At 31.6% G+C, this 71942-nt stretch overlaps 6 protein-coding genes and 1 long non-coding RNA gene across 7 annotated transcripts; 4 read left to right on the forward strand and 3 right to left on the reverse strand.

The window, feature by feature from the left end:
* Positions 1 to 22271: 22271 nt before the first annotated feature.
* On the reverse strand, positions 22272 to 23254 carry LOC129921413 (uncharacterized). Its single transcript, XM_056003223.1, has one exon. It carries the CDS (start codon positions 23144 to 23146, stop codon positions 22352 to 22354), a length of 795 nt encoding a protein of 264 aa, XP_055859198.1. The 5' UTR covers positions 23147 to 23254; the 3' UTR covers positions 22272 to 22351.
* Positions 23255 to 28659: 5405 nt separating this feature from the next.
* LOC129905542 (uncharacterized) lies at positions 28660 to 29742 on the forward strand. Its single transcript, XM_055981018.1, has 3 exons — positions 28660 to 29185; positions 29242 to 29374; positions 29437 to 29742. Exons 1-3 carry the CDS (start codon positions 29031 to 29033, stop codon positions 29665 to 29667), a joined length of 519 nt encoding a protein of 172 aa, XP_055836993.1. The 5' UTR covers positions 28660 to 29030; the 3' UTR covers positions 29668 to 29742.
* A 15145-nt stretch (positions 29743 to 44887) lies between these two features.
* LOC129906214 (uncharacterized) lies at positions 44888 to 49190 on the reverse strand. Its single transcript, XR_008770743.1, has 3 exons — positions 49084 to 49190; positions 47258 to 47381; positions 44888 to 45014 (listed from the first exon to the last, which is right to left on the reverse strand). It is a non-coding gene; the product is annotated as an uncharacterized LOC129906214 (long non-coding RNA).
* On the forward strand, positions 47356 to 48100 carry LOC129906213 (uncharacterized). Its single transcript, XM_055981893.1, has 3 exons — positions 47356 to 47461; positions 47552 to 47630; positions 47714 to 48100. Exons 1-3 carry the CDS (start codon positions 47424 to 47426, stop codon positions 48038 to 48040), a joined length of 444 nt encoding a protein of 147 aa, XP_055837868.1. The 5' UTR covers positions 47356 to 47423; the 3' UTR covers positions 48041 to 48100.
* A 3664-nt stretch (positions 49191 to 52854) lies between the features above and the next one.
* Positions 52855 to 53627, forward strand: LOC129921350 (putative ATP synthase subunit f, mitochondrial). The gene is made up of 2 exons (XM_056003148.1): positions 52855 to 53042; positions 53205 to 53627. Exons 1-2 carry the CDS (start codon positions 52964 to 52966, stop codon positions 53447 to 53449), a joined length of 324 nt encoding a protein of 107 aa, XP_055859123.1. The 5' UTR covers positions 52855 to 52963; the 3' UTR covers positions 53450 to 53627.
* A 6893-nt stretch (positions 53628 to 60520) lies between these two features.
* LOC129906464 (N-acetylglucosamine-1-phosphotransferase subunits alpha/beta) lies at positions 60521 to 62778 on the reverse strand. The gene is made up of 4 exons (XM_055982252.1): positions 62516 to 62778; positions 61144 to 62448; positions 60897 to 61087; positions 60521 to 60837 (listed from the first exon to the last, which is right to left on the reverse strand). Exons 1-4 carry the CDS (start codon positions 62615 to 62617, stop codon positions 60540 to 60542), a joined length of 1896 nt encoding a protein of 631 aa, XP_055838227.1. The 5' UTR covers positions 62618 to 62778; the 3' UTR covers positions 60521 to 60539.
* Positions 62779 to 65353: 2575 nt separating this feature from the next.
* Positions 65354 to 71357, forward strand: LOC129906119 (V-type proton ATPase subunit S1). Its single transcript, XM_055981759.1, has 4 exons — positions 65354 to 65644; positions 65720 to 65822; positions 65880 to 66162; positions 70023 to 71357. Exons 1-4 carry the CDS (start codon positions 65556 to 65558, stop codon positions 70769 to 70771), a joined length of 1224 nt encoding a protein of 407 aa, XP_055837734.1. The 5' UTR covers positions 65354 to 65555; the 3' UTR covers positions 70772 to 71357.
* Positions 71358 to 71942: the final 585 nt, after the last annotated feature.

The following is a 71942-nucleotide window of genomic DNA, read 5'->3' on the forward strand; positions in this document are numbered from 1 at the left end:
GTTGGCTCTCTCGCGTTTGATATCAAGTTTTCAACTTCACTTCAACTACTTTGCTGACTTCCTTTTTGAATCGGTATCGGCGCTTATTTTCTGCTGGTTTAACACATATATATTTGAAGCGAAAAAGCAGCGAGATGCACCCAGAGAGGGAGACCGACCAATAGACCAACAACCAGAGATTGTGGAATTGAGACGAACACAGAAGAAGACTATGAGATACTCGCTGTGTGACACACAAGACACAAAACGAGACACGATGACTTTAACTTCCACTTCGACACGTCTAAGAGCGCAAATACAGCAAATAATGTAACATAAAAATAATAACAACGACAATACACTACGACTTAAGGAATAGAGAACAGAACGAACAAAAAAGTAGAGGACGAAAAAAAAAAAAGGCAAATAAAAGTCGAAGAAAATTCGCACACGATTCGGTTCGAATCAAACAATTATTACAAAATCCGAACGAAATAAGAGATCTGTTGCCATATTCCGATTCCGTAGTATCGGTTTGTCGGTATGTGAACTGATGTGAAATTTCCTTCGTTTGTACGAATTATTACGAACACAAAAAAAAATGAAACAACGGCGGAGACGACGCTCTCGTTTCGTTCAGTCACAACTTGATGGGTTTGTTGAATGTGAATCTGACCTCACACTGGTGAATGGTGATGATGATGGTGAATTGCGTTATTCGTTCACATTCACCAGTATCGGTACTTTAGTTTTAACTTCTCTTTCCTTTTCCTAAAAGAACACGGAAGGCTTGTTGATAAGCTTCATTCCATTATAACTTCGCTTGACCATCCAGTCCAACCATCTACTTCAAGAGAAAAAAGTATCGAAATCAAACTGTCACTTTATACGAGTGTACCTTATACGCGAGTAACTACAACAAAACATTGCTTGGGACGATGATGATGGTTTGGTGGTTCTGACTGTGTTGTGTATGGTTTTGTTGGAAATGGTGGATGACATGGAGCTCTGATAATATGTACATATGGCCAAAAGAGTGGCGTCATTTTGTGTTCTCCTCCAATTTCGATGAAGGTAAGTTTTTTTTTGTAATAAAGGAAGGAGTAAAATATACTTTGTCGCGTATGAATGGAGTGCAACAACATATACCTACACAAAATAGCAATAATTTGAAGAGGTGATTCTCCTTTTCGCCTGAACTCCATACTCCCTTAAAGTGATGGATGTGGTAACCATAAAGGTAGACATTCATATATTTTGTATAATTTATGTTCTCATTTTACTTAAATTGTCGGAATTCAGGAGAGAAGAAAAATATATGAAATGTGAAAAGTTTTATCAAAGCAAAAGGACATTAAGTTGTTATATAGTTTTGACTTTTGAGTAATTCGAATGATTAGAAAAGTCTTAAAACTTTTATTTGTTGAACTTTGATGAATTTTGCTAGATTTATACTTGGTATTGCAAGAAGATACCGTCTGCAGGGAACATTTTGTATTCGTATAGAAAATAGAAGTCAGATTTTTCCAATTTGTCAGTTAATGGACCTTAAACTATGAGACAAACAAAACAACTCAAGCGAATCATACATACATTTTCTTTTGTTTAACTATACAAATTAAGGAGCAAAGTTTGTTTAATATAAAATTAAATTTACACTTTATAACAACTCTTTAGCTCTAAATAAAATTATTCATTTAATATTTATTTAAGCCTTTTGCCAAATAGTTCATATTTTCCTCCATTAAAAGAAGATAAGATTCACGTTGGCATTCTATCTATTGTCTTATGTATAAGCTCTACTGTCAAGTTAATTGTTTGAGTATAGACATTTAATTATAAACTCTCCAGGGATAACAATGAAACTTATGATACAAAGTTTAACTATTAAAATAATCAAAAGTTATATCTTAACAAAAGATTCTTAACTAGGCGTTAGACTAGTAACATATTTCAGAAATGAAGAAAAATAACTTTTGTGTTATAACTTTTAATCTTCTATTGCCGATAAGATGGGTATTTAGAATATTATTTGTACACGGTGGTGTATACGTAACTTTTTTTTTGTTTTTAATTGAGTTAATAATGATGGCGAGCATACACAATAGAGTGGAGCGTTTTTGGACTTTTCTTTCAGATCACTGCGTGCAGCTCATGGTTTATGCCTTGTACTCTTCTAAACATATTCTGATACTTTTTTTTTTATTCGACAATGGAAAAATAAAAATCGAGAAGCCTCTGAATATTGCTCGTTTTTTACGAAAATCGATATTTTACGAGTTGTTAGAACCCATCTGAATTGACTTAATCTTTTTCATTTCACTACCTTCGGCTCATAACTTATGCTGAGTGGTCTCTAGAACCTGATCTGATCCCCTATTTTGAGTCGTCAATGGAAAAAATGAACATTTTCGCAAAAAATCAGATTTTTTAAATTGTGTAAAATACCGCCCAGAACAAATTTCTTTTACAACTTGTTTGTATTTGCTATATTTGTTAGAAACTATTTGGACCTTAAAAGCTATGGAGCACTCAAACTGAGAACTTTTCTGTAATAATGACTTCGTTTATGGGGGATTTAAGAAAATGCTACTTTGACATCCCTTGACCCATTTCAATAGAAATTTAAATTCCAATACTACACTTAAAAACTTCTTTAATGATTTAGTTTTTATATAAAACACTACCCTTTGTAACTGCATTTAATTTATGTCGATATCTTATTTCAATCTATAGATATTTGACATTTAGGTGTTTCCATAATTCTTGCCCATGCTAAATTTTTATTTCGAAGTCAAAATGGCGTAATAATTATACCGTTTAACGATTTATTTTTATGAATTTAACAATATTAAAAACATAATTTTGTGAAAATCAAAAGATTGTAAGGTATTTAAGAAAACCGTCTGCAGGTAAAGTTAAAAAAAATTAAGCATGGGCAAGAATTATCTAAGTACCGTATGTGACAGCTTGAGACTTGTGATTTTTAAATCAAATTTATAGTTTTACTATACACTCGATTTTATAAAATAGAAAACGAAACAAAATTGCACGACTGGTACAAACGTACTTGAGCTTAGAACTCAAGAATTTTTATACCTATACAAATTTGGTAAATAAAAAATAAAATAAAAAAAAAAAACATAAAATTCGTTCTTAAAATGAAAAAAAAAACAACATATTATATCAAAATGAGCTCCAAACAAAGTATGCAGTTCTATTTCTTTTGTTTAGATGCATTTTTAGAAAAAAAAATTCAAAATCGTTAGAGCCGTTTTTTAAAAATCCAAGTTTTTATAAATAAATTTTTTGAAAAAAAAAATTAAAAATAAAGTTGGTATGCCATTTTTAAGCAACTACCAATCGACACCTTAAATCAAAATTTAAAAAAATTCAATGTCACATTTTCAAAAATTTGATTTTTCAAAAAAAAAAATTAAAATTCTTTTTAAAAATCCTAAAAAAAATCGTTATATTTGGAAAATATTCAGAATTACCGTACCGTTAATAACGACTTTAAAAAAAAAAAAAACAAAAAAAAAAAACACAGAATGATAGTCTTGTCTATTAACTGTTACTTGAATTTTTGAATCAAAATTGTCGGAGAGTTTTTTGAGAAAATCAAACTTTTCTAAGTACAGTTTCATTATCTTCCGTCCAAAAAAAATTAATTCCAAAAACCACTCTGTACAGTATCCAAAAACTGCTACATACCAAGTTTGAAGGATTGGCCGATCTGTTTAGGCTGTAGCCGTTTATACACACCGACATCCTGACAGACTTACTTTTTCCGCATGCTCTATCAACGGTATATCATCCGGGATCCGGGTTGGAAAATAATGGGGCACTGTTTAAACAAGACCTAAGAATATTCTCCAATCAGCTAAGGTTCCTTACACTTGAATGATTTTGACTTTAATATAAAAATATAACCAAGTGTTTGTAGTTGACATTCTTTAAACAATCCTATAATACGTAAATAGTTTTCAGAGTCATTTTGTGTAGTTCCAAGTCTGAGGCCAAGTGAATACTATGTGATCGAAATAGCTTCATTATTTTCCGAATAAAAAAAAATTCCAAAAAAATACGCCACAGTGTACGATAAATTTTTCCAAATCAACAAGTTATCAGTGATTACAAATGATATTTGATACAATTTTGTTTTAGAATAAAAAAAAAAAAACAAGATTTAGATCTTCATATAAAAACTTCAGAATGAAAGTGTTTCAAGTAACTACATTTAAAATTTGTTCATTAAACAAATTTGAGAAACTCTGTTTTAACAACTAAATGAACTTCTGAAAAAAAAAACTTCTGCAGATCAATAGCTTTATGTATGCTTAGTTTTCTTCCATTGTTTTTAAGAAGAAATCACTTAATTTATAACACCTTAAAGCATCTAACATATATAGAATTGGAATTGACCCACTAATTTTCTGAACTCCTCATAATATATGTATAAATCTTGTTTTGGTTTTGTTCTTAAACAAAATGGGGTCAACTATATTTTTATATCTCTGAAAACTTGTTGATTTGAAATATTTTCGTACACTGTGGTGTATACGTACGTTTTTTTTAATTTTTATTTTCTTAAGTATAAGCTACAAAAGCTGGTACCTTACAGTTTTTTTCCTTGTATTATACCATGTTTTATTAAAGTCTAGGTTAATCTTACAATTTTGTGAGTAGATCTTCAAACGTTTTCAACCCATGACGATGGGATGCACCTTGATTTTTCATAAAATTTTTCAAATAATTTAAAGGCCTAGTAAGCATATTCATAATTTTGAAAAGATAAAAATCGCAAACCAACTCTTTCAGTTCCATATGCCTCCTAGCTGACCAATATACAAACATAATATGTATATTGTTGTTTCTAATAAAAACCACTTAAAAACTCGAAATTAATTTATTAAATCATTTTAATTTACAAATTAAGAGCTTATGGTTTATAAAACTTCACAAACAAAATCATACCTCAAGTCAGCAGAGAGTTTTGCTATCTGAAAATCAGAATTATTTTTCCCATTTATCCATCAAACCAAATTTATAGACTGAAACAATTTTTTTTTTCGTATACCTTAGGGATGAGAGGAAATGGAAAGGCCCATACATTACAACCTACAAAAAAAAAAATTGAATTTACACAATTTTTTTCAAGTAACTCCCCCTTCGTTTTTTTGTCGATATAAAAAAGTTCACCGGATTTTTGTTTAGCTGTCTCTTCAACTTAACTGGCATTTGTTTTATCAGGCCGTGATGTTTTTTCAACTTACTCGTATTACATATTTTAAACTACCTACATACCAGCTGAATAAAATTTATTCAACATAATCCTTACCATCCTACAGGATTCTACTTCAAATAATAAACAATCATTTTGAAAATATTCTCTACAAAGGTATCAATGTACGAGAATTCGAGTATGTATGTAAATCAAGTAAAATTTATGTGTATAAGTGCCTTTTTGCAGTATAACTCTGACACACAGGTTAAAATCGATGTAAAATGACTTTTCTCTGAAAATGAGTTCTACATCGGTGTATCGTATCATCCAGACCGCACCGCACAATGCCTGCATGTTTTTAAATTCTTTTTATGTGTTCCATCCAGGATATACCATTTTTCGACGTTGCACTCCAACATTGCGATTTTGTTCGATTATTATCAATTTCAGTGGACAGACAGAAAATTTTATTGAAAACACCCATATAAATCGAAGAGTGTTCCCCAAAAAAACAGGGGGTTTTCAACCATTCTTCTGAAATTGGATGAAATCCAACCCAAACCCAAGCCGAACCCACAAAAACCCTAAACCCAATGCTCCCCTTAATGTGCAACCCTATACCGCAGAGGCCTAAAGCAAAGACCATCAATACATTTGAGTTTAGCGTTTTCAAAGCAAAATTTCTACCATCAACAGCACGCAACGGTACGGGTAATACTAGGTTAGGTGTATATTGTACCCAGTATACCAGTACCACTACCGCAGCCGCTACAGATGTCTCGATGTGTCGCACTCTAGTCTCCATAAATTCTAAAAACCCTGCAAATGAGTGCGAGTTCAGTTTGGAGTTCAGTTATAGAGTGTGCAGCTTATGGAGGCTTCTGCTGCTGTTCCTCTTCCTGTATAGAATAGAAATAGAGTATAAGCATCAAAGACCCCGCATTGTATTGTTATTGTAAGGACCTATAGTTGCGCTAATTCCGCCCGGCAGCGGCAATGGTATAGCAATAGTGTCTCGCGGGAGTGTGTTTTCTCTTACGATGTACCTAATACAACTCTAAACTAAACTACTACCTCCTGCGCGCACTCTATGCTATATTGGAATCGTATTTAAATTTGGGTTGGTCCACAATGTGATTTGTCCTTTTATTGTGTTCCATTCGCTTTTATGCTCCCCATATTTCCCATTTCCCATCTATATTCGAGGACAATGAAAATGAGAATGTGGATGGTGATGGCAATGGGTATACAAGGGGAGCTGGAATATAGTATTGCTCCTGTACAATACTCCTCGCACTGAACTTTGTTGGTTTCGGTATTTTTTTTTTTTTTGTTTTTTTTTTTTTTTTTGTTCGTGTTGTTTCGGCGTTCCTTCTCATTTACTTATGTATACGGTTGGCGAGGACGAAATATATTTTGAAAACCGTTTCAGTTTGTCTATTGATTTTTCACATTTATATCTGAAAATGAAAAGAACAAAAAAAAAACAATAAATGGTTTGGAAAAGACTTATGATTGAGAATCGAATTTAAATTCAAGTTGCATTTTAAGGAAAAGGGTTGAAGAGGTGGTTTTTCTTATTCTTTTCTCTTTATTTCATAAAGACTTCAATTTCAACCCTTGGCTATACATTTTAACACCTGAACTTCCTTTTATGTGCTCGTATGTATATGTAAATGCAAAAGGAAGTGCGAACAAGAAAAAAAAAAAACTTAACCTACCCCTTTAATAAACGATTTATGTAATTTTTGGGTATAAGTTTCCATCTCATATAACACACAAAGGAAGTTGTTTTCATATAAATATATAAACACTTTAAATTGTAAGTTATTCCTGGGAGGAGTATTGTATAGGCATTTTTGGGGAAATTTTAATTGGTTTTTAAAGAACAAAGGAGAAGAATTTCTGTGTTTAAGTGTTTAAAGAATTTAAGACTGGTGTATTTAATTACATAATTGTAATAGACGATATTGGTTAATTTGTATTGGGTAAGTCTGTTTTTTTTTTTTTTGAAAATATTTAAATATTTTTTTGAAGAACTTTTAAATGATCAGATTATAATACTTTTTAAGAGCGTAAAAAGATCCAATAATATTATCGAAACTTAAAAATTAACTGACTCCACTTATGTCCTTTCTTAAAAACGCATTTTTAATGGATTATACGTTAACACTATTTCACATGCCAAGCCAGCCAGCCAAGTTCTCTAGCAACATTGGGACTACACCCTTATTTACAGGAAACAACTCAGGCCATTTTCGACCCCCCTCTAAGTTCCACACCAAAGATGCTAGAAATTTCAAACTCGCTATATTTGTTGAACTTGTCAAAACCAAACTCCTCACAAAATTTCAGCTTCTTACGATGAGTAGTTTTTGAGATATAGGGCTTCAAGAAAATTTGAGATTTTCAATTCAGGGGGCGTGGCATCCGCCCATTTCCGCTGAATTTTCATCAAATATTATAGAGCACTTCTGATTATCGTAGAATCTTGAAATTTAGTAGAATGGTAGATCTAGTAGTTTATACAAAAGAAAAAATTTAAAATCTTAGAATTTTAGCCAGGTGGCGCACAGTGGTGCCATTCTTCGTTTTTGGCGTCAAAATTCATTTGCACGGCCATTTCTGGACGAAAGTCATGAAATTTAGTACACTGAATGATAATAGTATGGAGAATACAAAAAGGCTGCCAACTTTTTTTTGTTCAAAATGGCGGCTCCAAAATGGCGGAAAGAATAAGCTTTAAAATAGAATTTTCATTTGCAAAACAGTATATAAGCTAGAAATTGGGCTAAATTCATGTCAAAAAGGTGTTAGATTTAAGATTTAGGATTCATAGATTCATATTCTTTACAAAAAAATCAAAAAATTTGAAAACAAAGTCTTAAAAATTAAAATTCAGTAAAACACACTTTAAGACCTCTAAATACGCTATTTCATGTATTTTTTTTTTCACTTATCAAAATTTTGAGATCTCTTCTATTTATGTTTCATAAGAAAATTGAAAATATTGGGGTTATATGGTTGCCAACTATGTTTTTAAGTAAATAAAGAAAACATGATATAATGAAAAGTTACAATGTTCAATAAAACTGAGAATTTATTTTTTCCGTAAACCAAAATATACTTTTCTAATAGATTTTAACGTTCTAAATTTAAATCCGAAGTCGAAAAAAATCTATGACGTCACTTTTCGTAGATAAAAATTAATTTTGATCTGCTTATATCTCAAAAACGTGAGATTCTGGCAGCTTTTTTGTATTCTCCATACTATTTTCATTCAGTGTACCAAATTTCATGACTTTTCATCCAGAAATGGCCGTGCAAATGAATTTTGACGCCAAAAACGAAGAATGGCACCACTGTGTGGCGTGGCAACCGCTTATTTTCGCTGAATTTTCATCAATTATTATAGAACACTATAACACAATAGTAAGGTATCGTATAATCTTGAAATTTGATAGAATGGTAGAACTGGTAGTTTATACAAAAGAAAAATTTTAGATCTGAGAATTTTAGCTAGAGGGAGTGGCAACCACCCATTTTCGCTGAATTTTCATCAAATAGGTATAGAGATTTTAAATTCTTCAGCAATACCTTGCAAAAATAGTGAAATCACAACAAAAACATTACTGTTGAAAAAAGAGCCAAGTTCTCCTGTGTTGAAATTATGCTGGCACAAAAAGTACTGAGATGTACCTATGTAAAAGTGTACCAAGTTCTAAAGTTTGGGTTCAAATTAGTATCAATAAAATTTTGATCGGTAATTAAAAGAAAAATTGTCAAGAGAACAATCAAAATTTTATTGATATGAATTTGAACCCAAACTTTAGAACTTGGTACACTTTTACATTATGTACATCTCAGTACTTTTTGTGCCAGCATAATTTCAACACAGGAGAACTTGGCTCTTTTTTTAACAGTAATGTTAAATGTAATGTAGATCGCTTTCTGGTAAAAGTTCCTACTGATGCTACTTAAAGTTTACTTAGTTTAAGTAATGGTTCAAATTTTCTAAACTTTATCTTTATACGATTTATGACATAAAGGACAAATTTTACTAAATTCTACTATTTTCAAATGATTCATTGTGCCGAATACGAAGATTCGAAAACGTTTTTTTATACTCTTGCGCAAAACATTTTATTTTTTCGCGAGCCGTACAGATTCAAAAATCGTTGTGAAGATCTTGGTTTCTAATATACCACGGTGCATTTAATTTCAAACAGTTTGTAAATTATGTAGGTATGAATTTAGGTAAATTTTTACCACTTCCTAACAAAAAAACAATTTCATAATTTATAATTTTATGAACGTTTTTAATGATTGTATGGATATTCAAAACCCTCATGCCAAATTTTATATCTCCTTTAAAAGCCAGATATCGTCATGTCAAGTTTCTCCTAATCATTCGGAGGAGGAACTAAATGCAGAATTCAATGGAAAAAGTCACCTTTGCTGTGTTGAGTTTTACCAGGCAACCCAACTAAACCTCTGAAACTGGGAGTATGGTAGGAGATACTTAGAAGGTGTTAAATAAACTGCTGATATGTGGATGGCGTTTGGTGCAAATTGTTTAAAGCAGCTGCAATGATCCAAAAGCCTTACACAAAAACTAAAACATATCAGTTTTACTGAATGGGATGAAGGCATATATAAAATTTCTGTAGAATGCAGAGAAGAAGATTCAAAGACGAGCTCTATGGGCCTTGAAGTGACATTAATCTGATCAGAATGCTAAAATACAGCGACGAGTCTACGTTGCGAACCTGTATGGATAACGTGGCATAGGAAGCCCTCATCTTAGGTGCAGAAAAACCTCAACCAGCTTTTGAGAGGGCTAGCGAAGGCTTAAGCTGGCTGGACATCGAAAGGTTTGTTAGTCGAGGTCGAGTCTCGAAATGCACTGTGAACTGTGAGAGCCACTTCAAGTAAGTAAGTAAGTACAGAATAAATTAATACCTTCCTACTTTTTTTCCTACAAAATATTTCAAAGAATTCACACTATTTCACTAAAGGTACAAGTAAGTATATGTATAATCTTCCCACTATCAGGATAAAAACACTCGTTTAAGCCGATTCAATATAAATTTAATATTCCATTTGAAAGTCAACTTTGCCTCAATCTCCATCTTTACAAAACTGCCGACTGCCTGTCGCTACCCGACACTATTCAGCTCCATACCAGCTTCCGCTCCCACCCGTCTGCTCCCTGATTTGTACGAACTTTTATTTTTTTTACAACACATAAGACAGGTCATTTATCTTTAAGTGATGAAGCAAAAGAAGTCAAAGCAAAAAGATTCCTTACATATGCATGCATTTTATATGTGCAAACATATGTGTTGTATATGTATTTTTTGTTGGCTTTATGGCTTTAACAAAAAGATACAAAGATACACTTCTTCTTCTTCTCGTTCAAATTACAAAGAACTGGTTCGCGGTTTCGCGCAAAATGCTGTTGTTGCATTGCAACTGAAATGCGAAATGCTTCTTCGATCAAGAAGAAGTGAATATACATACATCGCGAGTTGTGTCGTCTGGCTATGGCAATGGCTAGCCAGTTCAGCCAACCTCAACTCTTAGTCTCGGTTATCGGGTATCATATTAAGTAGAAAGATGTGCCCTTCAAGAATCAAAAAAAAAAACAAAAAAAACTCAAACAGAAAAATACAAAAAAAAAATAAAAATAAGAATAAAATTTTAACAAAAATTTAAACTGACGAGAACGACGACGCACCTTTGGTAAGGCTTTAGGTTTAGCCTGATATTATCATCAGCATCAGCCAGCATCAGCCAGCATCACAATCATTGCCATACACACGTGAAAATTGTTTGCGAAAGAATTTGTTCTTGTCGATTTTGTTTGGCGTTGCTCGTAGCTTGTTGATTATGCTCTGACACTGAGTGCCAGAGTGGAATGTATCCATGTGGCAAAAATATTTTCAGTCAGTTTAAAAATATTAGAAAAGTTTCATTTGGGAAAGAAAATATATTGCACTTATTATGAGAGTTAACTCAATTATAGAGTTTGGAAATTCACTTTAAGATAACAGGTTAAATTCATGGGAAGTTGTGGAAGCTTATGCTCCTCAACACAAAGCTAATGTAAATCATCTTTCACCTCAGTAATTTGCTTGAAAGGATGACATAAGATTTTAAACTGAAGATTACAGCACTTTCAAGAGAAAGCTTTTGAAGAAAAAAAACTTGTTCAGCGGTCTTTTTAAATGTGTCTCAAGCTTTTGACAAAGTTTGCACGAAGGCTTCGACTTCAAATTATGTCAAGCTCTGCCTGAAGGTCTATACAATTTTCCACATAAGGTACGGAAATGATTATTTAGACTTTAGGAAAATAGTGGCTGGGGTACCACAAGGTAGTGTTCTAGGTCCCATAATTGTACCTACCTTTTGTTTATTATGCGATATAACGCAAACAAAAACCATCATTTTAGCTTATTCTGCTGACGATATCGCAATAGGTACTTGATGTAGTAGAAAAAACGATTAACGAAACAAATCGAACAAAATGCTATGATTCCTTGTTTTTATTACTAGGTACTCAAGGTTAATTTCCAAATGAGACAAAATATTAACTAGGTAATTCCTCATTATTTGTTATCACTCGTGGCTACCTGCTTTCTTATCTATACCCAATCTTTGATGCATGAATCATTTATTTAATGAAATTTAGAGGCTGGTTATGCATGGACAAACATCACCCTTAATTTCCTATATTTTCCAAACCTGAAGGTCCTTGTCAAGCAAGGTTAGATACCTACCCTCTTATACCTAAATATGATTAGGAAAAAAGTAATTATATTTTTCTTCTATCATTAAAAATGTTAAACGAACTGTTTCTTCGCTTTTATTTTGTGTAGATAGACATCACATCTATTTCAAAAAAAAGGTGCCTCTTAAATAAATCTAATTCTACTTTGGGGAATCTTCTCGACACTTCTATATTAAATAATATAACAAAAAAAAAAAAAACCGAAAAAATGGATACATTTTACAAAATTGCCGCCGACGATGCGGTCAAGTGGAATAAAGGAACATGAATAATAAGCAGAAAAACTGGAAGAAAAAAAAATTCAACAAAAAGGGGAAACAATCCACCAACAAAAGCCTTTTTGAAAGACCACAAAGAAAGAAGACAAGAAGGTCATACACAATATAAGCACCTCAGGCCGCAGGGTAGCCATTTCGATTTATCACGCTAAAGAGCGCGAATTCCCCATACTTATGTAAAAAGTACAAAAAAAAACCAAAAACAACAAGGAAAACCAATGCGTTTTATTGCTGGATTGTTGGAATTGGAAGTTAAATCTAGTAAATCTTTGAGTATCTTAAAGTAAAACGACTGGAAAGAGTGTATCTTTCCCTTTTGTCTCATCAATGATTTTATAAGTTAACACATTAAAATAAAACAAGAAGGAGAATTCTGGGTTCTGATGGGACGTTGATGATTAGATGTGAGATTTTGTCTTATTTTCCAAGTTTCAACAAATAAAATGAAAAAAATAATGCTGTTTTACTGTTTTATTTGAGACATGGAAAAAAATAAAAGGATAAGTAATGGGTTTGCACAAATAACCATGTATTTCCATCGAAATCTTATCGAACGATGCACCTATGTATTTGACCCAAAAGGGTGATCAAAATTATTTGTTAGTAGGTATTTTGAAATGAAAAAGGTTCTTAAAAAGGTGTAAGTAATTTATAAATACAAAAATTAATTATTATTTTACAATTTTTACAATCTGTACTTACCAATAAGATTTTTCAAAATAAAAACGTTACACATACACCACAGTGACCCGCAGTTAGGACGCAAAACAAAATAATTAAAACAAATTTATAGCTGTCAAAGAAATTGCACCAGTTCACCTTTGTGTCAAAATTTTTCATATGGGATGCTAAGATTTGGGAGCCATTAAGCAGTTAAGTATTTTTTTAAAAACTAACCCATGCAGATAACAAATCATAAAATAGAATGGCGGAAGTTGTCGGAACTTTTTATTTTCTTATCTGTAAGGAAAAAATACTGCGAAAATTATGTAGTACTAAGTTTTTAGGTACCAAGGGCTAATATGTTACAATTCAGTTAGTTTTTCTTTTTCAGCTTTCGTAAAAAAAAAAAACACTTTGAACTCTCACCTTTAATGATCAAAATTTAAAAAAAGAAAATAGCTTAATTGAAAAAAAATGCGAATGAAAACTCTTCAAATTAAAAAACACAGGAAATCCAACTTATAAAAAAACACCTTTGAACAAAATCGCACAAGAAAAAAGTCGATCCGAAAAGCAATATCTTCTGACTTTAAAGAAAAGTAACAGTTCGAAATGTTGTAGTAAATATTGTTGTATTTATCTATTTCATGTTTTGCTTCATTTTTTAAATTTAGACTTTTGATCAGCTTTTTGGAAGTAATACCCCTATGTCCGCTGTCTTGAATTTCGGGTAAAATGAAATTTCTTTTTGTACAAATTCAGTTCAACCTATAACTAAGTCGATTTTAAAATCATAAGTCTTTTTTAATTTGGAAGTGAAATGGATGTTTTATTTTTTGTTAAAATCGAGTTTTCGCTAAATTCGTCTCTATATTGCTAAGGCCCATTCTTTTCGCAACATCATCACAGATGAATTCGTTTTTCTTAGAGAATATTGCATTCTGCATCCACATCTTCAGGACATCCCCATCAAGGATAACAAGGACATGAGTGACTGAATGTTCACTCTTTTGAGTAAAAGACTTGTACCTACATCAGGTTGTGCGCTGGACGAACTTTTTTCAATCCCTGGACGCTGAATGGGAACTGATTGATTCAATCAGTCCCTACATGTCAAAGCTATACAGGCAATAGGAGAAATAACAAAAAAAAAAAAAAAGTTAATTTTATCGTAATTTTAGATCACAACAAAAACATTACTGTTAAAAAAGGAACCAAGTTCTCCTATGTTGAAATTATGCTGGCACAAAAAGTACTGAGATGTAAAATTGTACCAAGTTCTAAAGTTTGGGTTCAAATTCGTATCAATAAAATTTTGATTGTTCTCTTGACAATTTTTCTTTTAATTACCGATTTTTAAAGTTATTTCAAAAATTGCCAAGTAAACAATCAAAATTTTATTGATAAGAATTTGAACCCAAACTTTAGAACTTGGTACACTTTTACATCTCAGTACTTTTTGTGCCAGCATAATTTCAACATAGGAGAACTTGGTTCCTTTTTTAACAGTAATGTTTTTGTTGTGATTTCACTACTTTTTGCAAGGTATGGCTGTAGAATTGAAAATCTCTATATTTGATGAAAATTCAGTGAAAATGGGCGGTTGCCACGCCCCCTGGCTGAAATTCTCAATTTTTAAATTTTTTGCTTTGTATAAACTACCATTTCTACCATTCTACCAAATTTCAAGATTCTACGATAATCAGAAGTGCTCTTTTATATTTAATCAAAATTCAGCGGAAATGGGCGGTTGCCACGCCCCCTGGCTGAAATTCTCAAATTTTAAATTTTTTCCTTTGTATAAACTACCAGCTCTACCATTCTACGAAATTTCAAGATTCTACGATAATCAGAAGTGCTCTATAATATTTGATGATAATTCAGCGGAAATGGGCGGATGCCACGCCCCCTGAATTGAAAATCTCAAATTTTCGATTTTTCCCTTTGTATACACCACAAGCCCTATCACCGTGTAAAATTTCAAGTTTCTACGTTAACGGGAAGTTCTCCATAATTTTGATGATCTGTCAGTGAGTGAGTCAGTCAGTCAGTCAGTCAGTCAATCAGTCAGTCAGTCAGTTACAGTTTTTGCGATTTTTGAAGCCCTATATCTCAGAAACTACTCATCGTAAAAGGCTGAAATTTTGTGAGGAGTTTGGTTTTGACAAGTTCAAAAATTCAAAAATGTAGCGAGTTTGAAATTTCTAGCATCTTTGGTGTGGAAGTTAGAGGGGGGTCGAAAATGGCCTGAGTTGTTTCCTGTAAATAAGGGTGTAGTGCCAAAGTTGCTAGAGAACTTGGCTGGGCACTACCGTGCCCCTTGATAAAGTTCAGCTACCTCATAAATGCTTCCTTCCAGTCAGCGAATGAGTTTTTTTTATTTTTGCTCAATTTTCCATGGGACTTTTGATTTGAAACGACCTATAGCTGAACTTTATCTAAAATTACGATAAAATAATGAAGAACAGTTCTTGATATCCCTATTTTAATTAATTGATCCGTCTGTGAGATTCACTGGTTAAGCCTCAGAAAGCGGAGGCAAGTCTCCCGGGCTTGCATCACTTCATATCCGCAGACAATACAAAAAAACATACAATTATTTAATTATTTATCATTTGAAGGCAGTTGGGATAACTTTGCCGAAGATATTGTTATAGGACTAGGTGAAGATGGACCAGAAATGTCCAGTTTATATCATAGCAATTCATAACTTAAAATTCTATTCACATCTTTTCATTTGTATAATTGGGCAGTAAATATCTTATGTCGTTTTCGATTGGCCGTCCGGAAGCGTCCGGAAGCATTCAGAAGCCTTCTGAAAGCATTTTATTCACAAAAACATGACAGCTTAAACGTTTCTCAGAAGTAAAATTCTCTTCTCGATTTCAAATCAGAATCGACTCAAAATTACTTATACATAGAAAATAAATGTCAAACAAAATTTTCTCGTACAAAATTAATTTTTTTTATTTGATTATTCACTAACACCGACACAAACTTTCAGAATTGAGTGGAAACGATTCAAACTGTTTTATTGGATTTCAGAATGAGTGAATCCTTGAGTGAAACCAATCGAAAACGACATTATTTTTATTTTTCAATTATTTTAGAGTCGTCACCATAGAAATCATTAATAAACAAATTCAGATTTTTCGTTTGCTAATTTTTTTCTCTAGCATTTCTTTCATTCAAACAAGCATGATTTGTTGTTATTTTTGAGTTGATTTGTCGCAATGAGCCAATAAAATTGAGTTTTTTGTTTATTTGTTCTCAATTTTATTGGAAGGGAGAAAATAAACTCTGAGTCAGGACTTTTGATTTGAAACGACCTATAATGAGTTTTTTTTTAATTCTTGACTACATTCAAGATTCAAGAAAACAGTAAAAGAAAAACACGCCTGTATCAGAGGCGTACGCTCAGCTGCCTGGTCTCCGGGCCAAAACAAATTTTTTTCTCTTTATCAATACAGGTAAAACAATTACAAAATCTATGTATTTTTTTAATTTTCGAACAAAAATCCCTTGCCCAAAAAAACGCAAACAAAATTTCTCGTGGGGACCATGCATCCATTGTATTCAAAAGAAAACTATAAATCCAAGTTTCGAACCATAGAAGTCGGTTTTTGTTTTTTGATAAAAATGATTATAAATTAACATTTCAAATGTTTTAACAATGCAACTTTAAACTTAAAAACAAGTACGTGCGACACATTTTTAAACAGCTAGGTACAAAACTGACGAGTAAGTTAATGCGACCCATCATTATCCACCTTCATCCATCTTCATTTAATTTTATACTTCTTTGATGATAACACTATTGACCAAGAGAATGCGCACATTTCTACACAGTTACAATTTTAAAGATTATAAGAGAACAAGTTTTTGTAAGAGAGTAGGTACATCTTTGATGCTCCAAATGCAAGAAAAGAAAAAAATCCATGGAAAATTATGTTCGATTCGACGTTGTATTGAAGTTTAATTTTGGATCAGACAAGGGGCAAAAAAATCAGTTGAATTTGAATACAACATTTCCTCCCACTTCCACTTCTTTGAATTCTTAAAGAAATTTCATGAGATAAGAAGAACTCACATTTGCATTCCATTCCAATACACTGGTGCAGATGAATTTTAAATGATTGTGATTTGTGTAGGGGAAATGATTTTGTTGGATGAAAAATATTGTAGGTATGGCTTAAACGTCATCAAACTAGTTTGCTCAAATTTATTATTTAATTTAAGAAGTGAATTAGAGCAAAAAATAAGGAAGCAATATCCGTTAGAAGAGCATTTGGTTTACTCAATTAATTTTTATATGTTCTCAAATGTGAAATTCTTTAATCTGTTTATTCTTTTCCGTATAGTTTGAGTTTGACCAGAAAAAAAGGTAAGAGAGAAGGAACCGAGCAAAAAAAAGTTTGTAATAAAAACATGACATTTTCATCTTTGCACAATGTACCTAAAAAGAATTTTTGGATTTTTTTTCGAAAATTGTAGGTATTTCATCAATAAAAAATTTCAAAAAATTATAATGTTATTTGAAGAAATTATCGTTTCACAAGGTTTCAAAAAAATTATCAACCCCTTTTCAAATAAATTGCACGACTGGGGTCGCACGTACTTGCTCTTATGGTAAAAGTTTTTCACTGAACAAAATGAGGGAAAATTTAAAATTTGATACTTTCACGGAATTTCGTTAGTGGTGCAAAAAAAATAAAATCTGTTTTTATAAATAATTAAATACCGTTTAAAATGATCTTTTACAAAAAAAATAAGTATGCCATTTTATTTCTAGTATAAAAAGGAATTTTTAGAAAAAAATTTTCGAAAATCGTTAGAGCCGTTTTTTAAAAAAATAATTTTTTATATATAAAAATTTTCTAGCATTTTTCAAAAAAAAAATTGATAATGCAATTTTGAATAAATAATTAATTTACACATAAAAACAAAATTTCAAATTTTTTCACCAACTCGTTTCCAAAAAATTGATATTTCAAAAAAAAATTTTGAAATATTTTTTTAAAAATCCAAAAATGTGTTTTTGGAAAAATTAGAAATTTTTTTTAATGATTGTTTAAACGTTTCTGTATTAAAAACGTGGTCGAAATCTGTTTTGTCGTTTATGAGAAATTCATAAATCCAAAAAACCGTTCTATGGCAGGTACCGTTAATAACGGTACAAAAAATATTTTTTTTATTATTAAAGGAGGCTCTTATCTGTAAAAGTAAGCAGAACAAATTTAATCAAAATCGTTATAGCCGTTTTTTAAATAAAACAACTTTTCTGTTTCCGTTATATGACAGGTACCGTTAGTTTTGGTCCTAAAAAAAAACTTCAATTTGTCCTCTAGAGAATTACCCAAAACTGTTAACTACCAAGTTTGAAGAAAATCACTCCAGTAGTTTAGGCTGTAGCTCGAGGTTCTTACAGACAGACAGACAGAATTGCCGGACCCACTTTTTTGGCATTCTCCATCATCGTAATGTCATATAAAATTGTTATCTCGAGTTCGATTTTTTTTACGAATCCTAAACTTGTCCTATAGTACCTATATCGCAAGTAAAAATTGTTTTTTTCAATCAAACATTTTTTAAATCCAAAACTAAAGGTTTTGAAAATTTTTAGACATGGTGGTATTAGGGCTAGGTATCTACTTCGAAGTAAGCTTCTATAAAAAATCTTTTTTACTGAAATTGACTTAGTCGTTTATGAGAAAGTCAGAAATTAAAAAAAAATGTTCTATTATTTCTGTTCTATGGTAGGTACCGTTAATAACGGTACAAAAAATAATTTGTTCTATTTCTTTCAAAGCAGGACTTTATTAGCCATATTAGGTACCTACACGTATTTTTTTGTAATAATGTACCTATCTAAATTTTGTTTAACAAAATCGTTGGATTGGAGCCGTTTTCGAGAAAATTATGCTTTTCTAAAATATGTGTATGGCAGGTACATAGGTACCGTTATTCTTGGGGAAAAACTAATTCCCAAAACCTCTTTGGAGAGCCTATCTAGAGCTGCAGAGGCTGCAATTTATTGACTCTCCATTAAACTTAAATCGCCATTAAAAACGGGAATTTTAAAATTAAAAACAAAATTCGTTTAATTCAGTCTCTGTTAAGGATTTTTTTGAAGTTTGGAATCATTAACTAATTGAACATTAAATTTAAAAGTCCTTTTAGTTAAAAAGCCAAATTCGACCTTTTAAGAGGGATTTTTAGAGCAAATGGAAATTTAAAAAAGAATTTCTATTTATTCCCTCTCCGTTAGCGTCAAATGTCATTTCAGTTATTATTTCATTATTATTTTATTTGAAAAAAAATTTGTTTGTGAAATAAGCTAAGAAATCATTAGGTCTGTTTAATGAAGAAAAACTAGAACAGAAAAGATTAGAACAGCACAAATTCATGAAAACTGTCAGAACAAAAAAGATCAGAAAAGTACAACATCCGTTTTGACAGTTTTGAAACTAAAAAAAAAAAAATTCATTTGTTATGACTTTTAATTCAAATATATTATAATTAATTAGAATATTTGTTTTCATTTTGAATTTTTCTTCATATTAAAAAAAATTAGAATATTTGTTTTCATTTTGAATTTTTCTTCATATTAATAAGATTCTAAAGAAATTTTCATTATTTTAAATTAATTTTATTATATTTTTGTCAGAATAAAGCAAATCAGCTGCTGTTTGACACTTTTCACTCATTTGCTCTACCTCAAAAGTAGGAGCAGAAAAACTTGAACTAAACTGTGCTGGACAACTTCATGAAACATAAAATGACAGTTTGTAGAACAGTTTAGGGCAAGGTTTTCCTTCATGGAACATACAAACTTGTACTTTTCGGATCTTTTCTGTTCTTTTCTAAACGGATCAGATTCATTAAACAGACCTATTAAAACAAAAATTTTGTATGTATAACAGTCCAGAATAGAATATTTTTGTAGTTACATACATAGGTATTTATTCCATAAATAAGTTACAATTTAAAATGACTACGGCTCGCCAGAAATTTTTTTCTACGCGGGTATGACGTATGAGGGTTAAGTAGACAACACTTTATTTTAGATTTTTCTCATCTACTTCGCTGAGCGCAGAAGAAGCACTTATAATAGATCTATCAAAAACTAGATAATCTTCTTCACTTTAAAAGAATCACGAGGTAAAACTAATCAGGGTTGAGATGCTGCATAATGTAATCATCCCAAAACATTGCAATTGTAACAGTCTTTGGTTACCACTGATGGTATATCGTTACTCTCGTCTGTGTGCTTTCGCCTGGCGTTTTACGGCTCCAAAATACTTACGGGCCATAGCTCTTATGTTTTTTGTATTGTTTTTTCTTTCTTCAAATCATCAAATTTGAAAACATTTGACAAATAATTTCTGCTTTTGACATTTTTATTTTTCAAAAACTAAAAAATCCTTAGGATATTTTTAATGGAGTTTTAAATTTAAAGATTCCATTAAATGTAAAGACTTTAACTAAAGTAGAGTGAATTAAATGAATTTTTAATGACGTTTACTTAAAGGCGTCAATAGTTTAACAACGCTGTTAACTAAAACGATAAATTTCACAATTTAATGGAGGCTCAATAAATTGGCCCTTAAACGATTTACTTAAAAATTCGTAGATCAGAATTGTTGGTGTTTCCCTAAAGGGGAAATTAATTTTTGTTTTGTGACCAAAATTAACGTTACTTACCATACAAATAGGTTAACTGTGGTGAATAAGGTCCTACTTTTGAAATCAAAATATATTTTTTGGACAGTTATTAACGGTACTTACTACAAAAGCTCTTTTTTATGTCGTAAATGATTTAAAACAAATTTAATGGAATTTTTTAAGTTATTAATATTAATATGAATTTTAGTAATTCAAGCAACTTTTATCATAGAGTAAGCACGTACACTCGTGCATATTAATTTTTAGATCATTCCGAACATAATACACATCAAAAACATTAGGTAGGGGAAAATAACTGGGGCTAAGTGTTCTCACCCATTGATACTGCATAGCATTCTAGATACTGCAATTAGTAGCTGTGTTTTTTTTGCATTGTTTTCCGTATCCGCAGTTGGCGTTGGCGTTTACATGCATTACAAAAACAACACGCAGCTGCCGATAAGAATAGAAGCTAAATTAAGCTGCGGATAGAATTTTGACGAAGTATATAAGATTACGTTTTCCTTTTCCTTGGTTTGTGCATTTGGGAAATCCTACTGCGGAAAAAAAAATACACCTAGTGTCTTTAGAGTTTAGATAACTGTTATATCAAATTACATTTGAATATTGTAAAATATATTGTAAAAAAATATTGTAAAAAATATTGTAAAAAGAAAGGTAGGCCTAAAAACTCCTGGTACAAGCAAATGCAAAAACACCAGCATTCAGTTGGCCTTAGAAATGGAACAATACAAAACCGGGAGGCTTGCCGCCGATTTCTGAGGTCAACCCGGCGAACCCCACAAGCGGATCACTAGTGTGAAGCAGTAACGTAGGATAGTTATGATCCCCTCGACATCGAGATCATAACAGCGCCGAGAAAAAGGATAAAAAAAGAAGAAATTTGAATATTGTATTATTACGTTAAAAAAAAAAAAACTATATCTAAATAAAAAGTCATTAAAACTAACTAAATGGATCAAGGTACGTACTGGGATACACCTACTCTTTTTGTTAAAGAAGAAAACACGCTGTATAGAGTAATTGGTTAAACCCAAACCAATAGTGTTAAATTCGTTTTCTTGAATACAGTGCAAAACACTTTTTGCAATTTGGACCAAGTGATGTTTTCCAGTAAAAAAAATTACGGTGCATTTACTTCGGGAGACCGGCGACACACAAAATTAGCATTGAAAATTGAAATTGGAGCAATTTCTGTAGACTTTCAAGCTAAACTTTATTCAGTCGACCATTTAAATAAATTAAAAAAAAAAAAACACTTTTTTGTTATCTCAAATAGGTACTTACTTTATTTAAAGTGACCAGCACCAAAAGGCGGCTGCAATCAATTATGGATTTGTCCTGAATTAACAAACCTCTCCAGCCAACTCTATCCTAAAGAAAGTCTGTAGTGTGTGGTCTCCAGCAGGGTCATATGACTTTTTTTTTCAAAATAGATTTAAAGCAAATAAGAACCCTTGTTTCGGTCATAAATGAATATCAAAAAAGCCAAGAAGGCATCTACAAAAAATAGGGGCCAAATTTGATTTATGAATAACATTTTTTAGGCTGCACCACAGAAAATAAAATCACAGATCCCGGAAAAGACCACAGAACGATCCAGACATTCATACAAAATATAGAAATTCATTAAATAATACAAAGATTCTTTCAATTAGGAACGCAAAATAAAATATTTTATTAAAAATAAGCAAAATTACAAATTTAAATTTAATATTGAATAAATTACGTTGGTTTTGGCCCAGGCTTTCTCCTCCATTTCTTGCGGGCCAACAATTCCTTTGCCTTTTCCTTCTTCAAAGTCTTATCATAATATTTGCCACTTTTTGTGAAGAATTTCTGTTCACTTCTCATTTCAGCCAACTTTCGATTCTTTTGCTTCATAATATTCTTTTTATTGGCAGATTTCTTCTTGCCAGCTTCCGATATTTGCACTTTAATCTTCCTGCCCTGCAAATCGGTATTGTGTAGAGCAAAAGCTCTTTGAAAACCATCAATATTGGCCATCTCGACAAATGCAAAACCACCTCGTCGTTTCTTGGGAATACGAACACTTTTCACTTCGCCAGCTTGGCTAAAGTAATCTTCCAAATCTTCTTTAACTGTGTCAAAGTTCAGATTTGTCACATACAGTACAAATCGATTGGCTTTGCTAGCGCCACGCATCAAAGATGCCAATTGTTCGGATGTTAGTTTTGTGGTTGGTTCTTCGTCTTTTTCATCTTCCATTTCTTCGTCATCTTCATCATCATCGGAAGCATTATTTGTTTTAGCTTCATTTCCAGATTCACCTCCACTAAAGTCTTTTACTTCTTCATCGTCGTTTTCTCCGTCGCTAGGGTTTTTATTATCTTTTGTTTCGTCGTATTTACCTTCGAAAATTTCTTTCCTTTTTTCATCATCAAAGTTTCCTAGCAAATCAGCACTATCGTCGTTTACTTGTTTGCGGATTTTGTCTGGACGAACGTAGTGTTCCACTTCGTAGTCACTGCCACTTGAATCTGTGTCTTCTGCAGTCATTTTTTAAGTTTTATTTTGTTATTTCAGTGCATTTGCATTAAAAATATTTAGTTTTTATTAGAATAAAATAGATTTTGTTTTGCTTTCCTTAAGTTTTGACAGTGACAGTTGACAGCTGATTGCACGTGGTGTTCATTTTGAAAAAAATAAATTCATCGGCTAACAGCTTAGCGCTCGATGAATAAATGTATTTTTCCTTCTAAACATTTGATGCGCCACCTATGCTTCAATAATTTTTTAATGGGGATTGTTACATTGTATATATATTTCTATAGTACTATCAATCCATGAAAATACTTTAGCGACATCTTTTGGTAGATCTGCGCTTCAATTTTCTGCATAAGGTTCAAACATAAAATAAACTAGCGATCCCAGCGGTGGCGACGCAAAACAGAAAATTCTACTTCATGAGAGTACTATAAGAATATATATACAATGATTGTTAACATTTATATAGTATATATATTCTTATAGTACTCTCATGAAGTAGAATTTTCTGTTTTGCGTCGCCACCGCTGGGATCGCTAGTTTATTTTATGTTTGAACCTTATGCAGAAAATTGAAGTGCAGATCCACCAAAAGATGTCGCTAAAGTATTTTCATGGATTGATAGTACTATAGAAATATATATACAATGTTGTTAAAATCAAAATGAGCTGGTCAAATTTGGAATTAAACATCTAGCACAGGCAGAAAGCATTGTATCATTGACTTAATATTATGGACTGCGATACTAGCGCCCTAAAAAAAAAAGCGAAGAATAAGTGCAACATTTTTGACGAAGTGCGAAAGGAACAAATATAGAAAAACAGAGAAAGCACTAAAAGTTTCCTCTTTTCGCCGTCTAAGGTTATACCGCTAGTAGAGCTAGAAAGATGTGGAATCATTTTTTTTTTTTTCAATTTTTGTATTGAAAAGTCAAACGACTAGCAGTCCATATATAGTAGGTCAATGCATTTTATATATATTTCTATAGTACTATCAATCGAAGAAAATACTTTAGCGACATCTTTTGGTAGATCTGCATTTCAATTTTCTGCATAAGATTCATATATAAAATAAACTAACGATCCCAGCGGTGGCGACGCAAAACAGAAAATTCTGCTTTATCAGAGTACTATAGGAATATATATACAATGCAGAAAGTATAAAATGTGTGTTTTTTTTTATTAGAACCGAAATAAATTGGACAAAAAACAAAACGCAGTCAAGGCTAAGTGCCTGGCTACACAGTGATTTTTCAATCGATTGAAAAATCACATGGCGGTGGCTACACACTGTTGTGCGCAATCACATTCCACTTTTACATTTTCTAGGAACAAATGTCAAAAAAAGGAAAAATTTAGCAATGGAACTCCCTACTAACGATTTTGCTTCTATAATGCTTTACAGAAGCAACAACTGCATCTGAAAAGCTTTATAGAACCAAAATTGTTTGTAGGGCTGTACTGCCCTCAGAAAATTCAGTTCCCTTCTTAAGCATCTTCCCCCTTCACTCTTCATCCCTCTTGCCTACAAACTCACTGCTTAGGCGATTGAAAAATCACCGTGTAGCCATTCACTAAGGGCCAGTTGTACAAACGTGGTTCAGCCTCGGATCAGGAATTTAACACGCCGATTTCGGTGGATTAGCAGTGGATCAAATTTGGTTCAAGGATGGATTTAGCAATTTCAACTTATATAAACCTAGAACCAGTGCTAAAAATCATTTTTACCCCTGAATTCAGAAGATTAAAGTTGCTGAACCACGGATTAAAAATTTGTACAACTGGCCCTTATACTATGTTTCTTATACTATGTCTTGAGATGCAAGGCTCCAAAGTTCGTTCTGATAACCCTTACTTGTCTTTTTTACATGCAAATATCATGGGAGCTACAAGAGGTATATTGATGTTTTTGATGTCAAATGAAAGGCTTTGGAGCCTTGTATCTCAAGACCCTGACTTACGATTTGAAAAAAAATTCATACATTGAATATGCTAACCTTCATTTCATTTTGAGACTAGTCTCATTAATGTACTCTCATGACCCAAAAACGCCCCATCTCCTTTGTAGTGCGTGTTAAAGTCAGTGTTCAAAGACGAAAAAAGAATCAATTCGTCGGCAAAAAAACATCAATACTTTTTCCGTTGGAAAACGTTTAAGAAAAAAACTAGCTATTGCCGTTGCCGGCTCGTCGACGGTAGAGGTACATCAATGTTTTGGTTCAATGGAAAACGCCATGGTACAATGGTTGGCACCCCCAAACATTTTTTAATTCGAATTGCGAATTGCTCTCGTATTTAAATAAAAAATAAAAAAATTAAAATAAAAAATTAACTTTAAAAAAAAAATTGTTTTTCTAAAAAAAAAAAAATATTTTTTTTTTAATCCAAAAATAATTTTTTTTTTAAGTTTTCTTAGTTTTAGTATGCATGAAGGGTATGCAAACGAGTCCGACCTCGGTCCGAATCGGCTCCGACGCGAGTCTGACCTCGACTACGAAACGGGTCCCATCATGGCGGTTCAAATTTGTATGGAAATTATAATCACCGCGGAGCCGATTGCATATGTATTGGTATTTTCACCACGATTCTTCAAACTGAAACTTATAACGGATACAGGGTATAATTATTGGCAGTATAAAAAGTACAATTATTGGCAGTGGCAACGATTGATGTCTCAATGCACGTATTATTGGCACCCCCCTGCCAATAATAAAGACTCTAGGTACTTTACATGGAACGATATATTGGCCCCCCGTTTGTTGCGAGGCAAGAGGAGCGGAGGAGGTTCAGGTAGGTCGGTAAGGTAGGAAATAGGATAGGGTAGGAAATTAGAAAAGGAAGTGTTTGGAAAGGAACGGAAGGAATGTTAAGTTCCGGAGGACGTGGCCTGCTTGCGATGCACGGCATAAGCTCGCCGGATGGGGGGGATCTTGCCCCCGAAACTTAACCTCACCTGCAAACAAAAACATAGATCAGGCCGAGAACAAAAATCGAAAAAAAACCGTTTTTGAAAGATGTGACAGCAGACGGACTATCATCATCTCAAGGGCACTGCGGATGTTGGTGCAGTGTGGCCTATTCCCTCCCAACCATGGAAATCCGCGGCCATGTTTGGATTCCCCCAAAATGGTGGATGATCGGTTTCAGATCATACCATCTTCACCGAAACTCAGCTACCGTGGCACCCCTGAAAATTGTCTTCAATTAAGCATGTTCTCACTCAGAGAACAGTGAAACAAACTCAAAATTTCTTTTTCTCATGGGCGTTTTCGAAGTTTATTATAATAAAAAAAAACATTTGGCAAGAAATGGAAACATTTAAATAGTAGAAAATTTATAATTTTGAATAACTTTAAAATTAAATAATTGAATAATTTAACAAAAAAAACAAAATGTACTAAATTAACGAAATAATAAATAAGAACAAAATCCATAAAAAAAACTGAAAAGAAAAATCAAATGCTGACAGGGTGACCTAGAAACACTTTCACGGTGTCGATAAACTTAATAAAACAAAAAAAATTGGAATGACCAATCTTTGCAGGTCTTATTACACTAAAACAAGGAAAAACGACGAAAAAGCAAAAGTTCTTCCTACCCCTATAGAGCTCTTTGGAGGTAGCTAAACACTAATGCACAAAAGAATCTTTTAAATATTCCGACGACACTGAGAAAAATTTCCTAATCACTCACAAACAATATTGAGAATAACCAAAAATAACCAAATTTAATAATAATTCTTTTTAAACTTCACGCCGTTTAACAAAATTTTATATGTAAATATAGGACAAACACAAACACAAAAATCTCCTTCTTTTTCCTCCGATAGGGGTTGATTTTATTGGGACTCAAAAAAAATTTTCTTCCGAATTCTTATTTTCTAAAAACTCACTGTGACCTTTTTATTAATTTTTGTTTCATTTCTTTGTTTCTAGGCGGATCGTTACTGGGGCTAATTGGCAGCAGCCAGCCAGGACTATATGAAGTGGGGGTGCTCCGGTGGACGGGCGACTTCGACGGCTATGTCCGACAACCGACCACTTTTGATGGAGTTTCTAACCTCTCTTTTTTTTTTTTTGTTGTCCAGATCCAAAAAGCGAGTTAAATTAGGGTCCAGGAGTCACGGTTTTCGCAACGAATCCACAAATTTATTTAATAAATTAAAAAAAAACGTGCGGCGGCCCAGTTCTAAGATGGATATCTTGGACCGCCGAAAACCAACCTAGTAATATACCTCATTGTATTTTTTTTGTATATACTAAAAATTGAAATTTCAATAATAAACTCACCACTATTCTTATCTTGTTTTATTTCCTCAATTTAGGATTTATTTACGTTCTAGGGCACGTAAGGAGATAGGAGAGTCTCCTATAATATCCCAAAAAGGACACACAAAATAAATAAGTATTCACGCAAAAAAAATAAAAAAACATTAATACGCACCACAATTTTATATAGTAGAATTCCAATTTTTTTTTTTTCTTTTATTTGGCGATTTTATCACTTGCAATAAGAAAAAAGGCACCACTTTTTATAGGGGGTGTTATATTTTTCTTTTATTTTTCTTTAAAAAAATTTCAAATTCAAATTTTTTTTACCACTGGTTTAAACTCTGAACTTTTTAATTTGAATGACTTTTGTGAAATGTCAAAAGAAATCGCAATTTTCGTTCAACTTAGAGGAAATATGAAAGAGACGAGTATATTTTGTATTAAAAACTATCATAGCAAAGGTAAAAAAAATGAATCGTATGATTTACTTAACGGCAAAACATCATCCGTTGCCTATATATTTATTTAAGCCAAACCTATACTATCATACCCAACATTTTCATACGCCGATATATGGTTGTCCTTCTCTATTTTAATTTTAATAAGTTTGTATATTCGCCGGGGTGTGTTCCAAAATACTGACGGTGTAGTTCAGGCGCTGGATTTATATTTAGTCTCGTGTGCAGATGGCGCTAGGATCAAACAAATATTTTAACCACCAGTATTTTTGGTTAAACACAGTTTAACGAACCTAGAGCATTATAAAAACTATGTATTCAATTATTTCTATCTTCACCGTGCATACCAGGCAGGTCCATAATTTTTAATTATTCCAAACATTCAAAACACGTTGGTACTTTAACACGAAACGTAATAGAGACTCGGAATGACAAGTAGAATACGAAAAACACCGAAAGAAACGTGAAAACACATAAAACGGAGTTATACTTAGGCTAACAAGACAAAACGTCACGTGTAAACAGCAAAAATGACGCGTGTAAACGTATAATGACTTGGACCGAATGATGAAATAGTTTACCAGAAGAACGATTTATATAAATAAACAAAACATGACGTACAAAACCGGGTGAGTATAAAAGTTATAACAAAAAAAAATATAACACGTATAACAAACGAATTTTTGTTCACCTTCTGTTGGTGTAAAAACCATTCGCATATATAATGGTTGATGACCGAAATAGTTGTAACTTTTAATTTAAATATTGATTCTACTTCAACCATAGATTTCCTACCCTGCAAACCAAACCTCAGTAGTTTAGGGGAAATTACAACCACCAACAAAGTCTTTACTTTGTAGATGTATGTGTTTCCTTATTTACCGAAACCTCTCCCCTCAAAATATTGTAGTTTTGTTTCTCCTGAAAAAAATAAACTCTTTGGTAAATGGGAGGAAAAGAGTGCGATGTATGCAATGGTCAAGGTTTTCTCTCTTTTGTAATGGCGGCTCGCCATTTTCCTGCATTTCTAGTGAAACCTTGATAGCCACAGCAACATTAGCTAAGCAAAAAAAAAAACATTTCTGTGCTCCAAAATAAAACAATTTAATTTGAAAAAATAAATATCGTCTTAATCAGTGTTATTTGTGAAAATTATTTTCAATACACAATGTGTAGTAGCACAAATTCTTTGGCACGCCACAAAAATTCCACCACCATTTCTTTCCATCATCAAAATGCACAACCTCAGCCTTGTGCATTTAGAAAAATTAAAATAAAAAAAAATGATACAAAAACCACCACCCATGTATTTGGAAAATATAGGTATGCTTATTTTAAAATAAATAAATTATATAATTGTTGATTTTTCTGTCTTCTAGTGGAGATCAATTCCAGACATCAATGACTGAGTTTACAGTTCGAAATTTTCCTCCACGCCATCCAGAACGAGTGAAACGAATCTTATGTTTAGTAGAGACTACAATACCTGAGTGTGATCCACAGACTTGTAGTGTAAGTTAAAGAGATTCCCTTCTGCTCTTTGTGAAGCTGATGGTAATATTTTTTTTTCTCAGGTCTGCACCCTCCGACCACTTGTTGATGTGTTCGCTCTAATCCAAACAACATTCAACAATTCTATGTCGAGTATAAAAATGACGTCAGAGACTCCTTGCCCGCCACACTATTGGATGCAGTCCGTTCGAGTGGCAATCAAGATGTGCAAGTTCGTATTACAAATACATTGCGATGAAAGCATTTTGTTCCCCTCAACAGTTGTGTGCATGAAGCGACTCTCCTTCGTTTAGTGATAAAGAATTTCCAAAATTCCTGACGTAGATGTAAGATTTAAGAGAAATTCAACGCCAACATTCCTCATAGAAGTCTGAAACGTTCTACAAAACGTTCATGTTTTTATATACAATTCGACTGAATAAATCTAAATCTCTAACCAAAGTTTTAACTTCAGAGTTTATTTGTAATTTCATTTGTAGTTTCAAAAGGTTTAGATTTACTAGGAACAAACTACTTCTCTTACGTACAAATTTCCCCACTTAATTACGTACTTCTAGATATGGAGTTTCAGTGGTTTTTCTGTAGCTAAAAAAGTACTGGAAGATGTACATCAGAAGCACTTCCAGATGTGCTTCGCTGATGTAGTTTTGAAGTACATTTGTCTGTACTTTTAATGGAGGGGAAATTCATTTCATCTTGCATGCAAGAAAGAGATAGATGCTTCACGTATTCTTATATACAGAAAGTATACACCTGAGTTTTTTCCCGAGCTCCTATCTTTTTTCAGTGGAAAAGAAGTACTTCTTTTACGTACATATTTCGCCGGTTTTTTCTGTAGTTCTACGTTTGCTGGGTAACTCATTTTGCTCTAGTACAATTTTCACCGAGTTAGCTTTCCAACCAATCATATTCCAGTACTGGAAAGCCAATCATCTCGGTTATTATTATCTATGGGTAACCAATCTAGGTAATAAATTGTCAAAGGTCTATACATTCATGATTGACATTCTAAAAACAACACGGACGAAGAAGGGAGACAAAATGGCAGCAACTTGGTGAGTATTAAATTTATTTAATATTTTCAAGGTATTTCCCTTTTTTTTTTCTTTTATATTTCTTTCAGATACTTCCTACTCCCTACCGCAGAACAGGATTCGTCATTAAAGGTAAGTTTGTTCATTTTATGTCGCATAATTATAGTTTGGTTTGTTTGTTTACTAATTTTTTTTTTCTTTTTCAGCAGCAACAGGCGTCCGCAACACGTTTAACTAACCATTGCCTTTAAGCCAACCATTGTACTTATTTTAAGGGGGGAAAACCGTCTGGATTTTTTTAATTTTTGCATTATTATTTTTTTCCCTAAAAATTTAATTTATCAACCGAAGAAACAATTTTATTGGTCTAAGCCCATGCGTTCCGAGCCTACCACAGTACAAAAACGAAAACTATAAACGCATTTTTCTTGAAACACATTTTTTTCCGCACCGTGCAACGTAACTCAAAAACTAATAAAGCTATCGACTCGAAATTTGAAGCAAATTATTCCTTGAATCAACAAAGTTGAGTTTAATTTGTACAGTAAATATTTTTTTAACTACTTCTTTGCAAGTAAAACACCTTTTTTTCATTTTTTTGATTTCTAATTTTTATTTTTCATTTTTAAAAAATAATTTTAGGTTCATGCAATGCGTATTAATATCATCTAACGGAAAAAAATTTCCCCTTAGATATAGATGGTTTCCTGGACCTGTGCGTTGCACGGCGCAAACTATAGGCGCGCAAACTAGAGGCGCCAACTTTGAAGGGCTGTAGAGCCGCCATTTTGTTATTTTTTGATTTGAAAAAATTTGTCTTAATACTTAATAATGTCAGTAATATCTTGTTCTTTTAAAAATTTTAATAAGTGCTTTCAGTTTTTCATAAAAAATTATTGAAAAAGCTGTCGTCCAGAGGGTTTTCCCCCCTTAATTTCCAAAAGGGCCCCAGGATAGTTAAAGACGGCCCTGCCTACGCAAGTAATCCGGTTTTTGCATTAGATAAACCCTCTGCAGGAAGACCTCCGTAGGGCCATTTAAAACTGTTTGTCACAAGTTATTAGCTTGTGGATTACCTGTGAAGGAAAGTCCTATACAATTTCGGTAAAATGCGCCAAAATGATTTGTATAAGACCTGTCCTTCTTCTAGTGCAAGCCAAAAAATAGCTTGCATTGACCCTTATGAAAGCTAAATTGTTACTTGGGAGGGCTATTAATGGAGAAAAAAATATATGTACCTACAATTTATTTAAACAAAAAAATACGTATACACCACAGTGAACAAATGTTTTTGTATTTTTTTACACCATTGTGTTATTCACAATGGTTTAAACATTAAACTCAGCTCAATTATATTGGATATTCTTTTAAATTTGTTTTCTTTCTGCTCAATTAAAACCTAAAGATTGTCTAATAAAAACGTAAACACAATTTCAACGAATAAATAGGTTTGTATAAAATTTTCGACTGCAAGTCACCACAGTGTAAATTTTTTGTCCTTTCCTTCTGGAAAAAATAAAACGCTAGAGTACCTTTTTTATTTAATTAGTTCTCTCAGAGTTTATTATTTTTTTTTATAAATATCATCAGAATAAAACAATAAGTTTACATATTTCTTAACCATAAATCGTCGCTGTAGTTCTAATACCTCGTAACCCCGAAAAGTCTATTTTTCAGGAGAGGCAAACAACTTAGTATGAAATGTATGAGGCTCAATACAAATGATCTGGTTTTGATCAAGCGAAGCTCTGAAAATATCGATGTTAGGCAAACAGGGTCTTTTCTATTACACCCGGATTTTTTTCAAGAATATAAATGCATCATTAGTCCAAAATCGTCTTTTTTGGGGTTACGAGGTATTAGTACTACTGCGACGAAATATTATTTAGCAAAAGATATATTAAAATTCTCATAGAACGAATAACATATTTATTATTTTTAAATACAAATCTTTTCTACGTCTATTGATTATTTATTTTTTCAAGTTTTTTTTTAATAATCATTTTAAGTTTTTAACAACATTTTAAACTATGTATTTAAAAAATGGCAAAACCTCTGTTTTTATCATACAAAAAAACGTTTCATTTTTATACTATTTACATTTAATTAGTAGTTTAAAATTAAAAAACAAACATTCTATGTGTTACCTTTTTAGCTAATATGTTATGATATTTATTAATTCATTAAAATAAATAAAAATAAATGTTAATAAACAGGCAATTGAGAATCAACAAGGAACTGACACAGCAAACTTTCTTACAAATACAAAAAAATATTTGTTTCAAATTGTATTTATATATTCCTTATAGCAAGGAATTGGACCCGAGAATTGGGTTCCTCTACCTAATATATTAGATTAGATTATTTTCCCTAAAGTCCCTATAATTCCAGTTATTTTATGGCACACTGGAGGCCAGTTAATAAGAGGCGACTACGCCCACTTAATTGAAATCATAGATATTTCCATCGCCATTCAAAATAAATATAGAAGCATACATATGTTCTTCCAAAATTAACAAAGAATCTACCCAATATTTACTTTTAGTGCAAAAATAACTCGCTGGTCAAACATTTAACCAGTCTGCACCACTTGATGCCTCTATAATTTGCGATTGCATCAAAAAATCAGCAAACGGAATTTTGTCACAGAACAAAGAACAAGGATGGGTCATATCAGGGAATGTAACAATTTCTTTGATTAGCAAATGAACTAAGCAACAATAATCAAGAGGGGCAATAACCAAATATTTAACATCTAAATTCCTCTCCTATTTTTTCCGGTTGACAAGCTAAGTTAGTCAAGAGCCATCAAGCAGGCTCATAAACACCTTTACCTTTAAGATCATTGGAAACAGAAAATCGGATTCCCGTGGTATCCGAAACTTAAGTAGGTCTCGTTGCCTCTAATAACCTTGCCCCACTACGCCTTTAAATACAGGATCAATAGGAACTAAATGAGCAAGCTTATTTTCGTTCGGATCTAAGATCCAAACCTCTCCCTTCAACTCCTTCTGGATATGAAATTACATAACACTGGCGCAGACGGTAGGATTGTGAAGACACAGAAAATAAAAACCAATCTTTACAGATTCAAATCATATCTGAATTCAAAAGACTTAAACAAACTCTCACTCAGTTGAAAACATTGAAAAGTTAAACCAATTGAAACTAAGTCAATCAAAACCATGAAAAATACGTTACAGGTTTAATAAAACTCCATTTCATGCTTTCACCTGCTTTTAAACTGGCAACAAGTGTGCCATTAAAATAGCTGGAAAATAGGGAAAGTTAAGGTTCAATAGGGAACATTATAAAATATAAAGCGAAGTAAGAAGAAGAACCAATTTCGGGTTCAATCCAACTTCAAAACCAAAGATTCTAATAAATTTCGTTATGTATGAAATATTACATAACATATTTGGCGCAGCCGGTAGGATGGTTATGGCGTTTTGAAGAATAAACAATTGCCTTAAAAACTGAAGCACCCTCCAGCTTCAGCATAACATCCATCGAATTTAATCCCATTTTTATTTTCCATGGTAAACAGTGTTCGAACCCTAGTCAAGAATTCCTTTTTTGCAATAAACTAAAAAAAAATGTATTTCCACAAATAATTGAAAACAAAAAGACCCTACATGAAACAATCAAGAACGTACCCCAAGTCGGACCAAGACCAACGTCTTGGACCAATTGACGCGTTCAAAATTTGCGATGGCATAATCATATTCAGGGAATGTAACAATTTTTTCGATTAGCTAATGAACTGAGCAAGAATGATCCAGAGGTGCTATAACCAAAAATTTAACGGGTAACAAGATGAAGAGCTCCTCGTTCTAGTAGACAATAATAAACCCATAATAAAAAGAATTCGTAGAATTGCTAAACAGAACTTACTTATTAACTGTTCGATGACTACCAATTTGATACTTTGAGCTGATATTACAATAAAGCTAAAACTGGATGTCACAGAATATCAATTTACGATCAGTCAACTTACTGTTCAATGGATACGAAGTACAATTCACCATTGGGCTAGAATACTCGCGTTTTATATAAAAGTGGTAGGCAATCAACAAGCGATTCGAGAATAACAAAAAATTGAACATTAGAACTAAAAGAAATCTCAAGACAAAAAAATACTGGACAATTAAGGAAATAGGGAAATTATAAGATCAATACAATTTTCGATTTGGATCCTAATTCCAAACCTCTGCTTTCACGGCATCTACAATCTTTTTATTTGGGTTCAGACTTCTGGGCCACCAAACTACCAGTTACGTATGGAATAATATATAACATAAATGGCGCAGTCGGTAGGATAGTCTAGACATAGACAGTAAAGAAGTTTCAGTAACACTATCTAGCCATATATTCATCCATATCCAAATATATAAAAACAAAATAAAAGACGATATGTAAGAATATAACATTTATTCCCACAGAAAATGGAAAATGAAGATAGCCTAAAACAAACCTTCAAGAAGAACCAAAAGCCGGACCGAAGCCGATAACTTTAGAAGAATACAGAAGACGACAAACCAAACCAATAGCTGAGAAACTGCTGAAACTATACAGCAATCCCCTAAAAATCATTCGGGGGATACGAATTAAAAAAGAAGAGAGGACGCCACCAAGTCTGGGTACGCAAGGAACTTGGTAGACTTTACCAGCTGGGTGGGTCTACAATAACAGACAAGACTTGAAGACCTCAAAAACGAGATCATAAGTCAAAGAAAACTCAAGCCATGTTGTAAATGAATCAACTGGAAGCAGAATCAACTAAGTGTTGTGCCCCCTTCTATAATGATTGCATCAATATTGTACAGACAAGGAGTAAGGCCAAACGGAACAGAGATGTTCTTAATATTGGAAACAATATAAATATTAAAAACGACATCGAAAGAGAAAATGGTAAGAAAGGTAAGAACAATCGAGGAAATAGAAATGACTTCCAAATTTTAGAAAATCCCGACGACATACAAACAGTCCTTTCCGATTTTCACAACTCCGCACTTTTGGACAGATTCGTCGTCAGTTTAGATGGAAAAGGATGAAAAATGACATTGCAAATTACATCAGGAATTGTGCCAAATGCCAAAAGAATAAGTCAGGGAAAATGACCAGAATGCCAATGGTATTGACAGATACCCCATGTTTTCCGTTTGAAAAGGTATACATGGACATGGTCGGTGTTCTTCCACTGATGTATTCAGGTAAAAGATACATTTTAACATTCCAGGACGACTTGACGAAGTATATGACCTGTGTGGCAATTCCTGATGCTGAAGCATGTACTGTAGCAAGAGCTTTTTACGAAGAGATTGTAACAAGATTCTGTATACCCAAAGTTCTAGTCACAGATAATGGAACAAATTTTACTTCGAAGCTTTTTTCCGAAACTTGTAAGCTTCTGGGAGTTAAAATGATCCACACTATCGCCTATCATCCACAGGCCAACGGTTCACTTGAACGCAGTCACAGACCCTTAGCGGACTATCTAGGGAGTTTTGTTGAAAATGATGATCAGTGTTGGGACCAGTGGCTGAGACAGGCAATGCATGTCCGCAATAACACGGTGCATACCGCCACTAAACTGACACCAACGAAGAGCTTGTATGGTTTCGAGTTCGGAGTGCCGACAAATTTAAAGAGTACACCTAAACCTCTGTATAATGATGAAGACTATCCGAAACTTCTTCAACATCAACTGCAGAAAACTCATGAACTTGCAAGTGTAGTGTTAGACATTAATCTATTATGTCTCACACTAACCATAACCCTCCACAATAATTTAATTCATTCATAATTCAAAAATTCAAGGGCACCAAGAGTAATTCGCAGACAAAACAAACGAATTACTCAAATTAATTAGGCCAACAACAATTGTAAACACCTGGCCAATGATTTAACTTCAATAATAAGTTGAAGCGATGGCAGGTCGACGATCCGGTGACAAAACAAACTGGATCGTCACAATTAAAATAAACAAAAGAAAACTGCTGATGGGTCATATTGGAAATTGAGTGTTGATGGCTCAAATTGCGTCACCAAAAAATTGAGGATGACGCAAAGTAAGGTAAAAGAAATTAAGTAGGTATAATTTAAATATAGGTTAATAAATAATAACCAAAGAATTGTCCAAAATTGCAATGTATGCAATATTAATTTTGTAATTGGGTAATTCTTTGTATTTCAATTTAATTAGCAATAAAATAAAGTATTACCCAAGATTGCGATGTAAGCAATCTTAGTTTTGTAATTGGGTAATACTTTATATTGTATACTTTAGTCTTATAAGTATTAGTGTGTAATAGTAAAATTAAATTGTATAAATAGTATAATAATTATTAAGAAAATTAGGAGTCGTGAGAATTACACTGAACAGAGAATTACACTGAACGGAGAATTACTTAGCGGAGAACCTTTGTATCTTGTATCCTAAGATTCATAAACAATAAATGTAAGAAAAACAACCAAACAAATTAATTAACCTTTTATTTTCTTTCTTCCAGGAAGTGGGCCTTGCCTCAAAATAACTATCCTCCAGTGTGCCTAACAATTGGAAAGTAGGGAACTTTAGGGAAACTATCTTAAAAAGGGAGAGGAACCCATTTGTCGGGTTCACATCCCTTGCCTTTACGGCAAATCCATTACAATAATATTCGTTATGTATGAAAGATTACATGACACAAGAAAGAGTTCATTCAAAACGTAAAGCAAAGTAGTCTTTAAATTTAATCAATGCGAAGTCCCATAATTATAACAAATACATGTTATAACATTGGCGCAGCCGGTAGAATACGAACCTACGCTCCCAAAGGGAATCTGATTTCGAATCAGAAGAAATAATAATGCAATTAGAAGAACAGTTATCTACACTTGAATCCAAAAAAAAGAACAAGTCCAAAAAGATCATATTATAGAAGCAGACACACCTAAGAAAATACACATAAGAGTCTTGGAAACGATACCCGCCGATCAGACTCATTCCAAAATTATCAATATGTCACTAGGTTTTGAAAAATTGCTTCAATTGTCGAACGGAATATCTGAATTTTTAGAATATCAAGTGCAAACACAGAGTCAGTAGTATAGTAGAGTAACTAAAGCAAATTATTAGGGAACCCGGCCGAACAGCTCTGATTTTGACGATTTTTTTTTTCAAACGTAGGTAATTGAAAATACTTTAAAGTCTATAGATTAAAAATTGCCGGTGTTGCCGTATTGTTTTTTAAAATTAAAATTAATTTTTTTTTTAACAAAACCATTTTTTTTTTCTTAAATTTCATAAAACAAATGATATCAAAAGATTCTCTAGGTAATTTAAGGAAAATATATAGAAGGCAGTAAGGGACAATCTTCCATCGTTTAAGCGATAAATGCAATTTTCTAACATTCTGACCTCAAACACAAAAAAAATATTTTGAACACAACGGCAACACCTACAATATTTTAAAATGAATTTTTAAAAAGCCAGAAGCTCATTCTTTTCTCTTAAATTTAAATCCACTAAATTTAATCAAGACTTTTTGAAAAAATGGTCCTCAAACTCAGAATTTAAAAAAAAATGTTATTAGAAAAATTTAAAATTACTTTTTTCCAAACTTTTTCTAATAAAATATGAATTTATTTAAAAAAAATTTTTGCCATAAATATTATAAGTTGAATTTCGAAGCAAAAAAGGTAAAATATATCACACTTTTGAAAAAAATATGAAAAATTACTTCAATTTCAATACTTTTTTTTATTAAAACTGAATTTTTGCATTGAAATAATTAATTTTCTCAAAGACTGTGGTAAATAAGAACTTTAAATTTTTGCTATTTAACTTTCAACAGTAAGGGTTATTAAATGATTAAAAAATAATTTTATGTTTAGATGTTGAACTTTAAAAAAAAAAAATAAGTTACATTTTTTTTCAAAACTTTTATTAAAAAAGTTCTTCGAAAATGAAATACTTTTTATTTTTTTTCATAAACCGTAACCCAAGTAACAATTTCAAACCTCGGTTACAAAATAACCAAAGTTATAAAATAACTGCAAATAACCGCGGTCATAAAGCGGCTATAAACGGGTTGTTAAAAGTCTGTGGGTAATTTTAGGTTAGAAAAAAAACCCAGTATTTTCGAAGGTTTGTTTTGGGTTAAAATTATACGTAAAATAAACTTTTAAGTCATAAATTAGTTTCAAAAATTCCATTTTTAAACTAAGGAAATATTTTGGCTATTTATTTACTTTTATAAAACCCAGGTTACATTCTTGTTATTTTTTCAACCCAATTTTTTTGGTTAAATTATAACCTCAGTTTGAAGTTGGTTTTAAAATAACCAAATTTCTTCAAAAGTTTCAGAAAAGTATTTTAATAACTCGTTTTTGACACAAAGTCATAAATAAGTTTTTAAACAACTTCTAGATTTGTTTTTTAAGGGTTAAAAAATAACCAAATTTTGACTCCAAGTTTGAAGTAAGTATTTTAATAACTTTTTTTTCGCACAAAAAGTTGTTTTTAGGTTAGAATTTAACCAAATCTGATCTCAAAGTTTTAAATAAGTATTTTAATAACTCTTTTTTTACCCAAAAAGTTATTTATTGGTTATAAATTAACCAAATTTTATCTATAGTTTGAAACGAGTTTTTAAATTACTCACTTTAAGATGGAAGTTGTTTATTGGTTTAAGATTAACCCATTATAAATCCTAAGTTTAAAGTAAGTTTCTAATTAACTTGTTTATTTGTCTTTTATGGGCTAAAAAATAACCAGATTTTCATTACAAGTTTCAAGTAAGTATTTAAATAACTCCTTTTTTACACAAAAAGCTATTTATAGACTAGAAATTAACCAAATTTGACCTTAAGTTTGAAACGAGATTTTAAATTACTGACTTTTTACCATTAAAGTTGTTTAGTGGTTTAAAATTAACCCATTATAAATCCTAAGTTTAAAGTAAGTTTCTAATTAACTTCTTTATTTGTCTTTTATGGGCTAAAAAATAACCAGATTTTCATTACAAGTTTCAAGTAAGTATTTAAATAACTCCTTTTTTACACAAAAAGCTATTTATAGACTAGAAATTAACCAAATTTGACCTTAAGTTTGAAACGAGATTTTAAATTACTGACTTTTTACCATTAAAGTTGTTTAGTGGTTTAAAATTAACCCATTATAAATCCTAAGCTTAAAGTAAGTTTTTAAATAACTACTATAAGTACGTATAAGTTTTTAATCAACTCGTTATTTACCTTTTAACAACCCTGGTTATTTGTCAACTAAGTTCCAACCCAATTTCAACTAACCAACAACTCTCCACACATACACATTCACCATACTCGAGCGTCGCGCGTCGCCCATCATATTTTTGACTCTCATTTTTCTCAGATCTCTCAGTATTCTTTTGTGGCTGGTTGTGACAAGTTATTGTGCGCGAAAGTTATTGTGAAAAAATATAAGTTAAATTTAAAAAAATATCTATCTGTGAAAAATTATTAAGAGGTAAGTTATTTGTTTATAATTTATTTTAAATATTAAATATTGTTGTTTATGTTGAATCGGACTTCCTTTTATATGCAAATAAAAATCTTTATTTCATACTATTTTATTTTTTATTTTATTTGCATATAAAAGGAAGTGACCAAAAGAGCCCGATTCAAGATAAACATTAATAGTTCAAATAATTGGTCAAATAATCATTAATTTAATTAAATATTGTTATATGTTTATAATTTATTTTAAATATTGTTTGAAAAATAACTTCTGAGTTTGAAAAATATCTTCTGAGTTTAAAAAATAACTTCTGAGTTTGAAAAATATCTTCTGAGTTTGAAAAATAACTTCTGAGTTTGAAAAATATCTTCTGAGTTTGAAAAATATCTTCTGAGTTTGGAAAATTCTGAGTTTGAAAAATATCTTTTGATTTTGGAAAATAACTTCTGAGTTTGAAAAATATCTTCTGAGTTTGGAAAATAACTTCTGAGTTTGAAAAATATCTTCTGAGTTTGGAAAATAACTTCTGAGTTTGAAAAATATCTTTTGAGTTTGGAAAATAACTTTTGAGTTTGAAAAATATCTTCTGAGTTTGGAAAATAACTTCTGAGTTTGAAAAATAAATAAAATAACTATTTTCAAAGTCGTTTTTAAACTCCAGCTTATCTTAGACTGGGGTTTATCCAATGTTATTTGAATAGGATAAACCCCAGTCCCTCTTAGTAACAGCTGAGATAGCATATTAGTTCTTTCACTAACCGTATTACTTTTTTTTTGCAGTTATAGTAAACTCTTATTTTAAATTGTTTATAGGCCCCAGCACCAGTACCCAATTCAAGGAACTATAGTCCAAAATAGACGAAATTTTGGAAAGACAGCGTTCCACTGAGGTGAAGGTGCAGGCCATGCAAGGAATGCTGGAGGCATTAAACAAAGCCACTTTTGATGTGCTGAACTAGAATTCGAAATCAGAATCTTCCTGCCAGCCCTCGTTTTTGAGATAAATTAAAATAAAAATAATAACCTGGAATATCTCATAAACGAGAGCTGGGACTGTGCCTACATCAGCTACATTTATTTCAACAAATGATTTTAACAAATAATAAATAATTATGTCACACTTGTCGTCTCCTTTCTTCAGAGAAGTATTCAGCTTTAATTCAGAAAATTTAAAAGTTTAGGAGTCTGTGTCATATTGCACTCAAAGATGCGAAACTTAACACACTTTAAAGCACATTATTTTTAAAACATATTTTTGTTTTCTTTCAGGTCCGTAAGTTGAGCTCATATGGGGGGGTCAACGGAATGAAAACGATCCGCACTATTTGCAAGTGCATTTTTACAGATCCACTACTGGCAGAACATTCTTGGCTGGGGACTAATGCCAAAAAAAGTTTCAGCCAATACAAGTTCCTATATAAAACTATATTGGAAGCGGTCCGATCAAGGTACCCCACCTATAGTGAAGCCGAGGGTGCTTCATTTTTTAAAGGGTTTTTGAAGCAAGCCCCATTTCGAATGGGAAAACCGTCCACGTAAGTTAAAAAATAAAATTATAATCAACATTTAAGTTAACATTTTTCTCTTTACAGAAATACCAGTTCCAACACCAGCTCCTGCCTCTGACGGGCAATCCACAACATAATTAAGTTAAGCTATTTTTTATTTTTAGCTTTAGTTTTACTTTTACTTTAAGTTTTAGTTTTAGTTTTACTTCATTAAATAATGTTTCACTAAACTTAAATTTCAGCGTTCTTATTTCAAATATTAAATTTTCAGCTGGAAAGAATCTTGTGGTTTTCAGCATGTTGGTAAGCAAACATTTTATAGGTTTTTTAAAATCTGTAAATAAGCGGTTATAAAAAAGCCGTGAAATAACATTTTACAGATTTTATAAAAAACTATAAATAAACGGTTATAAAAAAACCGTCAAGTAACGTTTATTACAGGTTTTATAAGAACCTGTACGAAGTTATTTACAGGTTTTATAAAAACTGTAGGTAAACGGTTATAAAAAAACCTTCAAATAACGTTTATTATAGGTTTTATAAAAACCTGTACAAAGTTTATTACGGGTTTTAAAAAAAACTGGAGGAAAACGGTTATAAAAAAACCGTCAAATAACGTTTATTATAGGTTTTATAAAAACCTGTACAACGTTTATTACGGGTTTTAAAAAAACTGGAGGAAAACGGTTATAAAAAAACCGTGAAATAACGTTTATTACAGGTTTTATAAAAACCTATAGGTAAGAGGTTATAAAAAAAACCGTAAAATAACGTTTAAAACTGGTTTTATAAGAACTTGTTATATTACAGGTTTCAAAAAAACCTGTAATAACGTAAATTACAGGTTTTATAATAACCGTAGTAAAACGGTTATAAAAAAAACCGTCAAATAACTCAGTACAGGTTTTTTTTAAACTGTATATTAACGGTTTGTAAACGGTTATAAAATAGCCGTAAATGGTTTATTTCAAGTTTTTCTTTAACCAAAAATAAACAGTTATTTAATAACCGTAAAAATTAGGTTTTTAAAAACCCAGTATTCGTAGAAAAAAGTGGGTTTTTTAAAAACCCGATTTAGACAAAGTTAAAAAATAACTGACCATTTTCGGTTGTGGAGACGTTTCTGGAACGTTTTTAAGACGTTTTTTTAACGAGTTTAGTAACTTATCCGTTAAATAACCAGAGTAAATATCCGGTTTATTTTCCGCTTTTTAACCACAAAATGTTATTTGGGAATAGATATTGGAATTTCCTTTTATAATTTGAAATCATAATAAATGCGGCCAAAAAAAATAAAAAAACAAATGCATTTTATATTACGACCAAATTTAAAAAACGACGTGTTAAAATTTTTTTTAATAATTTTTTTTTTTTTAAATCTGAGTTCAATTACCATTCTTTCAAAAGCCGTTCATTCAATTAACTTAATTTTAATTTTACATATATGACTAAGCTTCTAGCTTTTAAAAAATGTATATTTGAATATTGTAGGTGTTGCCGTTGTGTTCAAATATTTTTTTTTGTGTTTGAAGTCAATTAATAAGAAAATTGCATCTATCGCTTGAACTATGGAAGATTGTCCCTCACTCCCATATAGTTTTTTTCCTTGAATTTCCTAGACAATATTTTGGCATCAATTAATTTATGAAATTTAAGAAAAATTTTGGAAAAAAAAATTTTTTTGTTCACAAAAATCTTCAATAAAATTTAAAAAATCAAAACGGCAACACCGGCAATTTTTAATCTATAGACTTTAAAGTATTTTTAATTACCGACGTTTGAAAAAAAAGATCATCAAAATCTAAGCTGTTCGGCCGGGTTCCCTAATATTGCCAATTTTTGAGCTTTAGTTACTCCACTAGTAATAAAATTTTTTAAAAGCAAACAAACAAATCTTTATTACAATATTGCACAAAGTCAAGAAAGAAGAATTTTCGTTACTAAACCACAGAAAAATTCAAGATCGGGTGACCAAATCTAAGAAAAATCCAAACCATTCAAGTAATTATTAAAGTATAAAAATCTGGCTTTTAAGCCTCGTTTACCTGCCCACCAAAAGCGGCTTCAAACTTGGGATTCCAATATAGACCGGAATAGGAAATAATATAAAACTGTATTAATAGTCGAAGGAAGATACACATGATACCTCATTAATAAATTACTGCCAACAAAACACCAGTTACATCATGGCATACACTTTTATGTATCATCTACCCTACATTTATCTTAAGAGGTTTCGAACTCTGTTCTGCAACCACGGCAACAGCAAGGTGCTAACTAATTCCGTGCTGCAGTTGCAGCAATTGTGTCAACGAAAATCTTTGACTAAATCAGCATATTAAAATAGGTACTTTTAAACCTTAAGAAATAAAAATAATAAAATAAAATAATTTAGTCTCAAGACCACCATCAACAGGATTGTTTTCCTTAATAAATTATAACTCGCTTAGTACTGGAAAATCCTTTCTCCAAGATGGAACTAACTGTAAAAAAGCTCTGGAAGACGTAAACAGCGCTAGACCCCCACCCATTTCCATGGACAAATATAGAAGGCAATAAGTGGCAAGGGAAGTCCTATCAAACCTTTTGGAAGCTTGAGACAGTGACATGGCTAATTGTAACAACTATCAAAACTTTGTCGCGAAAATAAAATATGAACAATAATTAAAAATTAAAATTGCATAAACTATGCCATAACAATCCTACCGGCTGCGCCAAATGTTTTGTAGCAATTTACTACACAACACTGGCAATATAATAATAGTAAAGAATTCTAGGGTAATGAATTCTTAGGAAAGTAATGTAACTTATTCTTACCAATTAATTAACAATTCGTAAAATTCTTGGACAAAGTTCCAAGCTATGCAGTAACTACTGTTAGATTCAAATACAAATTCATAAATATGAGTACAATAAACCCTTTATTCCTTCAGAAAACAATTTTAATTTAACGAGTTCAATAATCCAAAAAAGTAAGATTGACTACGAAAAGTGGCTGAAATATTTCCGACCAAATTGTTGACAAATTTCAAAACTATAGTTGCATAGTAAGACTAGTTTTGGAAGTGTTTACATTTGCAAATTTTTCAGAAATTAGAATTACTCGCGATGGTTCTTAAATTTCAAAGTTGAAACTTTAAAATCAGAAAAATTGGAAGTTTTAACGTTCACTAAACTAATTTTGAAATAAACCTGACTTTGCACCCTGCTTTATTATTTGTTTGTTAATTAATTTAATTTTATAATAATTTATAACTAAATAAACTATTTATAACAAATAGTTACCTTCAAAATGTTGTTTAAGTTTAAGCGAGTTTACTGTGTCAGTTTTAGTTTTAACATAGTTATTTTTGTTTTTCTTTAAAAAATATAATAATGAAAATCTTAAATATAAATCTTAAAATAAAGAATTTTTTAAATATATATATCTTAAACTAAAGAACTTTTTTTTCAGATCAGTATATTGCATTGCGTTCCTAAATACATATTTTAGATAAATTCAAAAATTCCTTTTAAATTGAATAGATGTAACCACTTTCTTTTACCAATAAATCATAAGTCGATGATTTTGACCGCATCGCGATGTTGATTCCGTTAGATAAATGTTAGATGAAAAACTGTGATTAGAAAAGAAAATAAAAAATTTAAGCTATAAAAAAAACTCTTAGCAAATACCTACTTAACAATAAAAAAAAAATTAATATCTTAAGTTATAATTTCAGTTTAAGGTCTTAACTCCGATCGATTACAGACCTAGTTACACAAAAGAAAATATAAGCTTAATTCATTATGAAAAATGTCTCATTTTTTGAGAAAGTATTATTTTTGTTTTTGAATTTGCAGCATTATTTTCTAGGACTTTATTTTTAAGTGATAATATCTCATATCATAAAATAAACATCGTTATTAGCTGCTCTCTCCAACGAAATATTACCAAACCAAACAAAAATAAGACTAGTTGCTTTTGTAGATCAAAGTCCTTTTGTATAGGTACTTTAACTATTTGCAATATAAGTTTCTGATTAAACTATCAATATAAACAGTTCAAACAATTATTATGTGTACAAAGTTTAATAAAAATTGTTAAAGCCGTTTTTGAAAATTTGCAATAATTAGAAAATTTTATATGGAATGTGCTAAGTGAGTGAGTTAGTTATTTAAAAAAAAAGTGCCCCTGAGAACATCCCTCTGAATTTCATAAAAAAGTATCCATTTTTAGAGTGGAAAGCCGCACGGATACGTCATGACGAAAACCATTTATTTTTAAGTCTCTATCCTCGAAGTTTTTTGACACAAAATCAATGCTTGACAAAGAGCAAGAAAGAAATCATATACTCTCCGATTTGGAATAAAATAAGTCCTTATTTTTTCGGTTCAACTTGGTTTGGCTTGAATATGTTCAGTTTCCAGAAAGCGCATATGAAAACAATTCTTTTAATTAACATTGAGTGGCCTTCTTTGTGGGATAAAAGGATGTTAACTCCCTCTTCATAGTCACTCCCACTTTGTTGCTACAATGCTACGTTATTCAGTTACCAAAAAAGGCGCCTGTATTTTTAGTTTTCTTATGCAGGTGAAAGGCCAGACCTTTGCGTGTAGATAAAAGTAAAAATATTGCATATTTTAAATCTTTTTAAAACCTGACTACATACAGGGTGACACAAAAATTATGTCATAAGCTCATAATATGAGTTTGTCTTAGAAAATTCGTTGGATGATTAGTTGATTTTGTAGCTCGAGGTGAGAAATTTCATTTTTATAACCATCTGTACATTTTTTAAGGGTCACAATGTAACCACGAAAAAAAGGTGATGAACAACGAAGGAAATAAAACGACCTCTAGGATTTAGTGCAAACTATGTACTGAGCTTAGGCTGAATTCATAAACTGATCACTGCTTTTGCATCACAACTTTTTATTTGGAAAGAAAACAGTACCTCCCCTACAAAACATCACGTTTGCAATAGAAATATTTTTGATGAAAATTTTTGATGCGTTAATGAATCCAGTGTTAATGTCATAAATTTTAAATTTTCAAAAAAAAAACTTTTTATGAAGAGAGCTCATTTTACCAATTTACATTACTCACCCTGTATAATTATGAAGAAATACCGAACACGAGCGCCAGGCATGACTCAAGAGAATGAGAACTGCTCAAGGTTTCTTTCTAATCTGCATCGATCTACAAAATAATCTTCCTAGAACTTTCTCGTAATGTGGATTTTAAAATTCAATCGTTGATCTTTCAGGTAGTTTTTGAGTTATAAATACTAAACTAAAATAAGATCAACATCTGTTTACCTGTTAAACAGCAGGTGCTTACTGGTTTTGAGTGTATCGGTACAGGAAAAGAGTTTTTTGAATAAAATTAAATTATTACTTATTTCTAGCAATAAACATGCAAGATACATAATTTAAAACGCTATGATCAAAACGTCATTTTAAAAATTCACAAATTTTTGGTATGAATTTTTTCCAATTTGGTTTTTATTGAAAATAAAATTTTTGAAAATAGAAAGTGAAATTTTGTACAAATTATTTTTCAAACAAAACTTCCCTATTATGACTTTCTAATTTCTCAAATATTTTTTTATTACATCTTTTATAATATGAGTCATAACTAATTATTGTTATTTATTTAATGTGTCAGGAACTTCTATACTAAAAGTTTAATGCCCTTCATATTTATCTATTGAAATTTATGAACCTATTTAAATGATCAGGAGTGTTTAATTGTAAAATAACAACTACCTTATTTTTTAAAACAAACATTTTTGTGTATAACAACTATAATAGTTCTGAATAATTGAGTATGCAAACATTAAGGACGAAGAAAAGGATGTTATTGTGTGTGACTTACCTATAACTTGTAGTGTTGAGAAAAGTAATTATGTCCTTAGAATACAGGTAGTTGAGAATATTATAAAACCTCGGAGACATTTTTAACAGGTGTCAGAAAGCCAACAGGGTTTGAAGAGTGATCTCTGGATTAAGAATAGAACAAAAGTTAAAAGTGAAAATTTACAATGCTTGTTGAATTTGTTATAATTCATTTGATTTTTATGTAAGTTTTATTTAAAAAATAATTACCTAATTGTTATTATTTATTTGAACATTTAAAATTTAATTTATTAAATTTATTTTGTATTTTAAGGCGTGGAAGACGTCGTAGGCTAGTGATGAAAAGACATAAGAATGAGCCAAGTGGAGCAGTTCCAGATGTTGCCGATTGGGTTAGTATAATTGTTATTTTAACTTTAACTTTACTTAAAATTAAAGTAAACTTAATAATCCGTTTGTTTTTCTTTGTTTTTAGTATTTTAAGACTCTTGTCAAAGAGCGATCTGTATTAAGACATGGAACTAAAGAAAGTTATCGAGAATGGAAAATCTATAGTGGAGATGAAAGTCTTTTTACAGTGGACGGAATATTATATGAACAAGTTTATGTCATTATGGGATTGACAACATATTATTGGATGTTCTTTAGAAGACAACCCGAACAAATCAGAACGAATGGTTCAGCTCCACTAACGTGTTCGTATTGTGGATGTTGTGTTTATTCACATGTTCCAAGTATTATTGAAAGAGTGAAAGAATGTGTACATTTGAAAGAAATCCCAAATGGATGTGAAGCAACTTAAATTATTATTTGTAATGTTATTAGAGTTAAGATTAAATATTAAAAACGAGTATTCCAAAAATTAAAGTGTTTATTTTTTAGAGCATAGAAAAACTATGTGAAGTGATTTTGAAAACGAAAAATTTCAGAGAAAGTCAGAGATCTTGAATGTACGCACTTTCATAACACTGGTCTGCAAAATTTACCTTTTTTTCTCCTTCAAATAATTTTTTGAAATTATGAAAGATTAGACTTTCTGAATCTAAATCTGGTTTCAGAAAAATTCTAGCACATACCATTTTTTTTTTTGAAAAATTATTTTTGAAAAATATGAGTAGTTTGTAGAAAATAACCCTTTTAGATTAGATAAAACTAATATTCGTATTGGGCTCAAATTCGGAGGATTTATTTCTCATAGCATGATCTATCATATTAATTAAAGTTTAAACACATTTTAAGATACTTATTGACAAAAACAGCAAAAATATTGAAATTCTGCAGTTTTTTAGTAAATTCCACATGAACAAAAACACCTTAATTTAGAAAAATGTAAAATCTCAACGCCAGTATTTTGAGATATACGCGTTAGAGAATCACAAAATCAAGTTTTTGGTTAGAAAATCTCAAAAAACTACTGTACATATATCAAAAAATAAGTTCTTTTATAAACCGTTTAGTTGAAAAAGTTTACATTACGCCAAAATATTGCTTCGAAAACAGCAAGAGATTTTCGAGATTTTCTAACGGGAATATCCTAAAATCGTGACGTGCCAGGCCAATTTTGACTTCGGATTCGGAATCAGTACACAAAAATCCTTTAGAAAAGTATAGTTTCATTAAAAGGAGGATTTCTTTGCAGACCAGTGTAATCTATCTCATGAAACTAAAGTAATAGGTAATAAATGATATTTTTGCATTTGTAATTTGTATCTCGCTTTTATTTTAATATGTGTTTACAATCTTTGAGATATTTTAAAGGCAGACTAAGTGAACATTTAGTTTGATATTAAGAAATATTAAAAATCTTATCATAATCCTAAGCCAGCTTTTAAGGTAGGTACTTACTTTATCGAAAATCATCAAAATTGCATTCGAGTAATCTGTTGGAAAGTAGCTTAGCAAAGCCTTTTTTGTTCTCTTTCTTCGCTTTTGCCTAAAAAAAGAATAGAAATTATTATGTTTTTATCTTAAAGAATTTAAATTTATTGTAACTTACTTAAATGTGTATTCAACTTGAAACTAGTGCATATAATTATTCTTTCTTCATCAATCATCACATATCCAATCTTTTTGGCTCTCTGAAATATCAAGCAAGAAAATATTAATCCAAAATTTAAGTAATTGGACAATTAAGAAATGTCTTTCTTTTTTTTTTTCATTCGCTACAAAAGTTATATGCACGTACCTACATGCGACACTAAATTGTTTGAAAGGTAATAATAAAATCACCTTCAATTTGATACAAAACATTTAGGTCTTAATATTAGATCAAATAATAAAATGAATTACAATCAACCAAAGATACTTTTTTGGGAATATCAGTTGAACAAAAATACTTTGATAGCCAGTGAATTAATTCCTTGTCTTTTTCCATATCATCACTTTTTTATATTATCATTAAGAAGGTATAAGGTTACCAACTAGAGAAAACAAGACCATACAAACAAACCAATAAAAGAACAAAAAAAACTTTTTTCACAATCTGACAAATTTAATTCGGCGTTGGATTACCATACCTTACATCAAAAGTGCTGACTGTATGTATTTAACGTTGCAACTAATTTCCTTTTTGATATTTAGCAAGAACATGAAAAATACACATTAGACTTTGTGAACTTAATCAAGTTATTGAAAAACTATTTTCTGTCAACTCACCACTTTTACGAAAAATATCATTTTGGCTTAACATACATATGTATGTATATCTGAGGTTATTTATCTACAAATTTTATTCCTGTAGGTGTTTGTCAAAAATTAAATACCTATGAACTATTGAACTATTGATAGCTTTTAAGTTTTAACAACAATCATTACATGAGGTAAAGATTTGTCTTGTGTTACTACTTATCATGATGTTAAGATTGAATCGAACAAAATGTGAAAAACTGAAGATGCATAATTTAATACCTTCTGAGTTAGAGAATTCTTTGCTGAGACAAGATATATGGAGTCCAAACCTTATCAATTGATCATTATACACTTTAAAGTTAGTACATATAATTCAAATATCAAATTTATTATTTCATAATAAAAAAAAATTAAACAGTTTTCTTATTCAAATATGACTTTAAATTAACCACACAATGCTTAGAAGTTTTATACCTTCAACTCTTGAATGCTAGAGGAAACTGTTGATAGTTTCAATCCATTTCGGATTTGATTTTATAGAAACAAATAATTTGATACCCTTTTTTTTATTGCAAGACCTGCAGTGCAGAGTATACAAGAAATGTTTGTAGAACTGCCAGCTTCAATTGCTTAAAAAATGGTGTAATACTATGTTTCCACCTACTCTCAATCCGATATTTAGCTAAGGAGATTTAGAATAAATTTCGAGATTTGTTCTAAATCTCGGATTGAGGGTAGATGAAAATCTTGTATTTGGGATATGTGAACTCTAGGCTGATTCAAAAAAAAAATTATTTTTTTTTTAGTTATATTGAAAATATTGTTGGAAATGACGAAAAAAAAATACTGTAAAAGTTACAGCCCTTAATATTAATATTAAGTACTGCCGCATCGCAAATATATTTCTATTTCCCATATGATTTACATGGGAAAGATTGTGTTTTTGAGTTTGAAATTTTTTAACTTTTTAATGGTTCATCAAAAAGGCCAGATTTAATCATTTTCTTGTATAAAACTGTCGCCATGTCGCCTTTTCGCCATGTCACCATGTCGCCATGTCGCCATATCGCCATGTCGCCTTGTCGTCATGTCGCCTTGTCACCATGTCGCGACATGGTGACAAGGCGACACACAGTGCCTTGACCAGTGGACAAAAATAAAAAAATCAAGTCCATTATATGACGAAAAACCGGTGCTTAACATGAAGGGCTCATATTCTACAATAATAAAACACAGTTTTTTACTGTTTAAATTCAAGATTCAAAAAGATTAGTGGTGTTTTTCATCACAGTACACATAATAAGGTAGGTAATATATTCCGAAAAATGTTTTTTGACTTTTTTTTTTGTTAATTATCAAAATGAATATCTGCTGATCAGATGCGTATTTCAGTTTGTTTTTGTAAAGTGAAATTAGTATTTAAAAAATTTAACCTAAAAAAGTCTGTTTTTTGTGACTCAAAAACTAAATTTATATTAGACTGAAGCAAGCTGTAGCAGAATCTTGTATGCCACTAGGTTCCCTTATATTTCTACTTTAAACACATGGTCACCTTTTTTGCTCATACGTGCTCATCTTCAAAATATTTACATTTTGTAGACTCATTTTTAGCACTTAAAAACAAGGATTTTTTCGATCTTCAAGATCACTATCGTCGCTTGATGTCAAATACTTTTTTTTAGGTATTTCACCTGCCGAGTTGTCTCTAATTCGATATTAACTATATATTTATTATTTTTTTGTGAAATTTATCATTTATTTGAAATATACCATAAATATGTGTTTCTGAAGGTATTCTTATTCAAAGGAACACAAATCATTTATATTCTGATTTTTGTCCACATCCCCCATACACTCGACGCACTGTGTGTCGCCTTGCCGCCTTGTCGCCATGTCGCCTTGTCGCCATACTTTCGACTTATGTGAACGTAGACCGCAGGTGATTAAAGTGACAATCCTCATAGAAAATTCCAAATCGACTTAAGCCGTTTGCAGGGTTCCCAGGTTGAGGGGAAAATCACCATTTTTGCCGATTTTCTTAGACGAAAGGGATAAAATAGGGGACGGGGATAAAAAAGGGAAAAAATATCTAAAAGGGGAAAAATTTAAACTTACAAAAACGGTAGACACAATATTTGAACAATGGAATCAATTTAAATAAAACTTAATTTCGAAATAAACTATCGTATTCCACGCTAAGTGGATTTTTTAATTTGACAGCTCTATTAAAAACTAGGGTGCTTCCATTTTTTAATTCACTCCTCAAAATATTTCATTAAGGGAATCTGTACTTTTTTGGGTATATTAAACGAAATTTTCAGCCAGCAGCCGCGGCAGTAAAAAAAATAAAAGTAAAAAAAAAATTCTTATACATTTTTAAGAAATCGTTGCCTTAATCGGCATAAATACTCTATGATTTACAAAAATACATTAAATATAGAAAATAATATTAATTTTTTTATTAAATTAGCAATGATATTTTAGATTTACCCTCAAAATAAAATTTATGAAGTAGTTCCATACTTCATAAATTTTTTTTTTTACTGGTTTTTGTTTTGAGCTTCATTTTTGTTAATTTTTTTTATTTACTTATGTCCATTATAAAGTTTTTATTCTTATGAATAAATTAAATACAAAATTAATATGTTTAAAAAAAGATTTAAGTAAAAAAATAAAAAAAAATAAATACTTGCATTTTTTTTCTGGAAAAGAGGGGATTTTTTTTTACGAAAAAGGGGAAAAATAAACGTTTTGGTGTTAAAAAAAGGGGATTTTTATTTTGAAAACCTGGGAACCCTGGCCGTGTGTCATATCGTGCTGCTAAAATCGACTGGTGAAAAGTCGGCATAACTTCAAAAACATTTTTCTGCTTTTGTAATTTTGCAAAAAAATTGCTGTCAAAGTGTGCATATTGCCTTAAGTACAAATTTTATTCTCTCCAATTTTTTATTATTGGCATCACTTTATTTGACTTCTCTCCATTTATTGAATTAGAAAGAGAAAACTATAATCCGTACCATCGATACTCTCCAAAGGTGCTATTTTTCTTTTTAGCCAAAGAAAATTCATTTCGTTCTGCTAAATTCACGAAGTTAAAATGGCATTTGGCGATTATCCAGCGGAATATAATCCAAAAATCCATGGACCATACGATCCAGCACGTTATTATGGCAAAGGTAATTAATATATTTCAATAAATTAACTGGAAAAAATTGAATTCAGAAAAAAAAAACCATTACGTAATGGCGCATTGTGAGGCTAATTTTGATCATCCAACTATTTCCATGCGAAAATTTTATAACTGAACATTTTTGGAATATATCTTTTCTTGTCTACAGCTGATGTCCCATTGGCCCAAACCAAAGTTGGAGAAATCGGTGCATGGATAAGCCGCAGGAATAAGTCTCCATCGGCAATTGCTGGAGCCTTCAGCCGCGCCTGGTGGCGTTGGCAACACAAGTATGTCCAACCCAAGAGGGCTGGCATTGCACCATTCTTCCAGTTGACTGCTGCATGCATGATCTTCTTCTACACCATCAACTACGGAAAGATCAGGCACCACAGGAACTACAAATACCACTAATCGTTGGATATTCCAGCCTATACTACAACTACCATGGGATTCGGCGTTTTATTATTCCACAAAAAAAACTTATGAATATCGAAAATTGTTTTAAATGCTATCCCACTTTGTCGATTTAATTGTTTCAAGGCAGAAGAATTAATTTAGAAAAAAAAAAATAAAGGATAAATGCCATCAATTTAAATGTTTTTTTTTTTTGTTTCTGAGGTTTTGGCCTTCAATTCACTGAAACAGTTGCACTGTCAAGTGCCTGGTAAAATACTTTATGTAATAAGTAGCGGGTGCATCATTCTGCCTTGCGAAGTGCTTTTAAGCAAATTTGACTTAAGGCTCGTTATTACTCCAAGTGGGTGTCGACTGCAAGCTCCACGCTAGGGACTGGGAGCAATGGAAAGTCAACATTTATAAGAGAGGGACTCTTCGTGGTTAAAAACCTCAATAGAAAGACAGCGCGGTTTCTCTTTGCAATTGGAGTTTGGAAAAGATTATTCAAAATTTCCAAACTGGAACATCAATGTTTAAGTGTGGAGTTTTGTTTATACTTTATACAATAACCCGTACCGGTGTTGTCAAGCCTTGAAAAAATAAAATAAAATATGAACATTTACATTCTCTCAAAACTAACTAGTACCTAATTTTCGCAAGCTTTCGAGAATTTGGGTTTTAAGGTCGAATGAAATATAATAATTTATTTTAATGCTTGAGTAAAAAAATAAAATGCACGACTGGGTCGCACGTACTTGCTCTTGTAGTTCACAGTATCTTTATCTTAAATATCTATTGGAAATTTAAGATTTTGTAGAAAAAAAATCAAAAGTTTAAAAATTAAAAAAAAAAAAATTTTTTAACATTTTATACTTAATGATCTCTGTAAATTTTAAATAAAATAACTAATGCTTTGATGAAATATATGAACTTAAAAAATATGTCAATTTTTGAAAAACGGCAACGCCATATTTCCGTTCTCCGCATTTTTTGAGAAAAACTAAAAACGCAGTTTTGTTAGAATCAATAAGAGTATTCCGCACACCAAATTTGATCGAAATCGTTAGAGCCGTTTTCGAGAAATTTGCAATACCTCGAAAACGTTATATGGGAGGTATGCGTTAAAATGGAGATATTAAAAAAATAAAAAAAAAACAGGTCTAGGGAATTACGTAAAAATCATCTGTATCAAGTTTCAAGCAAATCCATCCATCCGTTTAGGCCCTAGCTCGATGTACAGATGGACGTACAGACCGATGCAGTGCTGCCATTTCGAAATTCAAAGAAACATGATAAAAAACATGATTTCAGTTCAAAAAACACGATGTCTCAACCACATCGTGACTAGAGGGGAATAAAACAAATTATTTCGAGTGCATTTTAGAAAATAGGATAACTACACAGGGTACTTTTTGCAAAAGTTCTTAAAGTGAAAATTATCAAACTCATTTTATGATGGATGATGGCTTCAAAAGGTTTATAGTTTTTTTTCGGGAAAAATTGCCCTTTGAAGGAAAAAATAATTATTTGCTTTTGTAATCTACTCACTTTTTTCAAAAGGTGGCCATTGTAATTATAACTTAAATTACAAAAATGGCGGGAATAAAACTTGAAAACATAAATCAGGTTTTAATTTGTACTCATTTAAGGTTGATTTCATATATACATACTTCATGTAGGTATTGAATGACTTATTGGGCCCTATCGTGAATCTCGAGGGGAATTTTGTTTCCCTCGGAATTTTTTGTGCGATCCTGAATCTCCCTCGGAATTTATTTCCAGCGAGCAAAAAATCTTAAGAAATGAAGTCTAAATTCCCCTGGAAAATTGATTGCCGATACCAATAAATTCCGAGGGAATCTTTTTATGATCATTTTCGCTCCCATATTTAAAACATGGGAAACATTTCGAGAGAAATTTTTATTCATGATAACCCTCATTAAAAATAACAGTTCATCTAGTGAAAAAGATTTTTGGTTTACAAAAAGATTATAAAGATTTTTCTCTTCGATTAAAAAAAAACATGATTTTGGGCACGAAAACATTAAAACATGATTTTAGTTCAAAAAACATGACAATCATGCTAAATCATGATTTCTGGCAGCCCTGGACCGACGGACGGCATGACGAAAACCACTTTTTTGATCTTCTCCATCATCGTAATGTTGGTTTTGATTAAAACCTCGATTTTTTTTTCTACACGAAACCAATACTTGCCCTATAGAGCAAGTAATAAGAAATTCAATTTAAAAAAAAGAAAAGTAGGTACATACTCAATTTTCCTACTTTCTTTTTCTAATGTGTTCATACAAACAAATTTGTTTTCTAAAGATTCTGTTACGATCATATTTTTAAGCAAAATAATCTGAACTGAGGTGAATAGAATTAAGGTTCAAGATATTTTTCGATTTAAAGAAAACAATATACCTACTTAAAAAGGCATACAAAACAAACAAAATTGTCAAATGTAGTCAAAAAAGACACTGATGAGTAATAAGGAAAAAAAACGCACCAAGGAGTAAAAAAGGTAAAATTAAAAACATACATCGCACTAGTATTACAAGACTGTTGTAATTAAAAAAAAATTTCTCGCTGACTCAGCGAAAAAATGTTTATTTACAAACTGTTCTAAATTATAAAATAAATAATATTTTTATCAAGGTCCTTTATACAAATAATGCAATTAACTAAACTATTCAGAAATTATTTAAAATATTAGATTCATAAATATAAAGTTATTGTGTAAAATATGATGTCACCTCAAGAAAGACAAAATTTGAGTTACAACAGTCTTGTAATACTTGTGCGATATATGGAATCAGGGGGACATGAATCGTGTTTGTATAAACTCCACTCTTTCATACAACGCAAAAAAAAACAGCCAAGGTTAAGAAAATCCGTTCCCTGGTAAAAACGGTGAATAGCTACTAGATTGGACATCCGACTCCGTCAGGAACTCAGAAAGGGGTAGAGGTTGACGCCCACTTTTTTAGTTCCTATTGCACCTGTTTTTTTTTTGTTTTATCCAATTTACGTACCTCCCTTTGAAAAACACTTATGTGTATTTTGGAGAACCAGGAACCTTTAAAATTTGTTAATTAAATACATACTTCAACTTCTGTTAATATTATTTCTAGATGCACAAGAAAAAAGTGTACCTATGTAGAATAGATTTCAAACAAAAATAAAATTATTTATGCTTATTACATTTTTATTTATTTTTTAAATTTGATCGGAATATAGATGAATTAGCATTGATGTAATGATAGGCCACTACCAAGAGGAACAGGAAAACACCCAGAACATTTGAGAAGATGGCCAATTGGACGTCGGTAATCATTTCTATTAAAAAGATGAGATAAATAAGAAAAAGTTGATGTTTAAATGACACGTCATTCTCAATTTGTTTGATTGATTATTATAAAAATTAACTTGTTTTAATATTAAATTTAAGTTCAAACATACTTGATAAAGTTTTTGGGTTGTTGGGAATGAATTTGAAGATAATTTAATATGATATTTTGTGTGAAATTTGCAAATAATAAACAAATTTCCACCGGCAATCTTTCGATTATTTGCTTCAAGATAAAAAAGTTCTTTACAAAATTGACAGATATGATGCGAGGTCAAACAAGTATCGAAGATGGGTTCTTTTCGAGTATCGAAGTAAATGAATGTATTCAGAGATATATTCTCAAAATTATTTTCAAAGGCTGTGTTTAGTAAATAATCATTAAAATATTTTTATTTAATACTACATTTCCACCTACCCTAAATCCGAGATTTAGCTAAGTAGATTTAGCATAAAGGCTTAACTAGTAACTACATTCAACTTCAAAAAGTACAAAAGTGGAAAAATGTTTTGTCCTGTACCAACACACTGCGAAATTCTATCTTTTATCTCAGAAAAACAAAAGTAAAAAGGTTTTAACTTTCGCTTTTTGAAAATGTTTCACTTTTTGAAAACACCAACACATTCGAAGACGAAGTTAAGAAAAATGATAACTAGATGTCGCTTTTAAAGAAAACTTTTGATGAACACGCCTTTTGTTTGACATTTGTTTTTTTTTTATGGGTAGCAAAAAATAAGGAAGATTGGAAGCCGAATATATCTGCACCAAAGCGTAAGTTTTTTGTTAACTATTTTTTTTTTATGGTATTTTAAACCTTTATATTTACAGATTATATTGGGAAATGGGTAACAACCATGGTATAAGAAGAGAAGGTATGATCATTAGAAAAAACTCAGTATCGAGAACTGTCAAATGAAAGAAAAAAAGATGGCTACTTAAGGTTTTGACAGCCCAGCCCATTGAAATTGTTGTTGTAAACAAATTTGTCTTGGAAATTGTTGTTGCTTTTGACTTTGCCAAATGCCAAACGTCAAAACACTATTACCCCATTTTGTAAGATGGCGGCTCTAATGATCATACCTTGTCTTTTTATACCATGGGTAACAACATCCACCTACATTAGGTCTGTTCCAGACTTTTTGTGCACTAAATTAGGCAGTCTGTCAAATTAATGAGAGTTGGGAGAGAATTCTCTCAGTAGGAAATAAAACTACGAAAGACTGCCAAAAAGTCTGGAACAAGTTGAACACCATTAAGACTTAACTACATTGGCCACTTTTTGAAAAAGTACAAAAGTGAAAATATTTTTTTTCTGGCTAGCGCAATTGTTTTGTGAAAATGAGTATACAAATTGTTTATTAGACCAAAAAATAAGCTTTCTTCATCATTTGTTTTAATTTTTCATCCCGAAAAATTATAGAAAAATGTGTTTGAAAATTTTCACTTTTGTAATTCGATAAACATTAACACTTTTTTAATGCAAAAAACACGTAAACGCGATTCAATTTAAAAATCAATTCAATTTGATTTGTTTTCTTCTTTATTTATTTGTTTGACATACGCCAACTTTTCATTTGACAGAACTCATTTTTCTGCCGGAAGAAATTCTTTGGGCTAAATTTGTCAGGGTGGGGAAATTTTTTACTCTCTCGTGAGCGCTCTCTTCTACACAATTTTTGAAGCTGGGAACAGACTCTGACCAAAAATAACCAAATATTACTAAATTCGGCAGTTGCAAACTGAGTGTGGAACGGACCTATTGTGTCGACGAGAAAAAAACGCAAATGATTTTCGTATTCCTCCATAAAGAATTCGAAGAGGAAAGTTTTGTACTTTTTGTGAATTGGACAAATTGATTTGGCTATCCGCAAATCACTGGAAGATCACAAGAAGGCTAGGAGAGAAAAATAGGAAATATAACCCTGAATGCCCGGAACGTTTCTACAGATATTTTTTTCTTTTTCATTTGAAGAAAAGAAAACTAATAAAAAGTATTTGTGTGTGAAAATGTTTTCTTTATTATTTTTTGGAATTTGCTAATTTCTGTTTCTTTCTTCTTATTGTTTATTATACATATATGATCTGTCCTTTTTAGTTAATTATTTAATTTACATTACTTGGAGAATTCCTTATTATTTTAATTCTTTTGCTTGAAGAATTGTTTCGTGTGTTTTGTTATTGTTTGTTTATTTTTTTTACTGACAATGACAAATGTCACTTAAATTCATAAGTGTTACCAGCTCCAAAAAAAATTAATGAACTCTTTTTCAAGAGAAGATGTCGCTACGGTACGTGTGTAAAAGCTTTTCACTTTTTGTAAAGCTTTTCACTCTTTCACTTTTTGAAATTTTTTCAAAAAGCCTTTAATCTCAAGTTTTATTCTAAAGCCTGGTACGCTGTTCGCGCTAAATTTTAGCCGAGATAAAATTCCCATACAAGTTATCGATAATTTGTATGGGATCCATTTTAGCTCAGATAAAATTTTTCGATAATTTGTATGGGAGCTAAAATTTACAAGATTTGTACAACATTTTGTATCTACCCGTCACAATAAATTAAGGGTATCGAAAAAAAGTGAAGAAAAATTTAGTTAACAGCTTTATTCTGGCAAACCTCACAAGTTACAAGAACCTCACAAACTTCTTTGTAGCAAAATCCAACTTGTGAGATGTGACCTCCTTCTGAGCAGATCACAAATTCAAAAGTTTTTGTGATACGAAAACCTCTCAAAATCAAATTCAGCTCACCTTGTAAGTTTCTTGTCACTTGTGAGGTATGCCAGAATTACAGCCCAAGTCTTTATATTTTTGAAAAAAAAAAAAAAAAAAAAATGAATAAATGCAATAAATTGGAAAAATTAATGTATTCTAAAATTTTGTATCAGTGGTATGTTCGCAATTCGCAATATTCATCGTTTAAATTTTTTTCAAAGTCAATTCTCAACTGACTGATTTTCATATCTTCCTGGAAATAAAATTTTTAGCCCAGCTAAAATGGATTCCATACAAATAATCGATTACTTGTATGGGAATTTTATCTCGGCTAAAATCTAGCTCGATCTACGTACTAGGACTAAATCTAGATTTTGGGGACAGCATAAGGTAAAAAAGAAAGAAAATATTCGGTCTTACCACACATTCCATTCCTATCGAAATTTTTCTTAGAACCCCGAAAAAAAACAAAAGCCGTTAGTTATGACAGTCTGTATTACCAACAGATTATGTGCTTACAAATATTGTGTTCGCTACAGAGCTGATAAGTCTTATCAAAAATATGGAATAATGGAAGGATTCTCCATTATAGAGAAGGCATTTCCCCCTATATGTTCTTCCATTGTGGTGCTTCATAGTAATTGGCGTGTGCTACAGCAAAAAAATATTTGTTGACCTTTACCAACTCCGTAAACTATTACTCATCGAACTACATTAACTTCATCAACGTCTTTAAATAGATCCGTCCTATTGGATTTGACGAATCAGCAATACTAGAATTTTTAATGTGATGGATATTATGAGAAACAGTCGTTAGTCATCAAATTATGTGATTATAAACGAACCTTGTTGCTAAATGCAAATGAAACCTAAAAATTCAAAAATTAAGAGAAAAAAAAAACCAACAAAACCGTTAAATTCGATAATTTCTATTTTTTGTCGCCTTTAAAAATCTTAAGCTTAGAAATTTTCTACAAAAAAAAAAAGCCTCATTAACTATTTCAATTTCAAACATCCTTCAACACTCCTTTCGAGTGAATGTCATTTCTTTTGCACATATCGTCTTACAAACTTCGCCTTGTGCATACAACAGAATCTCAATAGAAATACAATCAATAAAATACTGGCACTATAACCGACAAAAAGTGCTAATCCCTTACGCCAGCGCCAAGCTTCATAGTCAGTGTAGTTGTTAAAACGATTGCGATACCTTTCAGGCAATTCGAAACGACTTCGTTTGGGGAAGAACGAAAGATAAAAATCCTCAAGAAGATGACGAATTAGTTCGTTTTCTTCCGGATATTGTGGTTCCAAGTTGTCATTAATGCAATTAAATTTTCTATAAATGGATTTAAGTTCTAAATTTCAATTTAAACAAGAGAAAAACATAGAACTCACTTTGGACTCCTTCGTAGACGATCAAGAGAGTCTACCACCTCAGTCAAATTTGATGTCAGCATCATAAAGTTACTGTGCATCCCTCGTTTTGAATTCATATTGAATTTGTATCGTGGACGCTGGGCAAAATTGTCCACCATCACTTCCGCTAGAGTAGAGCATTGACATACTAGTTCCCTAGTTATTGTTGGCTAGAAGAAGTGACTCATCAAAAGATTTTTTCAATATATCGACCAAGTTTACTCACCAAACTAGAGTCCTCATAGCGCTCATAGACCAGAGTGCTGAACTCCTGATGTTCTATATGTCCCATTCCCAGCTTCTGTGAACAATTAGAAACTACCTCTTCAAAGTACCTCACCGCTGACCAGTCCAGAGGCAGCGGGTAAATACGAGACAAAAATGTTCTCACCTCCCGATCAGACCACGTCAACGAGCCATCAGTGTCGAACTGATCAAAAATCTCACTCACAGTCAGATTCATGGTCTCACTCATGACATAGCTGTAATAGAGAAATGCAAACTGCAGATCCTTTTGGTCACGAAACCGACGAGAGGTAGTTTCTTGAACTTCGAGACGGAATTTATTTTGCATTGAATAAATGGTATCCCTGTCCAGCAGGAAACCAACGTGAGCCAAGACATTTCTTGCCTTGAATCCATACTCCTTGTTTAATCGACGATTTGTGTGAATGAGACTTTGCGAGAAAATGTCCACACTCGATTTGTACCCCTTCGTTGGCTGTGGAGTACCAGTGTTTGGCTTCGCCTTGGAGCGTTGCTCGCTATTAAAGCTCTCTACAATGCTCTTCATTTCCTCAAATGTGGACAGATTGGTCTTCTTAATGACATCTTTGAAAGAGTTTCGCTTTCGCTTCTTCCATGGACGAGGTTGTTCGACTTTGGGCAATTCGACAGGAGGAGGGAGAGTGGATGGACGTTTGGTTTCAGATTGATGAGTGTCTTCATAGATGCAATCGCCTCCATCGAACTGACATTCGGGGATGTTGCAATGCTGATCGCATGCTCCATCGCCAATGTACACCCAAGGACAATCGATTGCGCAATCAGGTAGAGTCCAAGCTGTGTAGACTCGCACTCCTTCTGACTGAGTATATAAATCCTCAGGATAGAGAGGAGCACCAAGAAAGATGTCATCGTTCATGTAGATGAACCTCTTCGAGAGATTCGGGATTCGATGTATGAACGTTTCTATAGCAGAACTAGAGAAAGTGGGCAAATATTCGGGATACTCTGACAATGCACTGTGTGGAATCACAGAGACTTTGTCATAGCTGAGATCAATCCAATGAGGAATTTGGCCATTTGTTACAATATAAACTTTCCTCACCCAAGGAGCATATTTCTCCAAGGAACGTAAAGAGTATTTAAGTTCGTTCTTATCATCGAATCGAGCGGGGTCATAATGTGGATCGAATTGTCGAATGGATTCCGTAAATTCTGGATCGGAACCATTGACCCAGGTGTAGACCACATCAAAATGAGGACAATCCTCTGAGGAGTCTTTCGACTCACTAAATAATTCAAATTTCTAGGAAATAATAAGTGGGACATAAGTATGACTTTTGATTCATATATTTTCTTATAGAAAAACTCACAGTCTTCCAGAAAATAATCACGGTCAAGGGTATCAAACAGAGAAGCACCCGAAATCGTATTAAGTAACGAATGTCACAAAAGGGAATTAATTTGTGCAGCATTATTACTATCAAGTTTATAGAGATTCTTTTGCATATTAGTTACATTTTAAATAAATAAATCATTTGGATTAGTTTTTTAATTGATTTTGATAAAAAAAATATATCAAAAACAAAGAAATTATTTTCATGACGACAGGAGTGAAGAAAAAAATGTTTGTTGACAATTTTTTTTTCGGCAGAAATTTGACATATAAGGTAAACGATACTCGAACGATAGACGTTTTTGATTGGCGTTGCCACAGTTGATTTATTAAAAACAATTTTAATAATTTCTTTTTCCAAAATTATGGGAGTGAATCACTCCTTTTTTGTGCAATTTTGAAATTTTTTCACGACGAATTTGACAAGTGGAGTGATTTGACGTTTGCCTTGCATGTGTTTGTAATGCTAAATAATAAATAAAATAAAGCCACTACAATGACCTAAAAAGTGAAAAAGTGGGAAATTTACAAAAGTAAATTTTGTTTATTTCTTTCTTGCGCTGTTTGTTTTTGAAAAAAAAATTACAAAAATTGTCTTTATTTTTAATTTTGTGGTCGGAAAAACTGTCACAAAATGAGTTTGAAAATTTTCACTTTTGACTTTTTGCAAAAAGTGGCCGTTGTAGTTATAGGGCCTTACTAATAATCAAATTTAAAGCTCAGTTAAATATTTAACTGAGCTTTAAATATTTCTCCATACCAATAACCAATTTAATAGTCAGGTTAAGGGTTAACGCCACGTTAATTTTATAGTTGGGAAACTGAACTATAAACGCACGGTTAAAGCCTGGTACGCTGCTCGCGCTAAATTTTAGCTCCCATACAAATTATCGAAAATTTTTAGCCGAGATAAAATGGATCCCATACAAGTTATCGATAACTTGTATGGGAATTTTATCTCAAGCCTGGTACGCTGCTCGCGCTAAAATTTAGCTGAGATAAAATTCCCATACAAGTTATCGATAACTTGTATGGGATCCATTTTATCTCGGCTAAAAATTTTCGATAATTTGTATGGGAGCTAAAATTTAGCTCGAGCTGCGTACCAGGCTTCAGCTAAAATTTAGCGCGAGCAGCGTACCAGGCTTAAATTAAAACGCATGATTTGCACTGTCATTTGACAGCAAAAAAAAAACATTTGTCAAGTAAACAAGTTGTTGAGAAAAATTAAAAGTATTGGCGGCAAATTATTAAATAAGTAAATGGAAACATTAATTTGTTTATAAATATTTCTCTTTTTTATTAATAAATATTCATTACTTTCAGAATAGGCTGAAAAAGAAAACTTAAAAAGAAATAGATCTGCACATATTCATCGTCGTACTTCACGATAGATGAACATTTTTTTTTATGCACTTTTGGCCTTCTTGGGCTCCATTTTTTAACTTTTAAGCCTGGTACGCTGCTCGCGCTAAATTTTAGCTGAGATAAAATTCCCATACAAGTTATCGATAACTTGTATGGAATCCATTTTATCTCGGCTAAAAATTTTCGATATTTTGTATGGGAGCTAAAATTTAGCGCGAGCAGCGTACCAGGCTTTACAATCAAAATAAAAATATATGAAGGTATGTAGGTATTTTGTAGGTATGTTTTTGTTCATTATTACATTACATGGAAAAATAGTCACTTCAATGATGTCATTTTGACAACAAATGTAATAGATCTGGTAATAGAAGCACAATTAGTTAAACTCGTGTTTATTTTGATTATTAGTATACACCCAATTTAACGCGACGGTAAAATTTAACCCGACGATACTTAAACGTGTGTTTAGCGATTCATTATTGGTAAGGCCCATAGCCTGGTACGCTGCTCGCGCTAAATTTTAGCTCCCATACAAATTATCGAAAAATTTTATCTGAGCTAAAATGGATCCCATACAAATTATCGATAACTTGTATGGGAATTTTATCTCAGCTAAAATTTAGCGCGAGCAGCGTACCAGGCTTTAAAGTCAAGAAAAATCAACGGAAAATAATTTTTAAAGTAAATTAATTAAAAGTGAAAAAAACCGTCAACACTGCTCTTGACAGTAACAAGTAAAGCCTGGTACGCTGCTCGCGCTAAAATTTAGCTGAGATAAAATTCCCATACAAGTTATCGATAACTTGTATGGGATCCATTTTATCTCGGCTAAAAATTTTCGATAATTTGTATGGGAGCTAAAATTTAGCGCGAGCAGCGTACCAGGCTTAAGTGACAAATGAATGAAAACTCTCCAATTTTTCGCTAGAGCTGCGTACTGAAAAACGAAAAGCAAAACGAAATTTTCCGTTCAGGATTTAGTTAACGAAATTTTGTATTGAAAATTTCTTTTCGCTTCAGCAGCGTACCAGGCCTTAACATTTTCGTTGTCGACTTTGTAGACTTGAACATTTTTCGTTTCGCATCAGCAGCGTACTATTCTTAAAGCCTAGTACGCAGCTGAAGCGAAACGAAATTTTCCATACAAAACTTCGATAACGAAATCTTGAACGAAATTAAATTTGTTCAATTCAAGAAAAAACATCAGAAAATAAGTTTTAAAGCAAAAATAAAACAAAATTAATTTCGTTCAAGATTTCGTTAACGAATTTTTTATGGAAAATTTCGTTTCGCTTCAGCTGCGTACTAGGCGTAATAAAAATTTAAATTTAAATTAAAGAAACTTGGCATCACTACCAAGACCTCCGTTATCTCCCACGAGTCTCGTTTCGAATTTCGAAATCTTCCCCCTCCATCGAAACTTGTCACATGACTGTCATATGAATGTAGAAAATTTTTTGACAAGAAAGGGCAGACCATTTTTTCAATGGACTAGCGAAATAAGAAAAAGAATTATTTTCCCAATTTAATTTTAATTTCGTGATTCATTTTTTTAATTTAAATCCTCTTTTCTTCTAATTTGATTGAGTTTTTTTTTTTTGTTAATAATCCAACATAATCTAATAGAAAAAAAGAGCCACCATAAAAAAATGAATTCAAAGTTGATAGTTGTGCTGGCCTGCTTGTTGGGCGCAGCCTTGGCTGAAAAAAGTCCAGTTTTAACATGGGGATCCAACAGGTGGGTGTTAAATGATAAGAAAATATATTTTTATATTGACAAATAATAATGACACATTGAATTTAAATCAAATAGTCCCTTGAGACCCTATCTCTCAACAATTTCCGAAGATGATTTTGCTGAAATGATGAAACCACTTGCCAAGGACACGATGATCCTTACTTTCTTGGCAAATGGGGTAAGTTCTTTACTTTTATATCTTCTATTCTATGAAACTTATTTTATATAAATCCAGCTAAGACGCGAAGACTTTGGTTGTAAATCGTCTCCTTCTCGAGCTACTTGCTTCAGTAATCTCGCTGAAGCTACTCCTAAAACCTATTATGGCAGTGTTGAGAATCCTCTTGAAGCTCTGCGTAAAGTAACTGAAAACAGAGAATCAGTTACAGTCGATGGTAATGGCAAATTGGAGCGTGAGATTGAATGCCAACTTGGCAAAGAAATCATAATTGATTTGAGTAATATCGACGAAGGTTCAACTCTTTCTACTCAAAGCAACCAAGTTTTAGAAAAGCAAGGTAAGCAAATAAAAAGTCTCCCTCACTTTTATAGAGCAAAGCATTAGGGTGGGTAAAAAAAAAATCAAAATTTTTTTCTTTTTGATTTTATACTCTAGAATATAATCAACAAATATGAACTCTTTATATAACGGCGAGGTCCCTCCGCTTTGCAATTTTCCATTTTTCCATCAATCTTCTAATCAAAAAAATATTTTTTTTATAAATCGACCTTTTAGCAAATTTCTTAACATATATTTTTAGGAAATTGAACGCTTTACAAAAATGGCTTGTACACTTTTTTCGTTTATCTAATCGTTTAAAAGCTATTTCAGGTTCAAAATTTGAGAAAATAATTAAAAATTAATTTTTTTATTCTTAAATTTGGAACAAATTAAAAAATTATAATAATCACACGGGCAAGAAATAATATTCTTTAAGGAAACAGATTGCTCCACAAAAAAGGTGGTTGTTTGTTAAGTCGGTTTACGGACGACAATTTTACGTGATAAGGGCAATTCCATTATCGCAGGTGCAACATTTATACTCATTCGAAGCTTATTTGCACACAAATGTCCGTATTGGAAATTTTGAGCCTGTATTACCAGCCATAATAATTGTAGCTGTTCGTACCTACTCTTTTGCTTTAAAGCCTTCCCAAGCGCAAAAAAAAACAAATGTTTCAGTTAAATTTCGCCTCATTTTGCTTGTTTTTTTATTAAATACAGTTATTTTACTTATTATTGTTACAAAAAAAATAACAAATATTGAAATTTAGAAATTATGCCGAAGATCGTCTCTAGCGGAATGGCCCATAACATTATAAGATTTAAAAATTATTTTTTTTTGCGCAAAAAAGTATTAAAATAATTTATTAAAAACAATCATTTCCTATGAAAAAAGTGAAAACAAATCACTTCCATCACCCAAAAATCCATTTTTTTAAAAGACAACCTATAATAAATTTTATACCATCTTAAAGCCTATTATTTCAGCCAAAAATATTCACATCAACCATGTCGTACAACATTTACAAAAAGAGCAAGAATTTTTAGAAATTTTTTTTTCCAGTTTTACTTTAAAACGCTTGTAATGATAAAATCTAAAAAAAATAGCATGAAATCACCCCCAGAATGTGAAAAATGAAAATATCTAAAAAATAGAGCTCCTAGAAAGCAACCAGTGTGATTTTTAGGTTTGACAAAAAATTTTCTAAAAAATGTTAACAGTTAAAATAAGAATAACTTTAAAATTAGTACGAAATAGAGCTCCTAGAAATAAATGATTTTTAGGTTTACTGACCCTAAATACATTAAGTTTAATATAATTTTTTTTGGAAAATTCTAATAAACGTTCAAAATAAGGAAAACTAAAAAATTATTATGAATATTCCCCAAATGTGCAAAACTAAATATTTCAAAAACTAGAGCTGCTAGAAAGAAACCAATTTTTTCAGATTTTCAGGTATCATACATTTCTATATCAAATATCTTTTAGAAAAAATATATTTTGAAAAAAAAATATGCATATGATGAAATATGGCTTTTGGAGACAGCATAAGTAGTTTTGCAAAAAAAAATATTTAACGGTGATGAAATTCAACGCCAAAAGTACAAAAAAAAAAGAGTTTTTGACCTGTTAATATTAAAATATTTTGAAAACGTGACGTGCCAGTGAAATTTTGACTTCGGATTCGGAATCAGCTCACAAAAATCTTTTAGAAAAGTATGGTTTGGTTCAAGCTCTATTTTCGTTGCCGACCAGTGTTATCAGCATGCTCAGTAGGGCGGAGTGAAACTGCACTTTTTTTTTTCTTCTTCTACATACCAGGGACGGGTGCCATTAGTCATCAAAAAAGAGCATACCAAATCTCAGTCCGATCAAAAAATATCTTGAGAGTTCACAACGCTCCTGAAAATTTACATGCTTGTTGGAAGTAATGTACTGGGAGCAATTTCCAAAAGAGACGGAGCAATGTGCAAAAAAGTTAGAACGTGTAGGTTCGGTCGAGACAAGAAATAAATCGTATGGGAGGGGGGTCTATTCCCCTTCGTTTAGCGGGGAGGGGCAATTTAAAAAAAAAATATTTAATTTGAAACAAAAAAATATTAAAAATCAACGATTACACTTACAATAACGTGCTATGCCTTTTTGTAAAGCCAAAAACCTCGTCTTTTACAAAAAATTTTAATATGGCCATTTTCTGGCACAGTTTTTGAAAAATTAATTTTCGATATCGAAATTTTGAAAAATAAAAATTTCAAACTAATTTTTTTCAAAATTTTATGTACTACTTAAGTTTTTAAAATTCGATGCTCTTATTTGTTTTTAAAGAAAAACAGTAAACCGCATCCAAAAACATCTTGTCATTCTCAAAAAATAAACAAAAAACCAAAACTATTTTTGTCTAAGAAATTTCTTTATTTTATGTTTTTAAATGGCTGGATCATGGGGGTTGGGGGTGCTCGGCGCCCTTGGATTCTTGCGGTAAGGGCCTAACGTTAATAAAATCGCAATTTTCTAATGAAAATTGAACAACAAATAATAATGTACATTGCACATGGCCAATACTTATTTGTCATATAAGTTTCAGATTTTTTGAAAGCTCGAAAAAATTGCTAAAAATAAAAAAAAAACACCTAAAAATACCTTTAAAACTGTAGGTCTTTTCAAAAATTCATATTTCAAAACGCGGAGACTTACAAAAAAATCAGTATGAGAACCCTAATTTTTTTTATCTTTCGTGTGGAATTTTTCAAATTGTCAAAAAAAATTCCCCTACCTATAATCACCACTTTGAAGTTTTAAAAACCCGTTCATAACTTGGTTTTTAATTTTTTTTAGAAAATAACAATAAATTTATCTATCGATTAAAAAAAAATTACAAAACAAAATTCAACTTTCTACAACGTCGCGTTTAGAAAATAGCGACTTTTTTGCAATTTTGTTTTACCCCTATTTACCCTATTTAATGATTGAATTTTTTTTTTGATTTTTGTGTCTCTTTTTTTTTAATTTTGAATTGAAATGCGACACTGCTAAAAATTTCAGGCGGAACCGGAGTAAATGGCATCACTTTTTCGTGGATGCGGTTCATGGTTCATCGATTTATAAGACGTTATCACGTCGAAAAGTCCTTGGCATCAAATTGATTGCTTTAACCTTTTAGAAGATATTCGTATACAGACCCTTATACCCTCTGATTGCTTTTGACATGTGTGCATTGCGATTTGAATACAAATATCTTCTAAACCGTTAAAGCAATCAATTTAATACCAAGGAATTTTTTGTAGAACGTTTAAGTTCTTACAAGAATACATCTTGCTAATTTGATAATAATGACTTTTTAGTGAATAAGAAAATTTTGAAAAAGTAAAAAAATGATTTTATAATTTTTTTTTCATTTTGACCTGGAATATCTTTCAAATGGTAAGATTAATAAAAAAATTTATGAAGACCTTTTTTGTGGAGCAATCTGTTTCCTACAAGAATATGTCTTGCCCGTTTGACTATTATAATTTTACAATTTGTTACAAAATTAAGAACAAAAAAGAGTTTTTAAAGATTTCCGCAATTTTTGGACCTCAAAAATCTTTTAAACGATTAGATAAACGTAAAAAGTGTACAAGGCTTTTTTTGTTCAAGCGTTCAATTTCCTACAAGAATATGTAAAGAAATTTGCTAAAAAGTCAATTTAAAAAAGAAATGATTTTTTTTTTTAGAAGATTATTGTAAAAATGGAGGACCTTCCAATTAATATAAAGAGCTCATATTTGATGATTATATTCTTGAGGTGTCTAGCAAACGTTTTTTCGTAGTATAAAAAAAAAAGAATTTCTATTTTTTTGACCAACCCTACTAAGCATGAACTTCCTTTCCAGATGGTATCATGGGACAGGTTTACGAGCACTTCCTTGCTAAAGGCTGCAAAATCACTGCTATCTACACTAGCTCTCCATCTTCCACTTCCGATGTCGTCAGCAAGAGTCGTACCCGACGTGCTGCTGCTGACAAGGCCACCTCTGGCACCATGTTCCGCTCCAACAAGGACTTCCTCATATTCTGGACTGATTTGATTGTGCGTGAAGAACAAGAAGACAAAAAATGGATTTCCACTCCAATCACAATCTCCGATATGACTCTCCCCGAAAAGAACGAAACTTCCTTCTCTGTCAATCTAAATGGAGGAAACAACAAACTAAGTTTCCTCATCTCCTTGAACCTTGGCTACTTTAAATTATCCAACTTGATGCTCAATAACCAAGAATTCTATGTCCCATCTGAACTTACTGCACCCACCGATTTCTCGTACTCATGTGGAAATCTAACTTTGGAAAGCAAACAAAAGAAGTTGGCTGAAGGAGAAAAGCCAGAAAAGGTCAGGATGATCTTGTGGAACTCGCTCCAAATGCAAGCTCCATTCAATAATGAGACATCAAATGATTTCAAATTCGGAGATGCTTGGTATTGTGTGGGTTTCTTCTCCAGCGGCATTTTAGCTGGTTTGTTTGTGGTGTTCATTTTGTTGGGCATCATGAGTGTTGGTATCTGCTGGATGTTGGATATCAATACAATGGATCGTTTTGATGATCCCAAGGGCAAGACTATTACCATTAATGTCAATGAATAGAGAGTTGTTTGTCTCTCTCTGTTTTGGGACTCCCTTCCCTTCCCACAAATTTTCTGTCATTCCTTGTTAATTTTTTCGTCCTGATTTTTGATTTATTTAGATATTTTTTTTTTCCCAAAGTGCACTTTTAGTTCTCTTGACTTAAACACAAGAGGCATATCTTAACAGCATCCTTGAAGGTCTAAACAGCCTCCAAGTAAGATGTGGTTTTTGGTGTTTAATTTGATGGAACTAGGGTTCCACTTTTATTGATAACTTTAAATAATTTTTTGTTGTTATTTTTTCTCTTTTCTCTTATTTCTCTTTGTGTCTAAAAATATATAAATAAACTCTTATTGCCAATTTTTTAAAATAGAATTGTATAATCGTTGTTCAGTATTTGGGACTTGTTGTTTTTTAAGAAGAATTTTTTTGTATGTTTTTAAAATGAAATATATGTATTATTAATAATTATAAATGATTTAATATGTACGCTATAGCCCGTTATGTTGTGTGAATTAGAAAAAGGTTAAATCTTAATTTCGTTGTACATACAAACTAAACTCAAAAATAAATAAAAAAAGGGGAAACTTTTGCTAACCTGAAATGGAATTTGTTTTTATTTATAATTTTTATTTTTAAGACTTGAAAGCGGATGGTTATGATGGCACATGCAATTGGGAAGGAATACAAAATTGTAATGAGAATTTATTTGTGATTTTGAGTAAAGAATGCGTAGAAAATGGAAAAAAACCTGCTGATAAAATCATCAATTTAATTAAAGAAGGGACTTTGCAGCCAGAAGCTGCTGAGTAGAGGAGAAGCACTAAAAGACGTTTCCTATGGAATATATCCCCGAAAAATTACCAGACTGGTTAAATACTTACTTTTTTTATCGTGATATTTTGTACTTTATGGCAAGTACCCAATATTGCATAAATAAAGAAGCTTCGAACCTCGAGGCCATTTCGAATTCGTAGAATTAAGCTCCTTTTTGTGTTGGTCTTGTGTTATGGTGTTTTCAACAAGAAAACACTATAAGAACTCAATCCTTTCCCTGAGATAGCAAATTAGCCCATGATGATGAGGGGATATTTGATTATTGAAAAAAAAAAAAACATACTCGGTTCGTCTAGTCTTCATCGAAAAAAAACTACTACAATTCAAAGAACGCTTCTTTATTTATGCAAAG

Source organism: Episyrphus balteatus, chromosome 1 (assembly GCF_945859705.1).
Source record: "Episyrphus balteatus chromosome 1, idEpiBalt1.1, whole genome shotgun sequence".
Lineage (NCBI taxonomy): Eukaryota > Metazoa > Arthropoda > Insecta > Diptera > Syrphidae > Episyrphus > Episyrphus balteatus.

Bases quoted from the DNA above. Each gene is read 5' to 3' on its own strand.
- LOC129906464 (XM_055982252.1), bottom strand. From the start codon at position 62,617: ATGCTGCACAAATTAATTCCCTTTTGTGACATTCGTTACTTAATACGA. The intron at 62,449-62,515 runs GTGAGTTTTTCT...ATTATTTCCTAG, and splicing joins TGATTATTTTCTGGAAGACT to AAATTTGAATTATTTAGTGA. The intron at 60,838-60,896 runs GTGAGTTCTATG...ATCCATTTATAG, and splicing joins CGTCTACGAAGGAGTCCAAA to AAAATTTAATTGCATTAATG.
- LOC129906119 (XM_055981759.1), top strand. From the start codon at position 65,556: ATGAATTCAAAGTTGATAGTTGTGCTGGCCTGCTTGTTGGGCGCAGCC. The intron at 65,645-65,719 runs GTGGGTGTTAAA...TAAATCAAATAG, and splicing joins TTAACATGGGGATCCAACAG to TCCCTTGAGACCCTATCTCT. The intron at 65,823-65,879 runs GTAAGTTCTTTA...ATATAAATCCAG, and splicing joins TTACTTTCTTGGCAAATGGG to CTAAGACGCGAAGACTTTGG.
- LOC129905542 (XM_055981018.1), top strand. From the start codon at position 29,031: ATGTGTAGTAGCACAAATTCTTTGGCACGCCACAAAAATTCCACCACC. The intron at 29,186-29,241 runs GTATGCTTATTT...TCTGTCTTCTAG, and splicing joins CATGTATTTGGAAAATATAG to TGGAGATCAATTCCAGACAT. The intron at 29,375-29,436 runs GTAAGTTAAAGA...TTTTTTTCTCAG, and splicing joins GTGATCCACAGACTTGTAGT to GTCTGCACCCTCCGACCACT.
- LOC129921413 (XM_056003223.1), bottom strand. From the start codon at position 23,146: ATGACTGCAGAAGACACAGATTCAAGTGGCAGTGACTACGAAGTGGAA.
- LOC129921350 (XM_056003148.1), top strand. From the start codon at position 52,964: ATGGCATTTGGCGATTATCCAGCGGAATATAATCCAAAAATCCATGGA. The intron at 53,043-53,204 runs GTAATTAATATA...TCTTGTCTACAG, and splicing joins AGCACGTTATTATGGCAAAG to CTGATGTCCCATTGGCCCAA.
- LOC129906213 (XM_055981893.1), top strand. From the start codon at position 47,424: ATGCTTGTTGAATTTGTTATAATTCATTTGATTTTTAT. The intron at 47,462-47,551 runs GTAAGTTTTATT...TTGTATTTTAAG, and splicing joins ATAATTCATTTGATTTTTAT to GCGTGGAAGACGTCGTAGGC. The intron at 47,631-47,713 runs GTTAGTATAATT...CTTTGTTTTTAG, and splicing joins TTCCAGATGTTGCCGATTGG to TATTTTAAGACTCTTGTCAA.